Below are 70,168 nucleotides of genomic sequence, written 5' to 3' on the forward strand. Positions count from 1 at the left end.
ATGGTCTATTTGTATGTACACCACTTCTGCTATATAAATAGTGGAGGACCGGGCTTTTAGAAAAAGAGGAACACATCCGTAAGCAATTTCATCCTATCCATAAAATAATACAGGACGTAAGGCTGTTATCCCATGGAACGCCTGAACCTGGATAATCCTAGTGTTCTTGAGTTCATATACACACACACTGAACACGTCGATCACGCACCAATCGTCTGGTATATCTTGAAAGTATTGTGAGGGATTTACTCTTGATAGTTGGTGCGTCAGGTAAAGGGCACGTTTTCGCATTTCGGTAAGTGTTGGTAACTTGATTGTGCTACCCATGGCGGAACCCGTGGTAACCGTTGAGTCCTACTCCGAGGACTCCAATCGCTGTCATGGGGTATGACCAAGATGAGTCCAGTGTGCTCCAAGCATGGGACACCGAATCAGAATATGAAGGCTCCAAGACTCAATGTGAAGTTTGCATGATTGACCATGCAGCAGGGGGTACTGGAGACCCCATCATGTTGGGATAGCTAACGCACCGACCTGAGTGACTCTCTTCACCAACGCGACCTCTGTGGCATGATTCAGGGTCGAAGGGCTAACCGAGAGCAAGGAGATAGCACTTGACGTGAGCTGGAAAAGGGCAAGCAGCCCTACCACTCACCTTCCCCTCATAGGGAGGTGTTGCCTTCCTCCAACCTATCGACCGGGCCGCGAGACCGTCGTCTATCTCCCCAAACATGTGACACCGCCCATCAGCGAGCAATCCCCCATTACGAGATAGGGTGTAACACCTTATCCTCCCGATACCGAGAGGTGCACTGGCCGGACAAGTTCCGACTGATTCTAGCCGAAAAATATGACGGATCGACCAATCCCGAGGAGTTCATATAGATCTATACCACCAGGGTGGAGGCTGTGGGAGGCCACGGGAATTTCATAGCCAACTATTTCCCGTCTGCCTTGACTGGTTCAACCCGGTCCTAGCTTATAAACCTCCTCCGCGGGTCGATTCACTCCCGAGAGGACTTGTGCTATCAGTTTATCGCCAACTTCTAGTGGACCTATGCCCAGCCAGGCGTTGAGGATGATTTGTATTAGGTCAGGCAGCGATAGGGCGAGCCTAGGTAGAGACTTCATTTGGCATTTTACTGAATGCCAAAATACCATTCTAAGGATCATGGGTGAGTCCATGGTCATGGCCTCCGGAGGGGGTTCACAGACCAGAAGATAGTCAAGAAGCTGCCCACCAAGGAAGTCTGAACCACTACCAAGCTCTTCGAGCTCGTCGACAAGTGCACGCAAGCAGCCGTGGCCCAAGAGTGTCAGATCGACGCAAAGCCACGACCGCGATCCGACCAGCCCACCTCTTCCAACGTGTCAACCGGAAGGAGAAAAAAGAAGAATAAACGTAAGGTAGGATCACCCGACATCATGGCAGTCGAGCAGACCGACCAATCGCGTTGGTGCTGCAAGAAAAAGGAAAGAAGGAAGGGTCAAGGCTATTGCCCGATACACCGTACCAACTCTCACGACCTGATCGAATGCAAGGTCATGCGGGGCATCATCGATGAGGAGCATGGGGAATGCAGGTCCAAGCACTGTGAGAATAGTGAGGACGGGGCTGACCCCAACAAGTCAGCGCTGAGTTTCTAGCAGGCCGATCACATGGTCCACCATATCTTCAGGGGTGGCATAACGTATTCCTCGAACATGGAATACAAGTCAGTGGTCCATGAGGTGTGGGCGACCACTCCAGGCCTAAGCCCACGCCTGAAATGGTCAGAGGTACCTCTCACTTTCAGCGAGGTCAACCACCCCTCACAAGTCAAACGCCCTGGTCACTACCCCATCGTGGTCCAACCAATGGTGCAGAACATCCTTCTGGGTCGCGTACTAGTCGATGGAGGGAGCTCCATCAATCTCCTATTTATCGACACGCTAGACGCCATGAAGATTCCAAGGGGTATGTTGAAACCCTTTCCTCCCTTCTTTGAAATCACCCATGGCTCCTCTGCAAAACCCTTAGGGCAAATCGAGCTGCCAGTCACCTTCGGTTCACCAAGTAACTTCAGGACCAAAAAGGTCATATTCGATATGACGGACTTCGGGACAGCTTACAATGTGATCCTAGGACGAGAGTGATGGCCAGTTCATGGTCATCGCCCACTATGCTTACCAGGTCATCAAGATTCCTGATCCGACGGGAGCCATCACTGTCATCGACAACGTAAAGACGGCCTTGCACCGTGACAAGAGGAGTGTCAACATGGTCGAGCTGACTCTCGGGTCGTAGCCCGAGAATGCCAGGCCTAGTGGTCGCCCAGTGAAGGTCCAAGTCATCGCCAGTCCAGACGATCGACTCAAGGTCATTCGCCTCGATGACTTCGACCCATCCAAGACAGTCCAGATTGGGGCCGACCTGGACTCCAAAAAGAAATTCGTACTCATCACTTTCCTCTGGGCAAACGCGAATGCATTTTTGTGGAATATGTCTGATATGCCCTAGAGTCGTGATCGAGCATAAGTTGTCGATACAACCTAACACGCGACCAGTAAAAAAAAAGGCGCATCTGTTTGCACCTTACCGAAAAGAAGCACTTCATGAAAAGAACGACAAGCTCCTAGAAATAGGCTTCATCCGAGAGGTGCAATACCTAGAGTGGCTGGCTAATCCAGTCATGGTCCGGAAACATAATGGTAAGTGAAGGATGTGCGTCAACTTCACTGACCTCAACAAGGTGTGCCCGAAGGATCTCTTTCCTCTACCTCAGATTGACCAGCTTGTTGACTCAACCGCCAGTAGCAATCTTCAAAGCTTCTTAGATGCTCGTTCGGGGTACCACCAGATTAGCATGTATAAAGAAAATGAGGAGAAGACTGCTTTTGTGACACCCTTCGGTGTCTTTTGTTATGTAAAAATGTTTTTTGGTTTAAAAAGCACCGGTGCCACTTACTAGCATTGTATTCTGCTCATTACTCGATCATAGCTCAGTACAAACGTCAAGGCATATGTTGATGATGTGGTCGTCAAGAGTAGGACCAGGAACAACTTGGTCGCGGAACTCCAAGAAATGTTCGATAACCTTTGGAAGTACCACACGAAGCAGAACCTAGAAAAGTGCATGTTTGGAGTCCCATAAGGGAAATTGCTTGGGTTCCTCGTATCTAGTCAAGGATAGAGGCAAACGCCAACAAGATCTGAGCCATCGACCAGATGAGATCCTCGACCTGGTTAAGGGAAATCTAGAAACTAACAGGATGTATGATGGCTTTGAGTAGTTTCATCTTAAGGCTAGGGGAGTAAGGGATGCCGCTTTTCAAGCTCCTGAAGAAAAGCGACCACCTCTTGTGGATGCCAAAAGCAGAAACGACCTTCTGGGCATCTAGTCATGGAATAGAGGCAAACTCCAACAAGATCAGAGCCATCAACCAGATAAGGTCCCTGACCAAGTTAAAGGAAATCCAAAAACTAACAGGGTGTATGGCGGCTTTGAGCAGGTTCATCTCAAGGCTAGTAGAGAAAGGGATGCCGCTTTTCAAGCTCCTGAAGAAAAGTGTACACTTCTTGTGAACGCCAGAAGAAGAAACAACCTTCCAAGATCTCAAAAGATACTTCTCGTCCCCTCCTATACTAATCGCTCCTCAACTAGACGATGAGCTCTTGCTATATGCTGTAGCTACCCCACGGGTCGTGAGCGCAACCATGGTTATCAAACGAGAAGGTCTTCAGAGAGTAGTGTACTTCATCAGTGAAGTCCTGCATGATGCAAAGGCTCGGTATCCACAGGTTCAGAAGCTAGTGCACGTCATGCTGATGGCCTCTCGCAAGCTCAGACACTATTTCTAGACCCATAAAATCAAGGTAATCTTCTCACTCTCAATTATATAGATTCTCCATAATAGAGATACGGCAGGAAGAACAACAAAGTGGGCAATAGAGCTCAGGGAGTTCGGTATTCAGTTCGTCCCCCGAACGGCTATCAAGTCCTAAGCACTGGTAGATTTTGCGGTCGAGTGGTCATCATTTGAGCCTGAGCAGGAACAACGACCAATAGTAGATGAGCACTGGACCATGCACTTTGATGAGTCATTTACACTGAAGGGAGCGGGGGCAAGAGTGGTCTTAACCTCACCGATCGGTGGCATCCTCAGGTATGTTGTTCAATTATGTTTTCCAGTCATTAACAATATTATGGAATACGAGGACATCTTGTATGGAATGTGTGTTGTTTCCGCGCTTAGGATAAAACACGTTAGCTATAGGGTACTCGCTACTGGTCGTAAACCAAGTGCAAAAGGAATTTTAATACCCTGATCCAACAATAATGACATACCTCTCCGAAGTGGGAAAGTTGGAGCGACGCTTTATCAGCTTTGCGGTTAGACATATCCCTCGCAATACAACTTCCTAGCTGATAAGCTAGCCTGTCTAGCTTCTTCTCGCAAAACTGTCCTGATCGGAGTCTTTGAAGAAGACTCACATGACCATCAATTGTGATCTCGGTCCAAGGTGAAAAAGATGCTCTGTTTGAAAATGGAGCACTAGAGGCAACACCATTTATAGCAACGCCTCCTTTTGTGTCGTCGACCTCAGGTGGCCATCATGTGGTCACCCTACTTGATTTGGGTACGACCTGGATGGATTAGATATTGGACTACCTTCAGAATCGAGCAATCCCTGACGATGATGCATTAGAAGAAAATGTCACGCGGCGAGCCCGCAGATACTCCCTAGTAGAGGGACATCTTTACCACAGAGGGAGCAACGACCATTTACTGAAATGCATCACTCAAGAAGAGGAGAGAACAATGCTCTCTCATATCTACGGAGGCTTATATGGTAGCCACATTTCATTCAACACTCTGGTCGGAAAAGCGTTCCGACAAGGATTTTATTTGCCCACGGCCCCCGTTGATGCTTGCGAGCTGGTGAAACAGTGCGAGTCATGTTAGAACCATGGCTGACATACCAATCTACCAACCCAAGCACTGCAAACCATACCACTCTATTGGCCTTCGCTGTCTAGGGGCTTGATATAATGGGACTATTCCCTAAAGCCCCTAACGGTTTTTTAATTCCTATTCGTGACAGTCAACAAAGTCACTAAGTGGATCGAAACCAAGCCCGTCAGAAAGATCATCGTCGTAGCAATGATCAAGTTCATATGTGGGTTAGTAGTGCAGTTCAGCAGTCCGAACCACATAGTTATGGACAACGGGACTCAATTTGCCAGTAGTGCTTTCCGAGACTATTGTGAAGAGATCGGAACCAAAGTATACTTCGCGTCGGTGGCACACCACTAGAGCAATGGACAGGTTGAAAGGGCAAATGGGATGATACTGCAAAGGGTCAAAACCCGAGCCTTTGATCGGCTTCAGAGCTACTCAAGACGTTAGGTGGACGAACTCTCCACAGTACTCTAGTCGCTACGAATGACCCCCAGCAGAGCCCTTGTCGACACTCCATTCTTTCTGGTCTATGGCACTGAAGCAATGCTCCCTTCGACATAGCCCTCCAATCTCCTCAAGTGGCCAACTACTCGGATGGGGACCATGTGGCTCGACGGGAGGAGGACATAAACCTGATCGAAGAGTTCTACAATCATGCTCTAATTCGAGAAGCCCAATACCTACAGAGCATCAAGTGCTACCATCACCGTCATGTGCGGAAGCGGACCCTGGTTGTAGGCGACCTAGTCCAATGAAAAGTTCAGAATAAGACGGGTCGAAATAAGCTCTCCCCCAAGTATGAGGGGTCGTACACAGTGGTCAAAGTTACCTGACCAAGTGTAGCCAAACTAGCTATGGAGGACGACCGTGAAATGCACAATTCTCGAGCATCGATCAGTTGCGCAAGTTCTATCTCTAAGCTGCTCGAGAGCAAGAACGCATTTTTTTTTATTTTGCAGGATCTTCTAGACGAGCATGGAATAAGGGCTTGTAAGTTTTCCAATTCAATAACCAAACTCTTTGTTTTGCAGGATTTCCCAGATGAGAGAGGTCTCCTCACATATTGTGAGTCTTTCTGATTCAAGAGCTTGACTACCTGATCGACAGCTTTCCTGCCGACCAGGCTGTCATTGGCTAGAGTAGTTTAGATATAGTTCGTTATCCCTGCTTTCCCGTACTGCTAGTTACTTTGCATGTTCATTTTATTATGAGTTCCAAACTGTTGAGAGGGGATTCAAGTTACCACTCACGCAATTTCAAGGATATGGGCGGCTAGGGGTAATAACCTCGAAGCTACAAGTCTAAACTCGGGTCGAGCGTTGATCGCCACCGAAGGGCTTGTCGTGCCAAGGGTTTTCCTAGGCGCCACAAACCTAACTAGCAAGCAATATGGAAGCCTTGGTTCCCCCTAATTCTAACAGGCACTCAGAACCTACTTGCCACTTGAACACATGGAAAGTTTACATAAAAGCAGGTCCTTGCATTACAAAATAACCGCTCGGGTATTACCCATGGCTTGTTTCTAACATTTTTATTTAGTATCACTAGGAACTGAAGATGCCCCTCAGTGAGTCAAACTGGATAGTCCAAAGGAGGGAGCGAGTTGCGTACAAGAATGAGTCTGCGAGAGCACCGAGCTTGTCTATGGTCCTATGAATCCCGCTAAAACGAGCATCAACTATCAAAGCAAGGTCCAAGTCGGGGATACGATCACGGACGTAGAGAAGGGCAAGACAGGTGCTAATGACTCCAACCTCAAAAAGGTGGTTGGTGATAGTTTCACGAAGACTCCGCTCAAGATCGCCGCCCTCCTCAGAGGCTGGTAAAAACCAGTCGACGTGACCATTCACAATGTCTCCAGGAGTTGGGCGAACCTGAATGCTGGTGGATCGCAGCAGCGAGTCGGAGGGTGTAAAAGCCCAGCTAAGATGGTTCTCGTCGCTAGTTGCTCTCTCCCTAGTCATCCGCTCCAGGTCTCTCCGCGCTGCGAGCAGCTCCTCCCGACAAGTTGACCAAGCAAACATGTCGCGAACCTCACAGGGGTCAGTTGGTCAAGCCTTGCTTGGCTGGCCTAGGACTACACGAGACTGAGTGGTGGTAAGATCAACGCACCTCGAATGTGAAATTGCATCTAGCCCTTATGTGTGATTTTGGTAATTAATGATAATACCTATGGACTAACAATGGTGTTAAGTTTATTAGTAGGTTGTTCCATAGGCAATGCATTGAGAGATATGCATGAGCTATAAGTGAATAGGAAGATTGAAAATGCATCAAGATAAATGAGCTCTAGGTTATTTTTTAGGAGATGCATAAGTGATGAATCATGGATTTACTGAGAAATGCCACGAGAACAAAAGAAATGCATCTTTGTCAATGAGCTCTTAGTGATGCTCATAAGGAGAAAGAAAAGCTCAAAAAAATTGGCAATAAACTTGAAGACTAAGTTACGTGTGGAGATCAAGTAACTTAAGGTATAAAAGTTGTCAATTAGGTTTTATGGACTAACCCACATGTTTTGTGCTTCAGAGTGAGTTGGGGTTACGATCCATAAGAAGGCATAAGTTGAATTAAAATCATATATGCCAAGAGTAAAGAACAAGAATGGACTCCATATTTGATAAAGTTAATTCCTTGAAGATGTCGAATACAAAGTGGTTTTCTATGGCAAGAAGGTGGAGGGCAAGCAAGACACGACTGCGATGGACCATCCGGTGGGGAAGGGCAAGCAAATGGCTTGGCGCTGAAAGACCAAGGTGGTGGTGAAGAGTGAGTGAAGGCTTTGTGCCAATGGACCGTGTGAGGCTATGGGAAGTTATGAGTGATTCGCATCAATCATATGAAGAATCAAGAAAAGATGGAGTGAAGAATATATAAAAGTTGGCAACTCTCAAGGTTTGAATGAAAGAAACGGTACTTGAAAGTTATTTAAAGGCTCAAACTGGTTTAAACGAGTTTTATCTTTGAATTTGAGTATAGGTATGCCGCACTATTAATAGGGATGCAATGTAGAGCTAATTGTCATATCTCAGTGCTTAAAGTATCCTTTTAGAACCAAAAGTTGATAGACACAATCACTCACGGACACCGGGAAAAAGGGCAGAGTTGTCTGAATCTGGAGTCTCCAGGTTAGCCCGGATACTCCGGATTCTGTTAGTGTCCTAGAATCTCCGAGTGAGACTCCGAGAGAGAGTCTCAGTTGGGCATAGGTGTTAAAGCCAGAGTCTCCAGGCTGGTCCGGAGTCTCCGAGTCCTGATGCTTCCGGACCCTCCGGGCAGGTTCTGAATTGAGATCTCGACTGTATTCACAAGTGTTACCCAGAGTCTCCGGGTGAACCCAGATACTCCAGGTCAGTATAATTGTCTTGTAATGGCTAGTTTCTAACAGGGTTCTGTGCATGTGTTTTCTCAACCCGGAGACTCCGGGTCAGCATAGAAAAGTGTTGTAACAGCTAGTTTTTTTAGTTGGGGGTATAAATAGCCCCTCACCCCGTCCTTTGGGGCTGCTGCAAGAGCATGAAAGAAAAACATTTTAGAGCCAAAACAAGTGAGTTGGGTTGAGAGATTGGAAGATTGAGTGCAAGTGAGCTAAAATCCATTCTTGAGCACTCGAGTTCATCGGCAAGAAGTTCATCATCGCGTTTGTTACTCTTGGAGCTTTGAGCTCCTAGGCGGCTAGGCGTCGCTGGTGAGTACCCAAGGTTGTGGTGTGCCGTGGGAAGTTTGTGAAAGCTTCGATTTTGCCTCCGCAAGGGAAGAAATCAAGAGTGGAAGCCAAGCTCAAGTGTGATCGAGTTTGGAGAGGAAAAGGGTTGAGAGAGACCGGGCTCAAGTGTGACCGAGCCCCTCAACGGAGACGTAGGAACCTCTAGAGAAGGTGTCCGAACTTCGAGAAACAAACATTGTGTCTCCCCTTTTGTTTCCTCGTTCTTGTGTTTTTGCTCAATATTTATACATATTGCTCGATCTACTTGCTCATGTGAATTTGATTGTAGGTTCTTCGTGGATTTACTTGGAATCATCACTTGGAACACACGATTTTATTTGGTTTTAGTTAGAACTCTTTAGGCGTTGTTTAATTTTAGTTTCGGGCTAGTTTATGTACAGGTCACGGAGATTCCGGATTTACCCGGAGGTTCGGAACTGTACAACCCGGAGTATCCAGATTAACCTGAATACTCTGATAAACAGTGTTTTCAACATTTTTCAATTAATATTTTCTTCTATATCTTTTGTTAGAATTGAATATTTTTTGTCACCTTAAGATTGTAACTTTCACACTTATTTAGGGTGATTGTGCACTAGTTGAGCCTAGCATATTTAGATTTTTCACTTGTGAAAAATCCGTTAGTTTATATTCCGCTGCAAGTTTATGCCAACGGAAAAAGGGGACAAATTTTCGTAAAAACGCCTATTCACCCCCCCCCCTCTAGGTGACATCATTGTCTTTTCAGAATGTCAATGTGTTGGATCTCTCGCTTGATCGCAAAACCAAGCTTGCACTCGGCCACCGCTTCCCAACTCTGTTGGTCGATGAAGTGGTGAATAAACGTGGTTGGGGGCTCGGAGGAAGCAGGTTGCCCATACATCTCTGACCGCACTCTATCTATAAGCGTGGTCGGGGGCTTAGAGCGGGTAGGTGGTTCAATCAATTTAGGGACCTACGACCACAACAGCGACACGGGCTCATGAGAGAAGTTGAAAGCCCCATTCAAACAAGATACAAGCCCAAATTATAATTCGAGGTTTACTCCTCTTTACCGGCTTCCTCGATGGTCTCCACCAGAAAGGTGGACCCCACGTAATATGCCGGCCCTTGGCACTCCTCTTCTAGTCTCTCTGCTCCTATGGGACCTGCTGTTGCAATCCCCTCCCGAACGTTCTTGAGGTTGAAGATAGGGTCGCGGCTATGGTAGCACTGGAGGACGTACGCCGCCACAGCCTTCGTCGTATTCGCCACGTCATCTGACATCCTCTTCGCTAGAATGCCCGGGAGCTGGGCAAACCTCTCTATCAGGACACGAATGGCGAAGGCCCAGCATTCAGCTATCCTTTCTTCCTTAAGGTTAAGGGCGTCTAGACCGATGCTTCATAGGGGCCTTCGAATATCCTTCATTCCTTCTCCTTAAGCTCAGCATGTTCAGTAGTGAGCACATCTTCTTCCTGTTGGAGCTCAGTGTTTCCCTCAAAGCAAGAGTCACGCTTTCTTCTCCTCGTTCAACCACTTCTCCATCTTGGTGCACCAGCCTTCTGTTGTCTCCTTATTAGCAATCTACTTGTGGAAGGAGGCGGGGAAGCGGTCGAAAAAGGAGAGTAGGTAAGAGGCTGGAAAGGGCTCCGTGAGCGGCTCTACATGCCTGAAAGTCACAACCAATGCTCCTAGTATCAGAGCCGCGCCTTGCTAGGGGCCGAGAACGCCTTGCTGAGGCGCCGATGGATTTGGCACGACCAGGGCCGAAGGGTGATTTAAGGACCTGCAGCAACCATGTGTCACAAAGTTAAAAAAGAGCTTGAAGGATCCACTCCTAACTGAAAAACTTACCACGTCAGCAGAGGAGTGAGCATAAGTCTCGTCCTCGTAAAGTTGTTGGGAGGAGAACCTAAGGCCGCCAATGAGCCATCAAGGATCAGTCTCCCACATACGCATTTAGATGTTCCTACGGAACCCAAGTTTTCCACCGATCTCTTTCCCCCATGCATGGACACTCGGATGACGATAGCCCGATCGCCCTGGTCTGGTTGGGACGAGGCTGGTCGGGTGTAGCTAAAATGGCCATATTAGACCATGATTGCGATTTTGGTGATTAATGATAACATAGTCATTGGGACTAACATGTTTGCTAAGAATATATATTAGTAGATCACATATATACAATACATCAAGAAGTCACTACAGTCAGTAAAAGGTTTGATTGAACTGAAGAAGTCCTAGGAGAATTGACCGTTTGGTGTTCAGGAGTTTGCACTCACTGGAGCATTGTGCACAAAGGCTGATAGCCTCACCGGATAGTCTGATGCTCTATGTGTTGAACTTAACAGAGTATTTCTGACAAATGGGAAGAAGGTTGAGGACCTCACCGGATAGTCTTGTAATCTAGAGAGGGTAACACCGGAACATTTCTTGCAGAGAAGAATGCAAGTGCAGAAGACTGAAAATCAACCCACCGGAACGTCTGGTGCTTGGTTTGTGCACACCGAAGTATAGCACCAGAGTATTTCTTGTAGAGATGATTGCAAGAATTGAAGAATGAAGAATACCCAACCGGAAGGTCCGGTGCTCTAAAGATCAATGCATCGAAGCATTTCTTGCAGAGAAGAAGTGGCACAGTCTGGCTCAAGATAACTCACCAAAAGGTCCGGTGATGGATTTAAAGGCACACCGGAGTGTAAGGTGTTCACAAAGACTTTGAGTGAAAGTCCAACGACTAGTTTTTGAGGTTGTACTCACCAGATGATACGGTGTTGGTACTAATGTTCTCACCGAATCATCCGGTGTTAACAGTTTTTCTAAGCCGTTGGGAAAATGGCTAGTTAGCAGGTTTGAGGCTATAAATACCCCTCCACTCAATCATTTGAAGCGGTAGCATGCTACTGGAGTCTAGAGAAAGCTCATACACACTTAAGAATACATCCAAGTTACCAAAGTGCTTAAAGTGATTATCTAACGCAATTAAGCATAAGATTAGAGAGGGTTTAGTGCTTATAGGTCTAGAGTGAGTTGTCGCTAGGGGTTGCAGCTTGAAGAAGGGATCAAGGAGTGATCCTATCATGTACCGAGTGGTATGTCGGTATCTTGGAGTCTTTGTGACTCACATGCATCTTAGACCTTGGTGGCTCAAGCTTGTTGACTCTCCGACTTGGTGGGAGCGGCGGCAAGACACTCATACAGGGACGTGAAGACCCTTTTCTGGTGGATCAAGCTCCAAAGTGACCACGGCGACAAGTGATCGGAAGATAGGCTAATGGTGAGACTTTACCTTAGAGGCTTGATAGCTCATCGTGCTTGAGACCTTGTGACTTGTTAGCTCAAGAGCTATGACCGAAAGAGAGTTGGTGATAGGGAGCATATCCTTTGTAGAGCACTACCATGGACTAGGAGTGGCATTTATGCCATCGATACTATGGGATAAAAATCTCTTGTGCCGAGTTTGTCTCTCTACCCTATTTACGCTTTTACATTTACATACTTGTAATTTACCTTTCTAGAGTAGGTTGCAATCCTCTTGAATGGTAGAGTAGACACACTAGATAAACCTAAAACACATTTAGATATTAATTGAGAAACAATGAGCAACAAAGGGCCCTTAAGAAACAATATAAGGACCTTAAGAAATTCAATTCTCTCAATGACATTCAAGGTATCTTTGTTTTAATTATGAATAATTATTAAGTAAATTCAGTTTGCTAAACAAAAAGCATGATAAGTTTAAAGCTACATTTGAGTGCATTGAATCTCAAACTAAGGTCTCTTTGGAGCAATCCACCTCTATATTTAATTTCAATTCTAATATAGATGATTTAATTAATTTATCAAGCTTACCCCTTTGCAATGAGATATGTGTTGAGAATGTTCTTGTAGAACCATATAATGATCTCATTACACAAGAGAATGATGACCTCATTTGCCTTGTCCAGGATTGGATGTGCTTATTTCAATTTATTGTAATGCCTAGTATATGTTTTCATATGGTATGTTGCTTGTGTTTCTCTCTTTCCTATAAGCAATCTACATGCATTATTAGTAGTAGGTTTCTTTTATGGCACTAGTTTCATAATCGGTATCTTTTATGTGCTATGAACCAATCTATAGGGTACCCTTCTCATTGTTATTAATAACAAGTGCATATATCTTGTAAGTATTTAAAACTTGTATGCATACTTTTAAAGGGAGTATATCCTATATATTGTGATTTTGAGACTAACATGTGTTGCTAGATGTATCTTTTGTAATCTCATGAAGAAGTCAACACGTCATCGGAGATATGCAATGCTTAAAAGCTTCAATTGGTATCATTATCATTTCATTTCTACATTTAAGCTACCTCCATGCATAATATGACTTAAACTTCCTACCTCTACTTATTGTCTAGATGTGCATATATTGCTATATTCATGTAAGTGGTATTCACAAGAGTATCTCATTATATGTATTCACACATAAATGGCGAGTTTAGATTATATCATGTGTGTTTCATGAATTATGATCCTTATTTGTATCTTTTAATTGATACCAATGACTCATATCCTTATAATTGGTATCATTTCATATGGATCATGATTTATGAAGCTCTATCACATATGCTCTAACATTTTTACTCAAGTACAACATATGTTTGTAGCCCTTTATGAGATTATTGACAAAAGGGAAAAAGTTTGATATGACCAAAGCAAGAAGCAAGATACAAAATATCCAGGAATGTCGAAGTTGACAAATGCGGATAGGAAGAAGATACAAAAAGCAACATGAGACACCTAGATTGACAAAAAGTAGGAAGCTCTTGCATGGGTCGATAAAGTGAGATAGTGACAATGGAGAAAGAGGGAGCCATAAAAAGGGCCTAAATGATAAGAACATGCATGCAAGTAATGTTTTAAGACTTTGTGCTCTTTATAATTAGTATCATTTATTATTTGCTATTTGCTTTAGTTGTATTATCATCAATCACCAAAAGGGGGAGATTGTAGCGAAAATTGTCCTATTAGATTGTGATTACAATTTTGGTGATTAATAACAACATAATAATTGGGACTAACATGTTTGTCAAGAATATATGTTAGTAGGTCTCATAATTTCTATACATCAAGAGGCCACCGTAGCCGGGATAAAATTTGATTGAATTGGAGAATTCCAGGAGAATTGACCTCACCGGAAAGTTCAGTGTTCGGGAGTTTGCATTCACCGGAGCATTGTGCACAGAGGAAGATAGCCTCATCGGATAGTCTGGTGCTCTGTGTGTTGAACTCACCGGAGTATTTTTGACAAATAGGGAGAAGGCTAAGGACCTCACTGGATAGTCCGGTGATCTGTACTAGATAACACCAGAGCATTTCTCGCAGAGAAGAATACAAATGCAGAAGGCTGAAGATCAACCCACCGGAAGGTCCGACGCTTAGTTTGTGCACACCGGAGTATAGCATCGGAGCATTTCTTACAGAGACGACTGCAAGTATTGAAAAATGAAGAACAACCCACCGGAAGGTCCGGTTATCTGAAGATCAATGCACTGGAGCATTTCTTGTAGAGAAGAAGTGACATGATCTGGCTCAAGATAATTCACCAGGTGACGGATTTGAAGGTACACCAGAGTGTCCGGTGTTCACAGAGACTTTGAGTGAAAATCCGACGGCTAGTTTCTGAAGTTGTACACACCGGATGATACGGTGTTAGTACTACTATTCTCACCTGATCATCCAGTGTTAATAGCTTTTCTGAGCCGTTGCGACAACGGTTAGTTGACGGGTTTGAGGCTATAAATACCCCTTCACTTAGTCATTTGAATGGGTGGCATGCTGCTGGAGTCTAGAGGAAGCTCATACATACTTGAGAAGACATCCAAACTACCAAAGTGCTTAAAGTGATTATCCAAGGCAATTAAGCATAAGATTAGAGAGTGTTTAGTGCTTATAGGTCTAGACTCTAGAGTGAGTTATAGTTAGGTGTTGCAGCTTCAAGAATAGATTAAAGAGTGATCCTAGCTTGTACTGAGTGGTACGTCGACGCCTTGGAGTCCTAGGGACTCGGCGACATCTTGGGCCTTAGTAGCTCAAGCTTGTTGGCCCTTCAACTTGGTGTGGAGTGATGACAAGACATATGTACGGGGATGCAGAGACACTTGCCTTGGTGTCTCAAGGTCTGAAGTGATCATGATGGTAAATAACCAGAAGAGAGACTAGTGATGAGATCTTGTCTTGGTGGCTCGTCGTGCTTGAAACATTATCTTGGTCACTTGGTACCTCAAGAGGCGAGATCAAAAGAGACTTAACGACCTTTGTGAAGCTCCAATTAGGGGTGGTATTTATGTCATCGATACTACGGGATAAAAATTTCTTGTGTTGAGTTTGTCTCTTTACTCTATTTACATTTTCACATTTATATACTTGCAATTTACCTTGCTAAAGTATGTTACAATCCTCTAAGCGGTAGAATTGACACATTAGATAAACCTAGAGCACATTTAGATAGGAATTGAGATAGTTTTATCTTGTGAAATTTTTGGAGTCAATTTAGTTTAGGTTCTGAGTATCCTAATTCACCTCCCTCTCTTAGAACATCATTGTCCCTCACATCAGGGCGAGGTTGGTCGGGTCAAGGATGGTCGGAGTGAGACTGGTCAGAGCTAGGTCGATCGAGGCAATGCTAGTTACCTTATACTGACCGGTACTACTCCCAAAACCACCTTTCACGATTGATACCTGGCTTTGAGCAGATTGATCGTCTCTATGGCTAGCTAGGTCAACTACACGACTTTTTGTCCTCGTTACGGTCTGGCTGGCGGATGGAGGATATGCTCCCCCTGCTGAATTGTGCTACGTAAGTATGTAATGTCCTTCATCTAATCAAGGAAAGAGATAACAGCATATGAGATTCCCTCTCTAAACAAGGAAACTAATCATGTAATCAGGGAAACAATCTCCATGTAATCAAGAAAAAATAGGTAGAATGATCAAGTAACCATAGATGTCATGCTTTCCTGATGACATTTATTATTTTATTGTTGTGGTCATATATGTGATGTGTGAAGTCACTTTTTATTATTTTAATCTCACAAAATCACTTGTTTTATTGCTATTTACATCATTTTTTGGTTCTAATGATTATCCTTATCCGGTTAAGTAAAAGAAAATTTCCGTGTTCAACAGAAATATTTCATCATTTCCTCAGTACTTTTTTGGTTCTAACAAATTGTTTATGGTTGAGTAAAGAACAAGAAGATAAAAATATGAGGAGAACATGAACGGAATGATCCGTCCACTCGAAATTGAACCAAACAAAGGTAAAACAATTGTCACAATATATGATTCAATATGTTTCTTTCTGTACTAGAGAAAATTTCAGAAAAATCACTTAGCAAATCACACCAGCTCAAGACAAAACTTTGCACAAAAGAAAACTCAATGCTTGGACTAAAACCCACACTGCCGCCGCCGAGTATGTCTATTGAATTGATGGTGGAGACTGGAGATGCGTGAACAATGGACAAAGCTGCCCATGGGGATTCCACGTGTAAAACTGTGCTTCCACCAATGGGCGATGGGTTGTTTGTCAGTGAACGTCGGAGAGCAAGCACCACGGGACGAAGGGATTCACATCCCTCTCAAACCGCCCTACCAGTATTGACTAAAAATATGGATATTGAGATCTTCAACTGTTTAGGGGGATTACATGGGAGAGAAGGAAACAACCTCTATTTAAAGGCTAGTGGAATGGTTTTTTCTGGTTATGGGAATAAATTTCTGGGTTTTTTCTGATGTGGAGCGGATGGTGTGTTAATTTTCTGGTTGTGGGAGTAAAATTTTGGTTTTTCCCTTTTGTGGAGAGGATCGTGAATTAATTCAGTTGCGGGAGTAAACTTCTATTTTTTATCGGTTGCTGAGAGGATGACATGTTAAAATATTTATTTGACATAACACCCATCGTCCACTAGGCCGGCCAACTTCCTTGGACATCCCTCTAAAACCTGGTGCACAGCAAAATCTCGAGTCCTAACCCTAACCTCGTATGAGAAGAGGACAACTTGCTGGTGAGCACGAGTCTCCTGGCAACTCCCGTGGCTATAATTCGTATGATTTCTCGCCTCAATTTTATTAGAATGTTATTTATTGGTTGAAGGACAAGGTTTGATGGGATACGACCTTCCATATTTGGTTAGATTAGGTGATCTAATTTTTTATTTGGTATTATAGATAGGGCGATCTAATTTTTTCTTTGTTGGACGGATTGAACTTGATTGAACTTGGATGGGGTTAATCAAAATTTTGTGAGACCCTCTTGTCATATATATTTAGTTTTTCATCAAAATATATCCATGCAAGATCTTGTTTTGTTAACTTAATTGCAAAGAATACAATGGTGCATTGGGATCACACATCAAGTAAATGATTTATGAGATAATATTATTTAAAATGTGCTAAAAAAAGTATATTTACGCTAATCAACCAGAATATGTCACATCAATAAAGATAGAGTTTATCTAAAACATGGATAACTCCATCAAGCAATTTTTTTGATAAACTCATTCAGTATCTAAGAAAAATATTCACTCTACATAGTCATCACATACAACTTATTCACCAACCAAACATCTAAAATCAGGATGACCATATCCCATTCAGAGATATCACTCCAACCAAATACAACCTTATAAGAAAAATGCCGAGATCAGATATTACTACAGTATGTATTAAAAAAATGATCACCGGGTTTAATTTTAATGAACATTCACAGGAGATACCAAACAACTCCATTTACAAAATGACACTGCAGCTTGTTTCTATCGCCTTTCTGGCTTACTATTTCGTACCGGGTATATGCATGGCCTATTTCAACTCACCGGCCTCTGCCTATGTGGTCGCCAATCGCATATGGAGCTCGCTTCGCTTGTGGGTACTGTGGCAGACTCGCCGAATCTATCGTATCATATGGACAAATCGGAATACTATACTTCGATCCCTCTGGGTCTTTGGATGTACCACTGCTTTGCTCCTACAAGGACCAAGGTTTGAAAATTCGTTTAGGATCTGAAAATCGCTCACCATCGATTTTTTGATATTCGTGAAACCAGAAAATTCAATTGAAATTTGGCAAGAATTTAAACAAATTTACTCGGTCAAATTTATAAATCGGTGGTAAAATTTGGACGAATCGACCATTTGGTAACCGCTCGAATTCCATCGAAAACCGAATGTATTTCCTATATTTAGTTTGTGATAAAAAATCGTTTGAATTTCATCAAAAGCTGTACGCTTTTATCAAAACTGTTCGATTTTATCGAATTTCAATGAAGTTCAAGAAAAATAAAAAATAGCTCAATTTTGTAAAATAGATAACTAATTCATATGAGCTTCAAATCAAATGAAACAAATTTTGTTGGTTTCTTTGTAACATGATCTACATGATAAAAGTATTTATAATTATGAAAAAATTGTATATTTTCTGTGAGAAAATATATTTTCTAAACCTAGTTAAATACATATTTAATTATTTGCTAATCCAAAAATCATGAAACCAATTTTGTTAGTCTTCTTACATAATTCTATATCTTTTAAAAATAGATGGACTCATGAAATAGTTATTGTAACATGCAGGATTATGTAAATGTGTTACAACTAGATTAATTTATAACTAACCAATCACACTCTAAAATTAGTGAAACCACTTTTATTAGTTTACTTATACTATTCTTTATATAGGAAAAAATAATGGTAGACATAAATATGTTAATTATAGTGCTATTTTTTAATATGTTCACTTTATACTTGTGAACTTTGTAAAAATTATAGAGAAATTAATAAAACTTTAAATGAAGTGAAACAAATTTCAAAGATCCTTGAAATTTTGTCATAGAAAGTCTTTAAATTGTCTATTATTTTTAATTTTATGATTTTTTTTTAATTTTTTGAATTTAAATTTGGAAACCGATTAAATTCAAAATTCGGTGTGGATTAAATTGACCCGTTTTAAAAAATATCAAGTGGTTTCACGATTTTTCCAACCCTGCCAAGATCAGCATGCGTGCCTCAGACCATCTCTAACAGCTACCTCAAATTTTCATCCCAAAATACTATTACAGCATCCCCTATCACTATTACAGCATCCCCTATCACTAACACTGTAGCAGTACTGTATCACTGGATAAAGGATCTGTTGGAGATGGATTTCCAGTGCTACAGTAGACTGCAAAGTACTATAGCACTGGAATTTACAGGTTTGAGGACTCCGTTGAAGATGGCCTCAACGGCAACATTCCTAGATCAAACTGTTGCCTTTTTCTTTCTTTTGCTGGTACAAGTCAGATCATCTCCAACAGCTACCTCAAATTTCCATCATCAAAATACTATTACAGCATCCCTTATCACTATTACAGCATCCCATATCACTAACACTGTAGCAGTACTGTATCACTGGATACAGACTCTGTTGGAGACGAATTTCCAGTACTACAGTACACCGCAAAGTACTGTAGCACTAGAATTTTCAGATTTGCAGATCCTGTTGGAGATGGCCTCACGAGCCAGATGGAGTTGTACTTGTACCTTAAGCATGCTGCTGTACTGTTATCGTCGCTTACTGTGTGTTTGGTTACTTGTAAGTCCGCTTGTTTGGTTGCTTGGATTGTATCGATCAGTCCATAATGAGATCGTTCAAATTATAAGAATTCAAGAGGTGAACGAGCCGGTACAAGAAAATCGGGCGTAACACATCCAGGTCCTACTTGTCCTGTGCAAACAGTACTCGTATTAAACAGTACTTATAATTTCTCTTCTTTTTAAAATAGTAGTCTTCTATTACTTAAAAAGCATAAAAAAAATTTATATATGTTTCATAATCTATGTACAATCTATTTTAATTAGATTTACTTTATAAGATTATATAGAATTAAAATTAAAATTATCAAAAATACTACTTTTATAACTTCTGACATATTAGGGTCTTAAATAATTTTTCAAAAATCTAAAAAAAATACTAATATTTTCTTACGTGATAGATTAATTTTTAAAATTATTTTTAGCACTACATTATATAATAAAAAAAGTGGCTTCCCATATAATACTTAGTTCTGTTTAGATCGTCTCTTGTCAGTTTAAGTCGGTTGATAGAGGTCGTCGCGTCAGCTCTCGTTGCAGACATGTTCAGCTCATCAGAATGTCCGTGAGCCATGTTGTAATACCATATCTCATTAGTATTTTTGGTTTTAACATATGTGATCTAAAAGTTTTGGTGATGTGTTCAGTATTATCTTAGTAATTTAAATAGGTTTTGATCAACTTATTAGTCTTTGCGTTATAAACATAGCACTATCAGGTTAGCTTTTTTTATAGGAAACGAAAATGAAAAATAAGAGATATGATATGCCTACGCTGATCTCCTTCACAAATGAGCTATGCTGTAAATGAATTTTAAAGGCATGTGTTACCTATGGTATCAGAGTCAACTCTCATTATATGATTGCATGTGTATCGTTCTATGAAAGGGACATGACATGACCGCAACACTGAGAAAAGATCATATGTATTTGTCTACTGTTTATGTGGTAAGCTGTTGAGAGTGAGTCACTAACAACCCTAGATCGAAAAGACCGTAAGAGAGCCTCATTTCCTCATCTTTTGAATAAGGAAATGTCCAATGTAATGTTCACGATTTTGGCTAGCTACTAGTCTTATCGGCATGATATTTATCGGCCGGTATAGTTTCAATTTGGACGTATTTTGATATAAATTTGGAAAAAATTAAGGATTTGGACAAATTTTGCTCAAATTAAATCAAATTCTGGTAAAAATAAAATCATGTTCAACTTCATCTCGTCAGAAACCAGACGGTAGATTCGGAAGGTAATTTTTTCACATGTAGATGCGCTATCATGATTATTTATTTATGTTGAGATTCAAATTAGATGATTAGATGAAAAAAAAATTATAAAGTAAATAAGGGAATCAATAGATAGATGAATATTAGATAGGAAGAATAGGCAAACAAAATTAAACGTGTGTGTATGGGGTTGCATTTCACAGTAGGGATCTGTTTAATAGAGCTCTTTTTAATACAAATTCTCTTAAGAGGTGATTTTCTAGAAAAACTGATTTTATAGAGTAAACTCTGTAAAGGAAATGATTTTATACTAGAAGTAAATTAGGTTTAGCTCTTAGTATTTAGTTTGTTTCAGAAAATAACTCTCACAAATTTTACTTTAAAAGCTAAAAATTAAAATTTATTATTTAACAGAGTACCTATTTTTATTAAAAAAAATAGTATAGCTCTACCAAGTAGACCGCAAATACTCTTACTCAAGTCTCGAAATACCAACCAATCCTGGCCCTAGAGTCATAATCGCCAAAAAGGGGGAAAGTATCCCGCACCTAGCGAGTGGAGGACGACCCAGGCTGCGGCGCTCCCCACTATTGCGGCCGCTGCAATGCGCGGAGCAGGAGAACGCAAGGGCGGCCGGCGGCAGCGCTCCAGATCGCCGTCCTTGGCCCCTTGCGACGGGCGGGGCAGGGGAGGAGGCGGTTGCGGCCATCCCAATGGATGTGGTACGTGCGGAGTACGTGGCGACGGGGGCGATCGAAACGGACGGCGTCGGTGCCTTGCTCTAGCGACAGATTTGCAGCCAGAACGCGATGATCGACGAGGGATTCGGGAGTAAATCGATGAAGGGATCCATGCCTCGCGGAGTCGCCGGCAGGCAATGATCTCAAGGATGCCCCAGGACAAGCCTTTTTTTTTTTTGTGGGTGACAAGCCAATTTGATCCAGGTAATTCACTTCCAAGCAAATAACTCTCGTAAAATCTAAACACGCTCACTAATTTACATTGATCCTGCTATTCATACTACCAGAAAAGAAATTATTCAAAATCGGTGGTAGAATCTGTGCTGTTTAGTTGATAGTTTATTTTGCTATGCATAAGGCATACTTTCAGAGGCCAGTGTTAAGTTGAACATGACGACTGTGGAGGCCATACTTCTCTTACCCGCATATCACGGCCACAACTCCTTGATTAGTTTTAGCCATACTTGCAAATTGCCATGGCTCGTCTGATTACTACAAGAATTTTTGCTCGTGGTATCAAATTGCTCCGAGTCAAACTTTGCACGATTTTTGTTGGAGTAAACCGGAACGTCCACTACATTCCCTCTCTGCATTTAACACTTGGGGAAGGATCTGATGCACATACACCATATTCAATCACTTCAATTTCTGATTGTTTTATTCTGAACCAGAAAAGAAGTGTCGGGCATGGGGAAACCTAGATAAATGAACAGCCAACCAGCCACCAGCCATAGCAGGGACAAATGATGATTTGTTAGTAGCAAATCAGCACCATCATTTTGGAAACGACATGAGACATTGTTCCATCTTGTGCATGCTTAAAGTAGATTACCTGCTGCAACTTGGAGTAGCTTAGTTCCCAGATCAACAAGCTAGGCACATTCTTGAGAGAGATCTTTTCCATGGGAGGGCCCCTCTACGTTGCATGCCTCATCAAGGGACCAGCTCGATCGCGCAAGCAACTTTGCTGAGATCAGAAAGAATGAGGCTGTAGGACCAGCACAAAAATGAAGGTGTGCAGCTTTCTTTCGGATGCCAAAACGCAATTGATTTGGTATGGGCGATCTTTAAGGCCTTCCTCCTCAGCAGTACGTTGTACGTAGGGCATGATCTAAAGCTAGCATTCGAATCAAATTCTCTGTGGTTGCGCCATGCATGCACAGCTGGTTAGGATCAAAGACACAGGCGTGGGGCCTGAGTGAGTACGTAATTGCTTTATCGCATTCGGCAGCACAACCATATAAGGCCATGTTTGTTTCAGTTGTAGATTTTGAAAAGCAGCTTATAGATTGTGGATTGTAAGAAGCTGGATTGTAAAATCTGGATTGTAAAAAGCTGGATTGTGGATTGTTAGAATCTGGTGGAAAGCAGATTGCTGGATTGTTACAATCTGTGTGTTGGATTGTAACAATCCAGCTTTTCCAACCAGCTGTTTGTTTCAGCTTTTGGATTGTGATCAGAATCCAGCTTTTACAATCCAGCTGTTTGTTTCAGTTTTTGAATTTTGATCACAATCCAGCTTTTATAATCTGAAACAAACAGGGCCTAATTCACTTCCCAAACATGCTAAATAATGCATACCTGTATCGGGCAAGTGGGTTTAACGGAGTACTAGAGATTGTCATGGAGATGTTAATTACTGAGCAGTTATTAAACTCATCAGCTGATTGGCCTATAAGCAAGTGTTGGGTACCACACCTCTTATGGCAAAACAGGAGCCTTCATTTCTGAACGAAGCACACTAAATTGCAAAAAGTACAAGCACTTATATGGGCCTAAAACTACTTTGTAGTGATGCTGTGTTTAAATTTACGTGCCATTTTCTCTGGTATTTTAGTGTTTGCAAACACATTCTGTGGGCTTCAATGTGATCCTGTAAAGTTCCCCTAAATCGATGTCTTCTGTCACGGTACACTTTGATCTAAGCTGTTTTGTTATGTTTTTATTCTAAGCTGGTATCTAATGTTGGAATTGATCTCAGCTATCCTAACTACTCCTAATAGAACAGATCCGAGAGTACAGTGGGAGCTTGTCCCCACCTCGCACCCTAATCAGGAGCACAATCAACCAATCGGTGGCGGTTCCGTTTCACCAACGCTAAATAAAGGAGGGTCAGCCGGGGTCTTGATTTTGATCATACTTGAGACCGACACTCCCCCCACACCCCCCCCCCCCACACACATATGTAAGCCTTAATCCAATCTTGAGGAAGTGATGTAGTGGAGCTAGGGTTGCCACCGTCACGCCATCATCAGGACCTGCATCACGCCATGACTACATTGAGCTCCTTCACCATGTTGGCGTCCATTACATCAACCTCATCGTCAAGCTGGCAATCGTTTACACCAGCGTGAATGACCATATCTCGATCACGACCTTCACCTACATCTAATGGCTCACTGAACTCTGGTATGCACATACGCTTCAGTTGTCGGGTGTTCAATTACATGAGCTATGTTTTCATGTGAATCAGCTAAAGATTAGAGTTAGCATCTAAGTGTGTCAGATCTTTTAAGAAGGTGGATCGGTAGAAGAATTAGACAAATGCTCTGTCCTCTTTCTTCCAATTGCGTGCTCTGATTTCCCTCCTAAAATTTAAGGTATGGAATCAGAATGTTAGGACTGTGCGAAAGCTACCCTGGTTGGCTTTTATCATGCCCCCAGGGGATGTTGGGGCCCTTCTCTCATCATTCCCGGAACATACAAATATGTAGGCAGGCCATCAAGGCCTTCTTTGCCTGCAGGAGCCAGGAGCTGACCTGCCTGTGTAACTGTGTTCCTTTACCAATCCTAGGGGTGTAATTGAGCGAACTTAATGTACCGATCGAATTCTCTTTAGTTACCTAATAATATTATTTTTCTTGAATTGTACATTTTTTTTAAAAATAATATAATTGATTGAACTAAAAAGAAGCAGTTTTACCAACATGCAGCCAGGAGCAGTCCTACTGCCACCAATGCTGAGAAAAGAACTCGTCTTTTTGTATGAGCACGCAAGTTTTTGGCAGACCAATCCCGCCCCCGTGCAGAACAGCTGATCCCTTTGTTCGTGTAGGTGGCGTTTGGTAACCGAGAAAAGAGAATTGAAATAGGAAAAGACAAATGAATGGAAGATTAGGATAAAAAGTGGAGAGAGATAAACAATTAAAATTAAAATTTCTAGATCGTATTTCAGTCCTTTTCTTTTCCCGCCTCCATCCAAACGGCGAAGTAGTGATTTGGTGTCGATGCATCGGCCTCAGCTGCACTGCTAAGGCCCTGTTTGTTTCAGCTTCGGATTCTGGCTTTCATCTTTTATAATCCGAAGCTGAAACAAACAGGCAGCTTTTGGTTATAGCTTTTTAAAATCTGCTGGTTAGATTGTGAGAATCTGAGAAGCTGGTTTTCCTCAGCTTTTGATAGAATGTGAAAGTCCATTTTACTAAACTGTCCATTAAATTTTTTTTAGAATCTACAATCTAAAAGCTTTTCACAATCCAGCTTTTATAAGCTGCTTTTCAAAATCTCTAGCTGAAACAAACAGACCCTGATGCTGTTCTCTTCCACCTTTTTGAACTTGATCCTGTGCGCGTCAAGCTCTGGTTTTGACGCAGCACTTAGCTAAGATAGGAGTGGTACTAGGGATTTTACTATAGGTTGGTTTGTTCGCATTTGCAACGCTGCAGTGCGGCGCAGACAGATGGTACTGTTGCGAAGTGACTGTGCAGCTATTGTCCTGCGCTTTGAAACTACTCCCTCTCCCCCCTTCTTTCAGCCACTCTGAGCAGCATCCAGCTACGAGATGGGAAGAGAGAGACAGCCGGCCATCACATCCAATGGCAACTTCACAATTAAATTCTAGCATCTTTATAGGGGTTGTTTTTTTTGAAAGCTTTATAGGGGCTAGTTTGTGTGAGTGAGTTTTGAACAGCATGGGCTAATGGCCTCAGTAAAGGGAGCACACACATACTCTTACACGACATCTTTCTCCAGTCACAGATCCCTATGACCTATGGAATGGATAGGTATGGGGTTGCCAAGAGTAACATATATATCCTGTAGCCACACTTTGCAACATCTAAGTTTGGATATATTTGATTACTTTAGATAGATGTTTAGTTTGCATTTAGAGTTATAGTAAGATTTTTTTTATGTTGTTGTGGTTTCACGTATTAGAGCCTTAGAAAAATGTGACAGCTATAGTTGTAGTAAGATTTTGTTTATGTTGTTGTGGTTTCATGTATCAGAGATTTAAAAAATGTGGCAATATTTTTTTAAGGTAACTTAAGGTGTGGTGATTTTTTTTTGCCATAAGTGTGGTAACTTAGATAAAAACATTTGACAGACTTAAACATTTTTAAGGTGTGAACCAAACGGACCCTCTGTACATATATGCGCTCTCAAATGCATTAGGAGTAGTACTTGTCCACCAATTTGCTTTGGCCCTCTCATTCTTTTTGCTCGGTTTCACGGTCCGGGTCCCTCATCCCTCTCATCTCCCTCGTACCTCACTCATGAATGTAGTAGCAGTAGACTAGTGTTGCTACAAGTGAAGCAAAGCAAAGCAAAGCACAAAAGAGAGCGCAAGAGAAGAAGCGTTTACGTGTGCATGGTTGATGGGAGAAATGGCTAGTGGCAGCAACTGGTTAGGCTTCTCCCTCTCCCCGCACATGGCCATGGAGGCGCCCTCCTCTGAGCCAGCACCTGCTCTTCACCCTCCACCTCCGGCTAGTGCTACGATCTCCTCTAACAACGCAACCACTTGCAACCTTCTCTTCTCCCATCCTGCGCAAATCGCCGCTCTTTCGCCTGGCTACTACTACGTCGGCGGCGCTTATGGAGATGACACCAGTGCTGCCGGCGTCTACTACTCCCACCCGCATCTCCCTGTCATGCCTATCAAGTCCGACGGCTACCTCTGCAACATGGAAGGTCACTATTACCACCCCCTCTTTCTCTCTAACTTGGTCTTCTTGTCATGAGGCTCTCTCTCTCTCTCTCTCTTCTCTCTCTCTCTTCTCTCTCTCTCTCTAACTTGGTCTTCTTTAATTTTGCAAGAAGTAGGCATGATGGCGTCGTCCTCACCGAAGCTGGAGGACTTCTTGGGTGGTGGCAATGGCAGTGGGCATGACACGGCCACCTACTACAGCCACCAGGAGGGCCAAGAAGAGGAGGCAAGCAGGAGTTACCAGTACCAGCACCACCAGCTAGTCCCCTACAACTTTCAGCCTTTGACGGAAGCAGAGATGCTCCAAGAAGCCGCAGCGCCAATGGAGGAGGCAATGGCCGCTGCCAAGAACTTCCTCGTCACGAGCTACGGCGCTTGCTACAGCAACGGGGATTTGCAGCCGCTGAGCCTGTCCATGATGAGCCCAGGGTCCCAGTCTAGCAGCTGCGTCAGTGCGGCTCCGCAGCAGCATCAGATGGCTGCTGTAGCCGCTGCTGCCTCTGCGGCCGCTGCCCAGGGGCGCTGTAATGGCGGTGGTGAGCAGTGCATGGGGAAGAAGAGGGGCACCGGGAAGGGAGGCCACAAGCAGCCTGTGCACCGGAAGTCCATCGACACGTTTGGGCAGAGGACCTCACAGTATAGGGGTGTCACCAGGTAAGCTGCTTACAAAGATTTAGCTTTATCTGTATCTCTTGTTGCGTTTGTTCCCTCAGTGGGAAATGTACGGGGCATTGCTTAATGCCTTTTTAGTTCTAGTCATAGGTATGTTTTGCAACTCTTCTGTGGTGCACTCTGACGCTGTCTCCTGCTCTATGGCATTGATCATTTGGTAGGATATTTGCACATTCCTGAGCTTGTGAAAGTAGATTTACGCCTCTGGTTCGCTTGTTAGTTTCCACTTTCCAGCATTGATGTGGCCGTGTTGTTCTCTTGTTTCTTATGATATGCTGTTCTTGTTGTTTAGTAGGGCAGCTACTCATTCTTGATAACAAATCGTTTTAATGCCTGCTTATGGAATAGTTCGGTTAATAGTTTGTTCCATTCCACAAGATTAAAGCCTGGAGGCTCTGATGCTTCTGGTGCCCCTTTCGTTCTTATTAATGACACACCTACTTTATTGTTATTGAGCATAAAATTTAATTTATATGAACCGCGCCTTTTATATTGAATGACGAAGGTTCTGTTTGTGTTTGATTCACTGGAGCAGGCACAGGTGGACTGGGAGATATGAAGCCCACCTCTGGGACAACAGTTGCAAAAAGGATGGGCAGACAAGAAAAGGACGACAAGGTTCATAGCTAAATATCCAAAATAAATGATGCAAAACTTATACATCGCCTTGTAACTTCTGACTTTTTGATTCCTCTTCTTTTGGAATTGTCATTCTGGGTTTTGTCATGACTGAAATGTGGTTACTCGCAGTATATCTAGGTAACAATCACTATTACACCATCTCACGTTAATTTGTTCGATTAGTTGTATCAAGCTTTGTGTAGTTCTTGAAATATGAAATATGATTTCTTGTATGTCCATTAGGTGGTTATGACACTGAAGACAAGGCTGCAAGGGCTTATGATCTGGCTGCTCTGAAATATTGGGGTCCATCTACTCACATCAATTTCTCTGTAAGTGTGATGGAGAAGTTTCATACGAGAAATTTGGAGCTTTGATACTGATTTATGTAATGTTCTTTAATGCATTTTGTTTTGCAGCTAGAAATATATCGAGATGAGCTTGAGGGGATGAAAAGCATGACAAGGCAAGAATATGTTGCGCACTTGCGAAGGTGAGTGCAGGCTATTTGCCTATTTTGACTACGTTGGAAGATCCTTTTCTTTTCATTGATGTATCGCTGCATTTCTCAAGTTGTTACTGATCACAGGAGAAGCAGTGGGTTTTCTCGAGGTGCTTCGATCTACCGAGGAGTGACAAGGTTTGTTTGGGCGGAATATGTCGGCATGTTTCGCTTCTTTAGTGCCGACAACAAAAAGTGCATGAAGAAACAATCTCAATATGTTCTTGTTAACTGCATCACAGGCATCACCAGCATGGAAGATGGCAGGCTCGCATTGGCAGGGTTGCTGGGAACAAGGATTTGTACCTCGGCACTTACAGTAAGAAAGATATCTCCGTTTGATTGTAGATTTGTAGGACCTAAATGCTTCCACAAAGTAATGTGGCTTACGTGAAAGAAGCTTTTGGTGATAATACCAAGTAACTAGCATACCTTTGGTGGTGTGGCTGTTGTACTATGCTAATTGTCTTGTCAAAGTGCATTTGCATGAGAAGGTAGACATCGGATACAAGCTTTTACTGCTAATCTCTAGTTTTGCGCATGGCTTTTGGAATCAACTTTAATCCGTGGGGTACACTGGTGATGCATTCTTCCCTGATCATTCTTTGCCTTTTCAGATGGTTATGCTTTTCCTAAGGCTGTGACCTCTGAACAAAGCTACCTGTTGACTGTTTTGAACACTCGTTGAACTAAAAAGCTGACATTAGCACGACACTAATCAGATCGAAAATCGTACTTTACATTAGGATCTATCTTGGTTTTCCAATGTACAAACAAGATTGGTTATTAGAAAGAATGTGTTCATAGGTCGCAGCTCACAGTTTGTTCTCACAGCATTTACTGAATATGCAGGCACTCAAGAAGAAGCAGCTGAGGCGTACGACATAGCTGCCATCAAGTTCCGTGGCTTGAACGCAGTGACAAACTTTGACGTAACCAGGTACGACGTCGACAAGATCATGGAAAGCCACACGTTGCTTCCTGGGGACGAAGCACGTAAGGTCAAAGCGGTCGAGGCAGCAAACGGTGTATCTGTGATGCACAATGGTGGCAGGGAGCTCAACCCTAGAGAAGAAGCAAGCGCCACGGGCACCGACTGGAGGATGGTGCTCCATGGATCTCCTCAGGAAGCTGTACCATGCACCGAAGCAGCCGATCTTCAGAAGGGCATCATAGGCGACCCTCACTCTTCCCAGCATGGCATTGTTGGGCTCGACGTTGAGTGTGCAGCGCATGACATCAATGTTTCAGGCAGGACCGGTGGCATCAACTTCTCAAACTCGTCCTCGCTGGTGTCAAGCCTCGGCAACTCGAGGGAGGGGAGCCCGGAGAGGTTGGGCCTGGCCATGCTCTACGCCAAGCACCCGAGCGCCGTCAGCCCTGCCACCATGAGTCCCTGGATGCAAATGCCGGCTCCGACACCATCACACGTCTTGAGGCCGCCGAATGCCGTCTCTCATATCCCTGTATTCGCCGCTTGGGCCGATGCCTAGCTACGCAAGTTGCTGCTCAATCTTGCTTGTTATTGGCCCTTTTTGTAAAAGTGAAGCAAGATTAGTTGCACCCGTTGCCAATGTTATGTAAATTAGCTGGAATAGCAAACTTGTTTAGTTACCATGATGGAGGTGCAACGGAATGCAGGATGGTACTAGTCGTTAGTCCCCAGGTCATGCACAATTGTAGTGCTAGTGGTAGCGTTCTTTTGAGCCTGTTTTTGGGCAATTTGGTTGGAATGTAGTATGACTTTGAACGTTACATGAAACAAGGCTGTTCCAAGAAAAGGAAAAGGAAAAGGTTCATGAAATGAGCTGATTCGTCTTTGCTGGTACGGTCATTCGCAAATAAGTTTGTTCTGTGATCAGTGGGGTCGTTTGGTTTGGCTGTGCACAGAGGAAGATCTTTTGACCACTGCCTCAGGTCCGTTGCCTCACGTTCTTTCGCTTTCTCTGCAAGGCTCGGCATCTCTCCATGATGGCAGTGAGTATCATAAACATTCCCCTTCCCATTATCCCATACGAGGGGAACTTTGCCCCAGGGCTTCCCACATTCCAGCCCCAATCATTCCAAAAGGAGATGAGAGATTCCCATGGCATGTTTACATGTCCCAACCTGCGGCATCATGATGCCGTGGCCTCTGATGACATGCAGGCTCCTGAGTAGAGAACACTAGCGTATAGAGTGGGATCGTTGGCCTCGGCAAAGTTTGGCTATGAATAATTGAGTTGCTAAAACTTATATCAGATCTACTGAAGTACTACCACAAATGCTCCGGGCTCCAGCCGCCCTCCACTGACTGCACTCCTCTTTGGTAGCTGTTACTAAAGCTGCCTACCACTAGATTAATATATGACAAGCTCAGGGTTGCTACATAAGGAGGAACACCACTGCTCAAAGTTTGGCTAGTTAGAAACCACTGTGATGGAGGTCTTCGGTATGCATAACTGACGGTTCAATAATAGAATTGGTGATTGAATTATGTTATTCATGTTCAAGTGTTTCAGACGTTTTATCTTCATACTTGGAGTGTCAGGTTTATATGAACAGTTATGTGCACTCTGAGATGCAGGGATCAGGATAATTTATATTCCTTTATTAAAAAAATAAAACTAGTTTACAATTCATCTAAAAAGCTCCAGAGTTGTTGCAGTAGGACAAGCCAACAGGGAGGAAATTAATCCATTCTCGTTTAAAAAGGAAGCTATTATCATCCGGTGCATCGCCATTTTGAATCCACGGGAACGCCATTTTGAATGCTAGCGCTCGCGCGTGCCCGTCGACCATCAAAGGCATAATACTCCTGCCGTCCTGGAACACTGATGCTCTTGCATTTGCATCGGGCAGTACCTTGCCACAGTCGAGCCCCAATGTTTTGCCGGTACAGGAAACCGGAAGCGGCGTTTGACTCTTCTACATTGGCAGCATACCGAAAGGGCGATGCGCGCACAGTGCATCCAGCAATCCACACTGTAGCAAGCCGCCTCCACGGCTCCCTCCGCCCTTGGCCCTTTGCCTTGCCCAGTGATCGCAAGATTTTTTGTTGGACATTCAAACTTGAACGGTAGCATAAAGTATTCAATGAAAAAGAAAATATTTATAATATTAAATTTCACAATATAATATAAATTATTTATATTAGAGACAAACTCAAATAGTTATATAAATTATATAATAACTAGTCTAATTTAACTATGCACTTCTTCATAGATCGGATACGCAATACCAGGACCTCATTTATGACTTGTGTGAAAACTAGCAAATTTAAGCAAGTGATCTGACCATTGTAACAAACTAATTACATACCTATATATATGCCAAATACATATATATATGCTTAATTATTTAACAAAAAATTTGAGCATTCAGCTGAATGCCATTGAATAAGGGAGGCCCGCCCCGGGCCTTGCCTCTCCTGGTGAGACAGCACGTGCCGCCCGACTGCCGAGCCAGCCACATACAGCTAACGACGCGAAGCCAGGCATGCATGCGTACACCCGCCCCTCGATCTGCTCGTGCCAGGGCTGCCCCAGCCCAGTCCCATCCCATGTGCTCGCCCGAACCGGCGCGCGCAGGCGCGGGAGCGTAAGGTGGGACGGACGGAGGGACCCCAAAGCCGCGCGGTAAAAGCCGTCGGGCCGCAGCAGCGCACGCAGCGGTGGCGGGGTCTCCTCTCGTATCGCCTCGGCTGGTGGGGATGTGCACGGGACAAGGGAGCATGAGCGCGTGTGCGTGGCTGTGACGCGCCGCGCTCGTTTTGGCGGTTGCCGTTTGTACGCTTGCGCGAGGCGCGGTAGGTGCCAAGGGTGGCCAGCCCTGGCGCGGCTTTGCTGCTGCGGAACGGGTGGCAGCGCAGGGGGGCTGCTTGGCATCGGCAGACAGGGCAGCCGGCAGGGCGTGCGGTGTCGTCTTGCGCCGTCCGGCGGAGCTTTCGCCGGGCCAGCCGAGGCCGGGCAGCTACCGCACCAGCGTGTGTTGGTTTTATGAAAAACTTAACGCTGTCCTCCGTCAGTCTGCCGCCTCCTGTCGAGGGTTATTAAGACCGGCCCGGCGATCTAACCGGTCAAGGCCTCAGTTCACTGGTTCATTCGTCCAACCGCTGCGAAACGGTCGGTTCTATAAATACTACTATTTTGTTATTTCGGCCTCATTGATTTGTGCTTAATATATTTATTCATGGTGTTTTTTGAAATCCATGTTCTGTGTTGAGCTGGGGATGGATCCGCTGCGCTCTGCGTCATCGCGCTTTTCAGACGCTGTTGTTGCGTCGAAACTACAAGATTGCCTAATCCAAGGCAACACCTCAATAAATTAACAATTTAGTCGACTGATCGAGAACTCGAAGATTACAGCGACGCATTTGTCGGATGGACACTGAAGACGTGGATATATTGTACGAGAATGTCCTTATGGTCACCAAGTGATGCCCGACACGAGTCAAGCCAAGCGAAGTAAGCGTCAACGTCAGACGCAGGCTAGCTGCTGCACCGCGGGGTGGCATTAGCCCCATGAAGGAGGAGGGTAGGATGGTCCAATTAAAAGCAAAGAGGAACGGAAATAATTAAATAATTGTCTAAATGACATGATTTAAATTGCTTGTGGCATGTCGTGAATACCATCTTTTAGGGTGGCATATCCTAAAGAGCCATTTTTTATAGTGGCGTGTTCTAAATTTTCTCTTCTTTGGGAGAGAGAAAAGGAAGAGAGCAAGAGAGTGAGGAAGGTCCAAGAGGCGAAGAAGGCGGCAGGGAGGTGGTCAGGTGGCCCGTTCTACTTGTCAGTCCAAATCCACTAAATCTACTGTATCAGCTTTCTCGTGTAATAGAGTTGCTAGGTTCATCTGAAACCACCTAGTTCGCCGATTTCATAAAAAAAACATTCAGTTCCTATTTTTTTTCTCGGCCCAAAGTGAGCCGAGCCGCTAAAGTCTTTGATTCCAGTTTTTTGGGTTCAGCTCCGGTCCTAATAACTACCCTGCACAGTTTACGTGCATGCTTATCACATCTCGCCGTGCCTGTATACGCGCGTAACCGATGCATATTACGACAATAGAACGTGACGACGACATATACAGAAAGGATAAAATTAAAATGGACAGCCTGAATCTCACCTAATCTTAACCTTGGCCATAAAAAAACAGATAAGCACGGAGCATGATGGCAAGACTATGTGGAGTCGAGCCGATGGGGATTTGATTCTTCCGTCTTGTATCTCTTGAACTCTGTGAAATCTGGGCAATCTGGGAGGCACCGGTAAAAAAAGCTTGGCCATGCAAAAACGCCAACATGTAGGCAGGTGACACTAAACCAAACGATGCACTTGGATGCATGTTGCACCTGTTCGTTCAACCAAGGTACAGCACACGTATGTTGGCCTTCATGTCTCGTACACGGCACACGTACTCTTGCAGGATCATTGCCGCTAGAGGACACACAAGAAACGGTGTCAAAAGTTTAGCAAGTAATCGTTGGAGCGGTGCATCTCGTAACGTGTCGGCAGAGTCCTGTACCGATACCAGTGTACCCACCCCCGGTCGGTCTCGGTCAACTGCTTTTATCGGAGCTGCTTTTGTCTACTCGAAAAGAAACGAGGTTCATGTTCTTCGTATCCTTCTGTCTCGCATCACACCACACGTCTATCAATGTTCTCCTCAGGCCGGACAAGCTCCGTGACAAAGCTCAGCCAGTCACAGCCCTGTCATCGAGGTCCCTTTTCTTTCTGCTAGCTAGGGCAGTAGGGCACACAAGCGTGTGTTTTTTTTTTTTTCGAGAGGAGCTAGGCAAGTGTACGCAAGCTGCCTAGCTGGGCCTTGAGATGCCCCGTCCTCTTTGGTGCATCTCGCTAGTCATTATTCACGGTCATTAATGTCATTTTCAGCAGTTATTTTAAATTTTCATCCTAAAAATAGTATTACAACATCTTTATTCCTTATTTTTTTTTATCTCCAGCAGCTACATTATTTCCTACCTTCTACTCCTCCTTTTCTCTCTCCGGTTCCGCTGTCAGCACTGTAGCACTCGATACCGATTCTACCGAAGATGATTTCTAGTGCTACAGTACCCGCAAAGTACTGTAGGGAGTTGGTCTAAGAGACCAAACAGGGAAGTCCAGATAGCGGTGAAAGCTGCCTGAGATCGGAGCTCTCCAGACTTCCAGGAGCGGCGACTCCCAGGCGATGCAGCATCTCGGCCGGCCTCTTCCCCTCAGCGTTGAAGTTGGAGGGTGGCTGGGCCCCTTCCCCTGGGTTCACCTTTTTTGGGTTTTGTTTTTAGGTTGTTGCTTCGGTGTTGATGATCACGGAGGTTCATGGTTGTATACTCGCCGATGATGGATTCGGCTCTGAAGTTGTAACTGGAGGTGTCGGTTTGCTTCATTCCAGCGAGGTAACGGCCGTTGGCCGTTTTGTGTTGCCTATGCGTTTAGCGTCGCAAATGCCCGCCTCTGGTGAGCTATCTCGTGCTTAGAAATTTTTTACGCTTCTTCATCGTTGGGAGGAAACGGTTTTCAATTTCATCCTCGGTGTCTGTCCATTATCGGTGAGGCGAGGAAATGTTTCATCGGAAGGTAAATCAGAGCTCTAGTTGTTGTAATCGGTGACTTGTTTTTCCCATGCTATATCAATGAAAGCTTCACCGTTCCTTAAAAAAAGAGACCAAGCAGGGGATTTTAATATTTTGTATTTCTAAAATGGAAAAAATAAAATAAAATATAAACATGGGTTTTATATTTTTATAATAAGAAACACAAAGACAAATTTTATTGTACGGAGTTTATTAGACTATATACAATAAATTTATATTTTTTGTTTTTATTGTACAATTAATTATTTGAGTTAATTTTTTTAAGATAGATTATAACATCCTCTGTAATATATTTTTTAAAATTGTTTATGACTATTTTGATAGTAGTCTGGATGTGTAATTTTTAAAATGAACCTTTTTTTTTTGTTGCAAATTTTCGGTTTAAGAAGTATAAACGATTCCCACACAGGGCCCATTTGCTGATCCAGCCTTTTAGTACCATTCTGGCCCGTCACAATCTCAAGCTCTCGGCCCGCAATAGTTATCGCACGGCCGGCCAATTCTTAACCGGCATCCCATTCTCAAGTCGAAGTCAAGTGCCACCTCGACAACTCGTCTCGTCATCATCCAACCGAATCGCAAAAAATCCCCACCACCATGAAGCTCCGGTTGCGATCCATGGATGCGCGCGGCGCCGCCGCGGAGACCCACCGCGTGGACCTGCCGCCCACAGCCACGCTCGCCGACGTGAGGGCCCTCCTCTTCGCGAAGCTCTCCGCGGCGCAGCCCGTTCCGGCCGAGTCCGTCCGCCTCTCCCTCAACCGCTCCGAGGAGCTCTTCGCGCCCGACCCCGCTGCCACACTTCCCGCCCTCGGGCTCGCGTCCGGTGACCTCGTATTCTTCACTCTCTCCCCACTCACGCCCCTCGCGACGCCGGCTCAGACCCTGCCGCAAAACCCTAGCCCGTGTTCTGCTTCGGTCGCAAAGTCTGTCGACCGCGGCAAATGTCCGGAGCAGCCTGGTGCTGGAGGTTCCTCTTCGCAGGTGCAAGCTGTGGACGTGAACCCAAGCGTACCGGCCGCATCCGATCCGCTGGATGTGGTGACGGCGGAGGCCGTCGATACCACAAAGGGCTGGTTGAGTTTCGTTCTTACGGATCTCAAGAGGGAGATGGAGAATGCGTGTGGCGCTGAGGGAACCGTCGGCGGTCGCCTGGTTGCAGCCCTACATGCAGCTCTGCTTGATTCCGGCTTCCTCACCTCAAATCTGATGGGGTCTCTCTCGCTGCCGCGGAGCTGGCCGTCAGGTGCTTCTGAGCAGTTGGCCATCAAGTATACCATACCAGATCTTGTAGCAATGTTACCTGTGGCTGAGGAGGGGAAGGTGGCAGTGTTGAACTTTTCCTTGATGGGAAATTTCATGATGGTATATGGGTATGTGCCTGGGGTTCAGTCTGAGGTGTGCCGGTTGTGTATGATGTTGCCAAAGCTTGAGCCTTTGCTGTACCTGGATAGCGATCGGCTGAGTAGAGTGCAGGAGAGAGAGATTCTTGAGCTGTGGAGAGTGCTGAAGGATGAGATGTGCCTGCCACTCATGATATCTTTGTGCCAACTGAACAGTTTGCCCTTGCCGCCAAGCTTGATGGGTCTGCCTGCAGATCTCAAGACTAAGGTCTTGGAGTTTGTTGATGGGGTGGATCTTGCAAGAGTTGAGTGCACGTGCAAGGAAATGAGGAATCTTGCAGCAGATGATAGTCTTTGGAAGAAGTTTGTTCTGAAGTTCAAAGATCATGGTGAGGGTTCTAGTCAGAACAAGAGCGCGAAGGCAAGGTTTGCGGAAGCTTGGGCTGCCAATAAGAAGCGGCAGAAGAGGCCCAGTCCAATGTTTTGGGACTATGGTTGGGGGAACATCCCATATAGCCCACTGAGGTTTCCAGTGATTGGTGGGGACTCAGACAGACTCCCGTTTCTTGGGAATTACAATAATCTTGGGCGTAGCTTTGGAAATCAACGGAGGAACATCTCACCGAACTGCAATCTTGATGGTCACCGCCGTAATTTCCTTGGTTGAAGTCATTTCATAAGTTTTACTAGTATGTTAAGAGTATTTCGTAAAAGGGGTAGAACAACGGATATACTGTCTTGTACATATCTATAAGTTGCACACTTATGCATGCTCACAGCACTCTTATCCTCATATCTCCTCGTACTATCTTAGATCCTGTCTTTTCAGTTTTCTGGTGATATGAATGTAATCCATGCCCAAATAGTAAAGTACCTTTGTTCTATTCTGAGACAAGTGAGCTAGCTATTGTTATTGGTTCAATGTGTAGAGATGTATAGCTAAGCTAATAATATCTTTAAACTTCAGGGCACTTCTTTTGTTCATTTGCATTGAATGTGCAATTTATAAGATTGATAGGTTAATTTTCCTCATGCATATCTCCGCATATATCATGACGTGAATATGGTATGCATTACTTAATTAGATGTTATACTTTAATATCACATGTTACTTTCATTAGTAAATTGATAAATAGGATAATCATGGTCCGCTATTATTTCATCACAGTCTATTGAAGAGATTGCAGAACAAAATAATCTAATCTATAATTGTATGAAATAATCGGAAGCATGCTGCCATTGTGGTGCCCTTTTTTACTTGAAACAGTGAAATATTTCTAATGTCAAGTTGCCGTCTTGTATACAATAAGACTATTAGAGCTGAACGTCAACCAACCTGGTACATTGCAGTTTTTTGGTAATATGTACCATAAGATGGCTTATGCATGATTTTCTTTTTCTTGTAAGTATTGAACATGCAGAGCTACTACCTTAAACAAAAGGACATGTGAATAGTGTAGTACATATGCAACTTAACGAAAGATTATGTCTAGGTTAGTGCAATTTACTTGTGTCATCATATGCTATAGTATCAATAAATGGAAGAAGGTGAAAAGAGCTTACGGATAATTTGATTACTATGAGTTCCCTTTTGGTCTATTTAGTGGACCTTCAACCTCAATTCAATCTCTACTATATGAAGCACGAATTGGTTCCTGCGTCACCTCTTCCTATACTCTCCTCTTATCTAATAAAAACCTATAAAATTCGAATAATTTATCCACTTTTGTCATCTATCCTTGTCTTGCAGCCTTCTCGTCTCGTTACTAGCTATGGAACTCATTTTTCTAATGAAAATAAATGAAGAAATTAGGAGGAAAATTAACAGATAGTCTTCTCTTTTTTTGGATCTCATTGAAATCAAACTACGGCATCGCTCCCGATATATTCATTCGGCGGTGCTCCCATAGCGCATCAATATTTCCATACCTTGAATTTGTGATTGATGTTACTGCATCTAATGTTTATGTTTGCGTTGCAACGCACAGATACTTAGCTAGTTTCATATAAAATTATGAAGCCTAGGAAACTGGCTATGCAAAATCTATTGCATCTTACAAGTTGGTTTTTAGCTTTGTTTTCCATTTCATATCACTTAAAGGGTTTTACCGTGATGTTTGATAATATAAACCTAACAACGAATTTACTTGTCACTATACTACATATTACTACCTCCCGTTCCTTTTATAAGTCAGTTGAGCCTGCTCAACTCTTCTTTAAATACTCCCTCCGATTGTAAATGTAGGTCGTTTTAGATTTGTACACAAGGATTAAGAAAGTAGATCAAATGACTTTGTTGTCCTTCATTTATTCTGTATTGAAAAAGATAATTCATTCATCTGTGAGAGTGGTAGCATTTATTAAATAAGAGTAAGATGGGAACAAAAGAGAAAAAAATGCATAGAAGTTCGAGAATGACTTAGACTTAGAGAATAGTTGAGGAGGCTAAAACGATCTACATTTGCAACTAGAGGGAGTATAACTATATAAGTCCTTCGACAGCTACATGAAATTAACATGGTAATTTCATCTGCTCCCTTAATGCTTGTCCACAAGTCTAGAAAGACTTATAGAAGGAATTAGAGGGAGTATCTGTTAATATGTTTCAGCTGCCTTGCCTTCGAGTATACATGGTTACTCTTGGCTATGTTTGATTTATATGCTTCTGTAAACCATTCTAGTTTTGTTTTCATCATGTCATCAGTACAAATCTATAATGACATTGTTACTGATTGAGTTTTGGTTATTTGCGAGCTGTAACATGGTAGTATTTTCTGTAAAACATGAACGTTATGAGTACTTGCAGCTGTTCGTAGGTGATGTTGTATAGATCTTAATTAAAAGCAATTATTGAACTGGCCTACCCCTATAAGTTTATCTGACAACAACAGGATTCTGACGCTTATGAATCTTGATCTTGTGTTGGTGCCATGCATATATGTATGTACTCTGACCAAATGCAGTATATTATACTAGCTGGAAAAATAATCTTTTGGCTAGAGTACTTAGGAGCTTGTTGCATGGCTCACTAGGGTAACAGTTGCTGCCGTAAACATATCATAGATGATTCTTGCAAGCATTGGATTGGTTGTCTCTTTTCTTTCTAGAAATTATGAGTAGCTGCATCATCTGCAATACCATTGTCATGGTTCTGTCTGAGTTTAATTTTCATTCCTTTGTGTCCTTATCTATTTAATTATCTATTTTCTCGGTTGCAGATACATGTTTTATGATGGAAAATATAAGATTCTGTTTTATAGAGTATATGTCTGTTGTTGCATACTTGCATCCGACTGGCATTCAATTGCCTCTGATGGAACTCTATAGTCTACTGTAGTATCTGGGTCTGTTACTCTTCTTCCTGTTTGCCTCACTTGAATGATTTATAAAGTTAATAATAGTGTTATTTTGAGTTTGCTGTGGCATCATTTCTTTGAACTGGTCCGGGACTCCAGGTAAAATTCTTGAAGGGATTGTCTTGGTTGAGGAAATTGCTGGTTCTGGGATCTAAGATCGCTATTTATAGCACGGAATGTTCACTTTGATGCTGCTGGTTTATCTTGAATTATCCACATTTCTCAGATAGTGTTAGTTTAGGTGAAATTTGAGGTGCTTTTAAGTTCTGGCTGGATGGTTTCTTTGTGCTATCCAGTCGTATCAGACTCGGGATAATGTGCGCCAATCATAATTTGAGTGAACTTGTAAAGCAATTAGTGCTCGACCCTTTCGAACCATGTTGCTTTCTGTGGCCTATGATGGGCTGAGTGAACTTACTGATGGATTGGCGCTGGGACACCAAAGATTGCACGATTTCTTTAAAGCGATCTTTACATTGACCAAAGGGAGAAAGGCTCTTTTTTGGTCCAGGCGTGCATCTACTCTGCTTTGTTTACACGTGTTCTATTGACTATGGACCTCGTTTATCATTGATATTACGTTATTAAACCAGGAAATATCTGTCATGAGATTTAGCTCCCTGATCACTTATCTTTGGACTGGGACTGTGAGCCACCGTTACCGGTACTAAATTCAGAACTGTACGGAGTGTCTCAGAGCCCGAGAAAGGCTTCAACTTTTTGTGAGATGAACTCTTTGCCTGTCAGGGGTATACCCAGGCCCATGGTAGGCTAAATTTCAGCCCGGGTCAAAGACCCAAATTTCAAATATATTTACTATATATATATAGTAGATTTATAGATTTAATTTAAAATTTAAATAGGCCAGGGTCTTGACCCATGGCTGGTTCCGTCCCTGTTGCCTGTGATTTGGTGCACTAAAAAGATTGTTTGGAGGGGGGGGGGGGGGAGAACATGGGAACAAAGAGTTTATAATTGTGGAGAAGCATTTTCCCTTTATTTTTATTCTCTTCTTGATTTTCTTCCTCATTCTTTTTTTATTTTTTCTCATCTTCAATAATTTATTTTCGAAGGGATTTACGAAGAGAAAGAAAATAGAATCCTAGATAAAAGGAATGATCTTAAAAAAAAATTCATAAAAAAAATTACGAAGAAAAACCATTAGAGCGTTGAGGAGGATGAATCCGTTTACAAAAACAATCAGTTAGAGATATCTCCGATAGGATAAGTATTGAAGTGTAAAGTGTTTTACTGCCAGATCTTATTGCTATAATTGTTGGTCTGAATTTCGATTGTATGTTCCATTGCGGTTGGTGTTTATGTTTTATGCAGCAGTAGTTATACACCGTGGCCACAAAACTGCACTTGGCTGTGGCCGCACAGGTATGACATATCCATTTGACAGATGGTAGAAGGTACAGTAGATACACAATAAATGATGCATATAAACAATGAAAGATTTATCAGCTTCGGCTGCTTTTGTGGAGAAGCGTTCTTTGTTTCAGGGCTAAATCCGTACTATTTGGCTCTCTATCTGGATTCCTCGCTTATAATATCATGCGTAAAATGCAAACACATTACTTGTGAACGTCTTACTTGACATAAAACCTTAGAAAAATTTCTTATTTGCCATAAAAAATATCTTTCTTTCCTCTGTCATTTTAGAAAACAAATTTCCTTATGTGTCATAGGTTCTGTTAGTTCTACCATCGAAATTTAATATTTATAGGCACAATGATTTTCTGTTTCTTTAAGAATTATAGAATATTTTGTATATATTTTATAATTTATGTGCAACCTATCTTAATTGGATTCACCAAAAAATCATATGTAGAATTTAAAGTATAATTCTCTAAATTTATAACTTCTAACAATTGTCAGAGCCTTAAATAAAAATTCCAAAAATTTAAGAAAATTTACTAATATTTTTTTTATAAATTAATTTTAAAATTATTTATAACCCTAAGTTATATTGTGAAAAAGTGAGTTCTCTATCAAGATGTGTTTTGCTTTTCCAGCATGCGCTAATCTTGAAACAAACGAATTTTCCAGCATGCGCTAATCTTGAAACAAACGAAGACAGCTGTAGCAAGACTGAGAGAGTGTTTAGATCCTTCGGCAAAGCTGACCTCGCCTTACCGAGCGAGGATACGGAGAAAACCAGGGATTTGGATGGGTGGCTAGCTTATCTCGGAGCTTGCGTTGGCAAGGTTTTTACTTGCGGCTACGGAAAAGCGAATTTCACTCGCCTGACCGGCAAGGATTCGCACGTCTGACCTAGCAAGGCTAGGCAAACGGAGGATCCTCATCTCTATTCCCTTCGGTTCGACCCATTCACTTGGAAGCAAGAGTAGTACTATGGAAGCTGCACGGTACTGCCAGGCGCCAACCAGCCACTACAGGTTTCTGGACAGTGAGAACAAGAATCCAATTCGTTGCCAATACACCTCTATCTTTGGCAGGATGCCCCTGCTGCAGTTCTTCGCTTTCACTGTATTATTCGGCGTCCAGCCCCCTACCATCTTCCCCGCACTACTATTGCTCAATAATAATTCTGGCAGCAGAAGCAGGCGGTGGCAATAGGCACCAGATTCTGAAAGGCCTTGAAGTGAAACAGGACACTGATGAACTGCTTACATGGACACTTGGAAAGCTCTCTTTAGCTTTGCTTGAACCCTCATCTACTAGTAGTGGTGCTTGTTGGGAAAGATCTAACAGGGACCAATTTTAACGCCAGTATGGATGGATAATCTTGTTGTGATGCGAGCAGGCAACTAACCAGCTAGTCTTCTACACGAAGAGAGGTACTTCTATGCTGCTGCTAAGTTTATACTGATGAGGTGTAATAAAATAAGACAGTGAGAAGCTGGTGAAAAACTGGAGGCAACAGTGGGGTCTCCAACTATTCATTATTTTCCCTCCTAGCCACATGTCCGCATGCCACTACATGGTTAACACTGTTCACTCTACCAAAGACTGGTGGGTAACAGCGGAGCTGCTAATCAAAAGAGGAGGAACATGGGGAGCAGCAGCTCTCTCCCCCATGCTGGTAATAAGAAATCTCCCTCTATTGTTTGTGCTTTATATGTACTGTGTATGCTCTTTACTAGGAAATAGTTTTGCATTTAGGACAAGTACCGGCACATGATATCTTATTTCATCTTTTTCTTTGCAAATAGTACTGCAGTATGATGTTTTCTTTGAAGATGGTAAAATTGCGTGTTCGAGAAAAAGATGGTGAATTGCTTTCCCCCATGAGCACTCCCTGTCTTTTTTCAACAGCACATGAGCATTCCCCTCTCTGTTTTTTGTTTTTGTTTTTGTTTTTTTACCGAACAATTTCTGCTCTGCATCCGAGTGTTTTTTTTGCCTTTTCACGTCATGCTATAGGATGCGCACTAGTAATACGAACGTCGGTAACTCGTGTAAATCCTGCATCTCTCCTCCTGTTTGATGGATCATTTATAGTTCCGGCATCAAATGTGGATGGCTGGAGGGACAGTACTCACTGTTGAGTTTTCAGGAATCCCTCACCTTCGCCACAGGAATACGACCAGCTAACTTTTTGGCTCTTCTTGATCATAGACCCTATACTGCTTCCGTGGTTGTTCTTGTGACTTGAAGGTCGCACTTTCTTAGCTGTTGCCATCTTTCTTGTTCTGTGGATCTGATTCTACGGTTTCGGTATTCTCATATTTCCACCGAGTGTGGCGGTGGGTGCAAGTGTGCAACTAGTTAATTAACTTTGTTTTGGCACTGTACCTTACAAATATGAGAAAAACAATGAGGAATTGAAGTTCTAATCGATGCCCAATCATTACGAACTTGAATCGGCATTCGATATCTATGCAATTCTGCCGAATGGTGGAGTCCATTTCACCTCCTTATGCTAGTACTGGTCCATGCGTTAAAAGTAAATCCTTCAAGAGTTCTGTTTATTTTTTCAAACTGTAGGCTCACTAGTTGGTTAGTAAGAATATCTGGAGAAGGTCACAAGTTAATAGTGGCATGTTTCAGAGGGTTTAAACTTAGATGGGCCCGGTTCATTGCTTAATAACTAACCTTATTCTGGGCTGGCCCATGCACTGTATGGCAGTAGCATCTGATCCTTGGGTTGGTCACTTGATCTTCAGCCTGCAGTGCCAACTGTAATTGATCTTCATTCAGAAGTCTTTATTCTGATCTCTGGATGTGATCCAGCTGGTGCATGGTTGTTAGTAGTACCAACAACTCTATTTCAGGACTTGGTTTCCACTTTTGCCCTTGCGTTTGTCTATTGCATCAGGCTTAACCTTTTCACTTTGGACAATCTTTATGTAAGGCTGCAAGGGTTAGTTGTTCCTTGTTTAGCCTTGCAAGGAATTGACTGTCCAGCTCCCGATCTACTCCACACCCTTTAAGTAAAGCTCCTTCAGTTGGCAAACCCGGCAAGTTAGAAGGTCATCAGACATTCCTTAAAATGATTCTTGCATCGCACTGAGATCAGGTATCAAGGCGCAGGTTGGTGAGTTCCATTTCTTCAGTTGTACATACGTTCATGGGAGGATCTGTCTGATACAACAGATAGAACTACCTTCAGTTTGCAACATGAATTGAGCTATATTCAGTTTGCAATACGAATGGAGCTATCTTCAGTTTGCAATATGACGAGATGTGATTAATCATTGTTTCTTGGCAGATGTATTCCACTCCCAGCACTGATCCTGGGAGAGACAAAGAGAAGTGCTTCGCAATCGGAGCTAACCTGCTTGCTTCACTAGACCATACCATGGATTTCGACGAGCCTATCGTCTTTCCTATGCACAATGTAGGCTTGCAAGAGGGGGTTCAGGTTTACAGTTCTGCCCGTGGTATATTTCTTATCAGTTCATTCTCTTAGGAATAATGACTGATGATCTGTGAAGTTCCTGGCTAATGACATTCCATGTTCCCAACTCTTCCCAGATACTCAGCTAAGTAGAAGTATGAGCACGGGGAAGTGTTTAAAGGGTGGTAAAAGGAAGGGTTCTGGAGAGGACAGTTCATCAATACATTCTCAGGTAATGAAGTTAGAGGTTATCTTGCTTCCTCTCATCGGTTCGCCTGTATTTCATTCCTTTTCTTTTGGAATGTGTTTCATTCTATTGTACCTGTAAATGTATTACTGCAGGCTGAAACCGGTGCATCATCTCAGCGAGAAGTCAGCATGGAGCGTGCTGATGAGAAGGCAGGTGATGCTGATGCCAACACAGATGACTACGTGCATGTCCGAGCAAAGCGAGGCCAAGCCACCAATAGCCACAGCCTTGCAGAAAGAGTAATTGATCCTTCCATCAACATAAGTAATGAACCTGCTGTGTAAACGCTCTTGCTTACCGTAGTTTGGCCGTCTGAATTGCAGTTTCGAAGAGAGAAGATAAATGAAAGGATGAAGTTTCTTCAAGACCTCGTCCCTGGTTGCAACAAGGTATGAATGTAAGAAGTAGACAGTTTTGCTCATATCGACGTGCTGATGATGTGCTCTAACCAATGTGAACCTGTTGCCTATGACAAGGCAGATTACAGGCAAGGCCATGATGCTTGATGAGATCATAAACTATGTGCAATCTCTGCAGAGGCAGGTTGAGGTAAGTGTATTGAAACTTTTATTTGGAGATTTTATCAATGACCTGTCTACGCCAAGGACTGAAGCTTCAAGCGCATGTTTGTGTTGGATTTTTCAGTTCCTTTCAATGAAGCTCTCGACTATCAGTCCTGACCTGAACTGCGGTCTCGACCTACAAGATGTAAGATAGCAAAGCTTAACTCTGGCGGACAGAGAACTCATCTTTGTTTACTGTTCCCATTGCCCATAGATTGATCTCTCATTAATCTTTGGCATTGTAGATCCTTCGCTCACAAGAAGCTCGCTCTGAGTTTCCGGGATACGGCCAGCAAATGAGCAATGTGCATCTTAATCTGTACAGGGCATCTGAACAAGGCTTCTCGCGTCCAGAACCGTACGGGGTCATTCCAAATCCAGCAAATGTTCATGTGGCAAGAACGGCTCAGTTATCTGCATTTCCTCAGGTTTGCATTGGACGCTCTTGAAGTGCTTTGGAACAACCAACGGTGATTAATAGTATTTTCTACCATAGCAGAGAGGAGTCTTTTGGGATGAAGAACTTCGCAACATTGCTCCAGATGCTTTCGCTTCAGACACCGGTGCCGTTAGCGTCGAGAATTCTGGTACTTTTCCAGCTTCTCCTCCATTGTTGTTCTCGTTGCCTTCGTTGCATTCCTTTTGCAGCTATGTTGAACCTGTAAATTTTTTGAAGGTCCATTTTGATGTTGCAGATTCAATGAAAGTCGATTAGGTAGCCGGCAGCTGATGCCGAGGAATGCTCACATCTGAAAATCTTGACAAGCTCGTCTGTCGGACTTCTGGCTGGGGTGCTTTTGCAAGCAGTTTTCCATGGGGTGAGCTAGTTAACTTTGGTCGTTGAGGAGGATTCTAGTGTCCACTCGTGTACAGTTTGACCAATCAAAGGGGGTGAAAAAGCTTGTGATCTGGTTTAATATTGTAACATGCATGCCTGGAATTTATGGTGTAATTGGGTTTGATGGCGTGTGGTTCGACCCAGAAATTTGCTCGTATTAGTGTGGAAAGCTTAAAAAGTTTAACTGCATGTATTACATAACAAATTTTGTGGAAATGGTTCGAAATCTTCGAAGACTACATCCTAAAGTTGTATAGGAAAAAAAGACTACATAATACTATATACCATTTCAATGTGGTGGCATTTGGTAACGGGGAAGAGAGAGGTGGGATAAAAAAAGGAAAATGAATAGAGAGTTAAGATACAAACTGAAAGAGAGATGGATAACTGAGATTGAATTTAAGTGTACATATACTTTTCCTTTTCCCAATCCCTTACTATCCAAACGTCACCTGTGTGTGTTGAGTGTGTGCCTCTCTCTAGTGCTAAAGTTACAAAACATTAAAATGCTAGTACCAAAGTTACAAAACAAATTAAATCTGACATTATAATTGTATATTATTCATGGATAATGTTATTTGAAAGAACAGTTCGTCTCTTATAACCGTAAAAAAAAAACGAAGTGTAACAAACATAAGAAAAGTGAGAGGAAACCACCCACCAGCTCCTTTCTCTTCGCAGCCTTCTCCCATGGCGACCCCCACCTCCCTCCTCCCTCTCCTCCCCGCCCCCGCCTCCCGTCACCACCTCCACCCCTCCCCGTCCGCCTCTCCCTGCCATCTGCACCCCTCGCCCCCTATTCGCCTCCTCCGCGCCGCCCCCCGCCGCCGCCACCCCGACGCCGTTGTTGTCGTCCCGGACGCCCGCCTCTGGGTCGGCGACCTCTCGAGCGCCGCTTCCTACCGGGACGGCAGAGAGGAAGACAACGAAGATGCAGAGGAGGAGGAAGATGACGATGACCGCAGCCTGGACCTCCTGGTTCGGTTCCTGCACTCCGTGTTCAGGAATGCCTCCCGCCGCTCGTGCCGAGCCGTCAGGTCCGTGCTGCCGTCTTCCGTCCCAGCTGAGCTGGTCCGTTTCACTGCTTAGCTCCTCGATTTCAGTTTCCTGTTCGAAATTAGCGTCACGGAGAAGTGATATGATCTCTCTCGGTACTGAGCCTGATCTGGTGTTGCGGTGTGCGTGCGTGTGCAGGTGAAGTTCTCGGTCAATGGCGTGCTGGTTCTGACGTTCCTGTGGATACTCAAGGGTCTTCTTGAGGTGAGCAATTCACCCATATGCTTAGTTGTTTGATGGCATGAGCTCCGGCCTCCGTGTTATGCTTTGTCTGCGATCAAATGGGTGGCATTGTAGTTTATACTCCTAAAAGGCATCTGGGTTCAGGGAACAAAGAGCTGCTGGTGGTTGCCTTGCCAGTTACTTGCTTAGGCTATGAATGAGACATCTAGTTCTTGTTGATGAGGAATTCTTTGCACGCTGCCTGGAGATTAGCTTAAATGCTAACTTTTGGCCACTTTGGTTCTTAAAATTGCGGTAAATGGCAGATTTGATGAAAATAGTGTGACTTTGCATGTATGATATATGATGCTAGGAAAATGTTGTTGCTTCTGCTGTCACATGGTTAGAGTTGTAGGACTATATAATACTCAATCAGTTGGATTTGGATGGGTATAGGCGAGTTTATCAATGGGATCGTTTGATGTCTGTTTTTGCCCTTGAACCATGGCATTAGTCCATTACACTAGTTGTACAGTACAAAAAGGAAAATAGGTTCAGGTAAGGAAGCATATAATGAAGTTCATCCTCCAGTTGTCTATATGAACACGCTAAGGCAACTATGTAGTATGTGATCCCTCAGGTTCAGGGCACTGGCTGGATTCCAGCTATGGCGCTAGGCAGGATTTTACAAAAATAAGAAACATGAACCGTAGTTATACTGTTGCCAGATGTGAGTTTTGAATTACGGTATATGTAATCAAACATAATAACTTGTGAAATTATTTCTCTATGGTAAATGTTTAAATGTGTTGTTGTATACTGGACCATTTTGGCACTCTTCATCTACGTGTTTTTAAAGTTTTTTTTTTTTACTTCCTAACTGCTTCCAAACAATAGAAACTTGAAATTATCATCTGCCAGGCTATTTGAGGTGGGTCTACCGCCAAGTGACTGCTGAGTACAGATTACAGATCCTGTGGAAGCCTGTTTATCTGTACTTATCGCAGCCCGAGTAGCCATTCTCAGTTGATAAGCAAAACAACGAATTGCACTATGAGCCCCTCTGCCACTCAGTCATGTGCATTCAACCACTGCTAGCCCAATGTTGTTGATTTAAGCCCATCTACTATTTGGTCCTGTGCGATCAAGCCTCTCTAGCCCAATTGATTTAAGTCCCTCTGCTGCCTTGTAGTTGTCTAATTAGGCCCTTGATAATAGATTGGTGATGCGATTGTTAACAATGAAGGGCCTAAGTAGGAATCGTGTCAGAGGGACTTATAATTAAGCCTTCAATAATCAATACAACAAGAGTAAAATCGCTGTGTCAACACTAGACCTGAGCATTTCCTGTGCCGGGCCAGGGAAAAGACCCATTTGGTTCAGGGCAATTTCTTTGCTGAGGCCAGCCCTATGCATTTTGGGACGGTCGCTCGGTCGATTTCATGGTGTAAAATCAACAAAAAATAGTTTCTGCTGGTCCAGTTCATTTTGGTCTGCTGAGCTGCTGCCCTGGCAATGGCATGGAACAGACTGTCAGGCTGAGCTTTAATTGTGCTGGTTTCGGGCTTAGGCAGGTCCTTATTTGCTCAGATCTTGTTAACATTAGCGTAAGAAATTGTGTAAAAAGATGAAATGATTAGCCAGGAATTATTAGCTGAAGATAGGATTGACTCTTGGTTGTAGATGACAAGAAATCGGCAAGAATCTGAAAATATTGCTGTAGGATCAAGACATCTTTAAGAATTTATTTGGATTGAAGTAGCCTGTCTAGTCCATATCAAAGCCACCATACGCCTTTCATGTTATATTCCTGGTTACCAATCTTGACTGAAAAAAATTGTTCCACATCAACTCTGTTCACTGCACACATCAATTAGGGTAGGGTCACAACGGCGGAAATCAAGTCAGGGAAAAAAAAATCCAGCAACTGCATTCGTCATCATATGGCCAGCTTTCGTGAGGTATTAATTAGGCTCACATTGGTCAGATTTTTGTACGATCCTCCTGACTGCATTTATATGAGTGAATCGCACAATGTTCTGGTCACATGCCTGTCAATGCTTTAAATACTACAGAAACTTCGTGTCAAGTTTGTTTCTTGGACCTCTCAAGATAAGTATGTTTCTGGGAGAGATGCCACGTCCATTAGGAGTGCTTTAAAAGAAGTCTGTGATTAGTCAAGGATTTATCGGCTTAGTGAATGTCTAGAAATTTTTCAGTGGCTGAGTCACCAGAATAAGGTTCTTTGAAGAGCACATGACATAAGGACCTAGCATTCTATTGTACTGATGCTTGTTGCAAATTTCATTCCTTCCTTCCAGTAACTGGTTCATATTTTCTGTGCACAGGTTGTTTGCACATTTGGAAGCATGGTGTTTGCAAGCATCCTTCTTGTTCGAGGAATATGGTCTGGAGTCACATACATAAGAGAAAACCGGTACAGCTACATCCACCGGATCGATAATGATGACAACCGATGGAGCAGAGTACAGACTGCCGGTTGATCATTTGCTTCCCTTCTCTATGAACACACACACCTTGCATTGAAGGCTCGTGAATAAATGGAAGCCCACAAATGAGATAACAATATAACGTGCTCCCAGTTGAGTGCCAGCTGCCGATGATTGTTATTGCTACACCCCACGGCTGAGCTAGAACGAAAGAAATCCACATGTACCTGTACAAAATAAGTGGTTTCTTTCGGCCTGGGCGCATTCAGGATCGATGGTGTTGATCAGAATTCATGTGCGCAGAAAACAACCAAATTTTACTGAACGTTCGCGGTGTAGGAGAACTCATGCTTGCTGTATGCCAAAATACTGTTATGGGTTAGAGTGCAGGGCACTTCGATGTGATTTGGACTCACAGAGAAACATGACATAATGTCTGATATTTCAGTTGGTTCTTAGATGCAATGAACTCGACAGAGGAAGTCCCACTTCTGGGTTGTCTTGCGAATCGTGCCCGGGAGATGCTTGTCGGACAACTGTGTTCCGGTTGCTACAAGTGCTCGCTTTGGCACTATTCTTGTGACATGTCCGGTTGTGCTCGTCTAAATTTTTTGCCTGCTGCTGCTTTGATTCCCTCGATGACGTTAATTTACTCATAGTTGCTTGATGTTTTACTGAAGTTGCAGCTTGTCAGGCGACGCTGTTAGCCTACTCCACCGTGGCCTTGTTCGGTTGGCCGGAAATCCTTCTGATTATCAAAGCCTCTATGTTACTAGAAAATAAAAGGAAATCTAAAAAATGTTCTTTCGTTTTGTCTAGTTTATTAGTGCCAAAGTTGTGCCCTGCAACATAACGAGGTGAACCAGTCCACACGTCACTTCAACTTTCACTTCCGCGTCGTGGACAAACAAAGAAACAAAAGATGTGGAAAGCACGGTGCGCCACGTCAACGTGCGAGGTTCGGCAAGCCACAACTTTCTCTACATTTATACACTATTAGTTACACTTATTAGGAACTATTTGATAGAGTTTTTTTTAATTTAAATTTTTTATGGGGAGTGATTATTTTAGAGAAATGATTCTGTGGCTGAAAGTGATTCTGTATAATAAACTATATAGAAGAAGTGATTCTGTGCGGGAAGTGAATCAGGTGAAGCTGTTTTTTCAGCTCCTCAGCTTCTAGTTCATTTCAGAGAATCACTTCCACGGATTCTACTCAGTGAGTTGAAAGCTGCTATTTGACAGAACTCCCCTGATTCTAGCCGGGAAGCTACTCTAGGAGCTCTGCCAAACAGGCCTGAAAACTGCTGTTTGGCAGAGTTCTTCCTGATTCCAGCAAAAAAGCTGCTCTGAGAGCTCTACCAAATAGACCCTAAGCTATGCATGTTAACTCGCGGATTCGGGATCTCTGATTCTATTATTTTTAGACAAATTTTCGTACGCTCTCTTGTTTATAAAAAAATGCTCTAGTTTTTAGTCTCTCGACGGGATATAGGTGTAAGATTTATTCATATGCGTTACAAACATCAACCCTATATATGCATGCCATAATTCACATCCTACACACACATCTAGATATAGAATTATATGTAACTAGAATGTTACATGTCTAATAAGATCAACAGAACTATCTAATATTTTGCAGATGATGAGCACATCATAATACTATTATGGGTGTGTTTGATAGAGTTTTTATTGATTTAAATTTTCTGCGGAGAGTGATTTTTTTAGAAAAAATAATTTTATGGTTGAAAGTGATTCTCTAGAATAAACTATATTGCTGAAGTGATTCTATACGGAAAGTAAATCAGAAAAAACTGTTTTTTCAGCTTCACATCTTCTAATTCATTTAAAAAATCACTCTCACGAATTCCACTAAAAAATTAAAAACTATTGTTTAATAAAACTCTTCTAATTTTAACCGAGTAGCTCTATCAAACCTATCCTGTAAGACTATACGCAGAAGGCAGCGAAATTTTATTTTGAGAGCTCGCCCCGACGAGACACCCGGGCGGGCGTGGGACGGGCAGCCTGCTACCAGCGACGTTTCGGAAGAAGCCTTGCTTAGCTGGCTTAAAAGAAAGTCTTGCTTAGCGGAGTTCCACTGTACCAGCAGAGACGCCGCCGTCTGTTCCTTTGGGTGAACGTGAGGAAACTATCTGTTGCCAGCACTCCATCCGCATCCAATTGGTCTCCTCGACCACCACCGGTCGACCGTCCGATGCCGATCCAACGGATCAGACATCTCCAACGCGGCGGCCAAATGATCGATGTGCCCACGCCACACGATTGATGTGCCCACGCCACACGAGATCTTTTCGCCGGGAAAGCGACGTGCCCGCCCCCGAGAGGCACCTCGACGTGGCGGCGCCTGGTGGTCTCACTACCTCGAGGAGACTCGTGCTCCACGTGTGCCTTGCGTCGCGAACCACAGCCACGAAAGTGCTACGACTCCGTACGTACCAGCATTGCACTTGAAGGATCTGGCACGTGCGGCCAGCACAGCAAGGCAGGCATGGCTAGTTGGTCAGGCAGCGCAGTTATGCCGAGCTTGACCTGATTGCGCTTGCGGCCCTGTGCGCCGTGGCCGATTTCGATGGTCGGCGGCGCGTGGCTTTCCTCGTCGACCTCGCCGTTAATGCGGGCAGGGATGGATCGGATGCGGACCCGTGAGTCTCCCATATCAAACTTTGTGGGCGCCAAGAAGTGAAGAAGACGGGTCCGGTACAACAATGATTTTGCGTCCGTGCGTGCGTCTGTTGTGTAAAAGTTGATCGGTTGATGATCTGCTTGCAAATTTGAACAGTGGTTAGCATTTTAGCACTCAGATAAACTTTTACACAACAGAAGGAATTCAATGAAGAACAATTGTTCTGTTCTGTCAAATGGATTGCAAACGCTAATGAAGATACAATGGGCTCGCTCGACTCGAACGAGGATGTAACGATGTCTTTGGTTCATTCAATGAGTATGGATAGGAGATGATTATCACAGTTTTAGTACGTTTGGTTGAATGAATAGATAGATGGGTAACCAGCCGTAGAGAATACCTCTAAAGGCCACCACACTCGCGCTCCGTCCCTCATCTGACACGCACGTGTTGTTTGCAGTAACCGTTTCTTCACCTACAGCTTCCAGTTGCACCTCTCACTATCTCACAAAAGTGGTGGCGCAAGGCGGCCGCCTCCGTCCACCCATTCTACCAGCGCCCCTTCCTCCGACCCGGTGTCGCCGCCTGTGGACCGGCACCCCTCCTCTGACCTGGTGTCGTCGCCTACGGACTGGCACCCCTTAACTCGACGCCACCTACTTCGACCGGGCCGCCTGTTCGCTCGCCTGTCCTGACCTACCGAAAGCATACAGCCATGCAACCAAGTCCAACCAGACCCGAGTCTATCAAGACGCCAGGTGTGTCCATCTGTTCTAGATCGCTCTGAGGACTTGTGGTTTCCTAATATGTTCTTGATGGGTCCTTAAACCTTTCCCAACCGTTTCCTTCCCTTCCCACTCCAAAATCTCTTCACATAAGGATTCCCTTCCCAAATTCATTCCCTTTAGGTTCCTGCACTCCAACAACATTCCCTTTCCTATTCCCTTCCCCAATAGACTTCTAATATTCTATCATTTTTCATAACTACCACCACCCTGCAAAATACGACGCGTATCCGTGGTACGTATACGCCATGCATCTATTTTTTATGGGGACAAGAACGATCGCTACGCATCTAAACCAATCTTTTTCCATGATCAGTCTCTCTACCACTATCTTCTATGTTTCGTACATAAACGGTCTTATTGCTGGTACCGTGTCGCCGCTAGCTTCGTGTACAAGAATCTTGTCGTGAAAGGCAGGAAGCACATGGGAGCTGGCTTCGTGGTCAAGAGTCTTCCCATGGAAGGAATTATGCACCTACCTGATACCTTGCAGGGGAAGCCAGCCACGCGTTGTTTCCTTGAGAAGACTCGAGTCCCTATAAAAGAGGCAGCCTCCATAGTTGAGAGGCACAATTGCCTCCATATTTAACATCTTGCAATGAACTCATCAAAGTCTGAAGATATGTTCATGTTCTCGTCGGACTCGAGCGACGAAGAGGACGAATTGATGTTGCTGGTCGCCATCAAGGAGGAACAGGCTGCATCCCAAGGTCGCAGGCAGCAGCGTGGCTCCGTGCCTAGCCATGCGGTCATAGACTGTGGGCACCAGGAAGGTGTTGCTAGGCTATTCAGGGACTACTTCGCCGATAACCCAGTGTATGGTGATACATTGTTTCGTCATAGGTGAGACCATCTTTCAAACTGATAACATTCTTATATACAGTTCAGTGCACCTTTCAAACTGATAACATTCTTATATACACTGCTCTTCGAAGCTATCTACATACTTCCATGATGAAGCTATCTAAATACACTGCCCTCCGAAGATATCTATATAGTTGCAACATGATATTTCCCTGCACTATGGTCTTAACACTTGAGTGCCCCTTTCAAACTGATAACAGTGGGAGACCTACACTAGATCAGTTCAGGTTTGCAACACATGACAAAATCATAACACATGCCCAATTCATAGTTTATATATTGCATGCAGCTTCATAGTTCATACATTGCATACTAAACCAACTCATACATTGCATACTAAACCAACTACATTAACCAAAAAAAGCATACAAGCATCGCAACAATAATATCATAAGGCTTATTCTTCACTAATCGACACCATTTCACACCACAGCTGCACTCCCAAAATATCAAACAGCATCTTCTCCACTAATCGACACCATTTCACACCACATCTGCACTCCCAAAATATCAAACAGCCTCTTCTCCACTAATCGACACCATTTCACACTTGTACTACCAAACACTCGACCCGATTACAACCTCCACGAACGATACGATTCATCGACATGACATCATTTGAACTGGAACACAGAACCTCATCAGAAAGAAGGACGTTGTCGCCTTCATTGTCCATGGATCCTGATGCTTCATCTTCAACGGTCACGCTGCTACTGTACGGCAAAGCAACATGGTTGGGCACGACAGTACCGCGCAGTGCATCCTCCACTTGGAAAACAAGCTGCACCAAATTCGCCGTAATGGCGTCGACCTCTAGCAACGCCATGTTCAGGTCCACAACAACAGGGGTGTTGTCCAGACTCAAGATGTCATTCGTAACTTTCTTCAACGTAGCATCCACCTCCTGCACATGGTCCTGCATCATCGACACAAAGCGCGGCAAGCACTACAACGTCCATCTACAACATGGAGCAGGGGATTCCATGAGCACACAAGCCAAGTGTCCCTACTTGTCGAGGCCGCCGTCACATGGTGGCGATGCCCGCCCAGCCGGCCCTAGCCGACCAACCATTCCCTACCCAAGACGGATGCCAAAACTGGGATGAAGACGATGTCAGCGGAGCCCTCGCCTCCCCACCTCTCTCACCGCCAGCGCCGCACGCCCCCTACCTCGCACGATAGGCCGTCGCCCCACCTTTCACCAAATCCGTGTTTGAACTTCCACACGCTCAAATCCGCAAGAGTGTGCTGAGAAATTTGTACCTCCCGTCGCCTGGAGTCATCGCCGGCGTGCCGCCTCCGGGCAAGTCCCTGCTTCCCTCCATGTGCGCATGATCTATCCTCTGGGAGTCAGCTGCCCTCGCCGCCAACCTTCCGCCGTCGTCGCCCCTCGTTTCCTTGTTTTCCTCCCGAGCACACGAGCCCAACGTCTGGACCCTTCCACACTCGCCGTCTCCACGAAGAGAAAGGAGAGAGGTTCCTATGGGCGAGGGAACCTCTCTCTTTTCCCGTCCCGTGTCGTGCCGCAACAGGAACGCGTTGGAGCGCGAATTTGGTTCCTGTCGAGCTCATTTCCCATCGTGAAGGGAACGACGCCCGGGAGGGGAAGCGCTTGGGGTTGGTCTTACTGGCGGAGGTTCTTGCATGTGGTAGGTTTGCTTACCAGTACACCAACAAGAGGGGGAGTGGGCAGAGTGATGCAGCAGCTCTACTCTAGTTTAGTTTTAGTTGTGGATGCGTGTAGTTTGTGTCCTCGTAGTCTCACGCGTGGAGAAAAGGGGAAAGACAGGGAAGAGAGAGAGGAGGCGGCGGCCGGTGCGGTGGTGGTGGCGTAACCGCCTTCCCGATCCCTTCAGGGATTGGGTGGGGCTGGATGGCATCGTAGCATCTATTTGCATGCCTTCTTTCTCTTTCTTGGGTGCGGACTAAAAAATCCTCTTCATCTATTTGTTTCTTATTGTTCTTCTTCTTTCAGTTGGGGATCTCCCTGAGTTGGACCCGAGTTGAGCTCGAGATTTGGATTGGAGAATCGGAGCCGAAATGGATTGGTGGTGGTGGTGGTGACCTTGTGTTGGTTCCTGTTGGAGCTGTGAGTGCCGAGGTTCGCCTGCACACGTTGACGTGGTGCGGTGAGGCCTTATATCTCCGTCTTCTTCACAGACGATAACGACAACAAATAGGATTTCTGGGACAAGAACTTCATTGTCGTGTCTTGCCTCTATTGTTTTTGCTTTTAAGCAAATCTCACTATGAGTATTTTCTTTCCTCTCTTTCTAAGTTTTGGACAATGCAACATATATATTGTATTGGCTTGGTGATGAATAGAATTGCTAAAATTTGAGCATGTTCTCTGAGTAATCTAGCGTCGACTTGTAAATTCTCTAGTTTTGTGATTACAACTGTTAGCACCTGGGTATTGTGTAGTGTGCTTCGGCGCTGTTCTGTACATCGAGATACACCTGATGTTTTGATTATCTAGTGTGCTACCTATTGAGTTGTTGCCTGGATCAGTATTGCAGTGAGCTCTGAGTATACTTCACATTTTTGTGCTGGATGAATTTCTAGTTCAAGTTGTTGTTGCTATCTTTCGCAATTGGTAGTTCAATTTTATCTTTCATTCGGTAGTGGTCTGCCACTGCTATTCTGAGTGTGTGCTCTTAGGCTTGGCACTGTAGTACTGTCTAAGGTGCTTATTTGATTCTAGAGAACTCAATACAGGTTCTTTAACTAGATGATGCTTAGAAACATTGCCCAATTAATGATGAATTATATAGGACAATTGGGGAGCAGGACCATCAAAGTTCTATGGCCAATTGTTACTCATTGTCTGAGAGCAATTCTTTCATCAAATACCTGTTGTTCAATACTTTATATTTACATGATGAATCTTGCTTTTCCTGTGGTCTCTTGGCACATTCTTGTGTGACGTCAGCCTAAGCAGGGCTTCTGGCGACTTGCGTGCTCGTTGACTCCCTCCTCCATGGTTGTAGATGGATGCTGCCACACTTGTCGCTCTTATGTTGAAACTGTAGCACCATGTGTAGGAGGCCACATCTGCGTTGAAGAAGGTGGCCAACAACAACTTGAGTCCGGACAGCACCCCTGGTGCCGTGGAGCTCAACAGAGCACTTCTGGAGGTCGACTCCATTGCAGTGGACTTGGAGCAGCTAGTTTTCCAAGTTGAGAATGCTATGCGCAGCGGTGTCGTGCCCAACCATGTTGGTTTGCCGACAATAGCAACGTTCTTGTTAAAGAGGAAACATCGGGATCAAAGGACATTAATGACAATGATGTCCTTCCCGCTAACTAGAACTCGGATGGCGTACCATGTGCTGATATAGATGATGGCTTGCCCATTGAATCTGATCATTCATGGAGGTTGTAGTCAAGTCGGGTGTTTGTTAATTAGTAGTGTGATATGGTGTCAATTTGTGGATAACATGCCTTTTGATATTTTACGAGTTCAACTGTAATTTGAACCCTACAAGGCCTATAGTTGTTCAATTTATCAATGCCACGGTTGAGATGGTTGTATGCTATTTTAGTTTATGTAGGGCAGAGTTGTTTAGTTTTAGATTGTAAGGATTTGGGATTGCATTGTATGAACTATGAAGAATAGTGCTATGTATCAAGTTGCCGGTTTGTAGTTATTTGGCATGTTTGAGGTGATGAATCATTGCTCAAATAGATATAGATGTACAAGTACTCATTCACTTTATGATTTTCAAAATGTGAGAAAAGGATGTATCTGATCCGAGCTAGAATCATTGCACTATGTTGTGATCTACTTAATGGCTAAATCATAGGACCCAAAGGGGATGGAGGCAGAAAAAGAAATGTGAGCTTACAACTTTGTTTATTTTGTTACCAAGTGTGTTTTTCTGTTAAAGAATATGAACTTGGTTGTAGGTGCCTATGTAGTTTGCTTTGAAGTTCTTTGTGTGGAAGATGATAATTTTCCTCCCTGGACAAAGAAAGATACCTATCATTGATATGTCATTGGTAACTGGACTTTCATATGCTATTCTTTCTTTATTTGTGTGTATGTAACCACCTCTGGGTTTCTCCAGCATGATTTGTAGTAAACTTTTGCCTAGCAAGAAAAAATAATGGAGAAAAGAATGTTAAAATTCCAATGCAACCTTGTTTGTATTTCTGGAATACTGTTATGAACATGGTAACATTTCTGGTAAACCAAGTGTGTTTTTCTGTTACAGAATATGAACCTGCACATCACAAGTGGTTGGGATGGCAACTTCAGAAATAGGTTAGATAGGCCAAGTCCTATCTAAATCCTAGATTTGGATGTACTGTGAGAATCAAAACTGGCTGCAAGTTCTATTACTTTTATTTGGCATGTTTGGTTGGTGTGTGATCGTTGAACTGTACTACTGTAGAGCTGGCTACTTCCTGCTACCAGTATAGTGCAATTAGGTGCAGTTTGAAATGGAATTGCAGTGCAATTGGGTGCAATTTGTGTTAATTTTCATTTAGATTCTTCCAATTTAGTTGGTGCTTGATAGTTGAACTGTAACTAGTGTTGTAGTAGTATGCAAAAATTCTATTCCGAGTACATACCTTGAGAGTAGTAGTATGCATGTTCATGTTCCCTTTTCTTGTGATGTGTAGGTGCTCCATGGATCCATTTTACGAGAGTTTTGTTCAGGACAGAGTGCAGCAGATGTTATGGTCGGGGTCGTCGATGCATGAGGGACCCTCCACTATTCAACCAATGGCGAAGATGGGTCACTTCCTGGTTGCGGACACTCCAGGATTGCACTCCGCACCCAATCAGGAGCTCGACCAGTTTAGCATTGGTAGCAAGGACATGTAACGAAGAAGGTGATGACCTCAAAGAGGAAGAAGAAGGCGGAGCCGAAGATGGATAGAACATAGTGGACAAACGAGGAGGACGAGTTGCTTGTGTTCGCATAGTTAAATGTGAGCCAGGATCCTGTAGTGGGAACATATCATACCAAGGAGACGTACTGGGGTAGGATCGCAAAATACTTCAACATGTATAGGAAGCCATCTATGATGCTGAGGTCGAACAAGGCTTTGGTAAACCACATGAAGCTCATCACAGAAGCAGTTAGCAAGTTTGCGGTGCACGTGAGGAAGGTGGAGTAGCTTAATCCTAGCGGGACCAACGAGCGTGACAAGGTAAGCTCTAAAATCTTGTTGCATACGCGCTGTGTTTCCGTTGTTATTTCTGCTTCCTTTAGATTAAGTAACCAAGCTAAAGAGTGAGAAATGGCAGATATAGTGAGAAACAAATAGATTTGCAGCACTCTAAAGAGTGAAAAATGGTAGATATGGTGAGAAAGAAATAGATAGTAAGCTGCATGGAGCATTGCTAGAATTGCATTACTTGTTCATCTGTGCATTGCCTGCAGTTACATGTGTTCTCCCTACACATCTGTGTAGCATGTGGTCTCTGATACTGGAAGTATGCATTAACTCTCTGCTCGAATAATGTAGAGGTTCTGAGGTTCTGAGTTGTTTTGGGTGCTTTTGCTCCTGTCTAATTGTTTGCTCGAGACTATGTTGCAAGATAACTCAATGTTTCACACAGGTTGTTTTTTAGTCCTCGAATTACATTCTTAAGCATAATTACCTGCAATGTGGTGTCATTTGTGTTTCTTTGCAAGATAACCCGAATTAATTTGTATACTGCAAGCTAACCCAAATTACATATGTTGTAGAGAGTTATCTTTACTATTCGATATATCTCTCTCATGGTTTCCTTGATTCGCAAATGACACGGGCTTGCACGGCATACAAGGGGATTGAGAGGAAGCCGTTTGCATATGCGCATTGCTGGTTCATGCTTGCCGAGCACCCCAAGTGGCACTCACACAAGTCCATGAAGGCGCACAAGATGTAGAAGGGAACCGACGCATAGTCCAGCCCAGCAGCGTGCAATGGGGTGCCAAACGACACAGCATCGAACGCATCTACTGAGCTTTCTAGGCCCATTGGAAGGCAGACAACTAAAGTGGCACATGCTTAGAAATTGGACTCCAGTACGTCTTTGCCTACCATGTCGGGTGGGTTGTATGCAACTCAAATTGCTGAGCTCACTGAAACAAAGAAGGTAATGGTGGAGTTAAAGAAGGAACAGATTTCGATCATGCGTTTGGAGGCATCCGTCAGAGTAAACGATCAGGGTTAGCGTATAATGAAGGTTGACTTGGACAGTGTTAGTGGTCCCCTTAGGGAGTACTACAGAAAGAGGTAGAAGAAGATCCTGGCGTGATGGAGCGCCGCCGAATAGAACTCGTAGACGCTCGTTGATTACGTCTTTGCAAGGTGCTTTTGTTGGATTTGCAAGAACTCATTTTAGCTTCAATCTATGTGTAATAATTTCGAGAAGACCTTGTAGCTGTGTGTGGATTTGTGAGAACTCCATTCTAGTCATCTAGATTGAAGCAAGGGTCTGCTCATTGTATGGACTTGCACATTGGTGTCCTAGTAAGTATTAAATTAGCATGTGTGTTTTATTTGATGTTGTATGCTTGGTGATGATGCGCCTTTGGCTGTTTGTTGGTGCGAATTAACGTTGCATTCCCCCTGTTCTGTTGTTGGTTTTCTTGTTGGTCTTCATGGTTGCGACACTAGCATTTTCAGGTAGGCCAATTGTTTCAGTTTTGACATGGGAATTTCTTCGTTAGTTTGAGAATTTGGACTCATGTGTATGTGCATACAAGTCGCTCATGTGTATGTGCATACAGGTCATGTCAAAATGTTGTGATGATTAGTTGGACAAAAAAAAAACTACTCAAACATCTACAACGGATCATAACATTTTTGGCTTAGTTGTTTCTCAGTCACCCAATAAGTTCTTGAAAGAGAAACGTCCAAGATCTCTTTTTCACGTTAATACATTGAATCATTGGATGGGTGGAGAAGGAAACATATATTGAGAGATGAAAGGTCAGAGAAGACAAGATTCTTCATAGAAGGTACACATAATCAAGGTCACATAGAACCTAGTTCATTGCGGACAAGATTCTTCATAGAAGGTACACATAACGATGACTATCATTGCAACTGACAGAACTAAAACTCACATACGTTACATTACGATGCCTAACATTGCAAGTGACATAACTTAAACTCATATTACGCTACATTACGATGACTCACATTGCAATGACGGCGCATGAACTAGACGAAACATGATGATCAATCTACTATGCTCCATGAAGATTCCATTGTCGCTCCACGAGATCATCACACAGTTGGTGATGCAATGCCCGATTCCTGATTGCTTCAGTTACTTCTATTACTGGAGGACAACTTGGTCTAGATCGCGACCCATCATTATTTTCTCGCTCATATAGTCATACACCTCCTCCACATCGGCGCCTCCCCTCTTGTTCTCAATTATTATATTGTGCATTATGACACAAATGGTCATAATGTTATGCAATGTGCTTTCATTCCAAATTCTTCCTGGACTGTGAATTATGGCGAACGTCGACTATAGGACACCAATTGCGTGTTCAACATCTTTTTGACTGATACTTGCATGGAGGAGAAATGCACGCTCTTGTTCCCCCTTAGTGATGAAATTGCTTTCACTATGATCGTCCATTCGGGGTAATTCCATCACCTAGGTAGTAGCCCATGTCATACGTGTTACCGTTAATGGTGTATGACACAGGAGGTGCAATCCCGTCTGTGAGCTTGTTGAAAATGTTAGAGCAGTGCAAAACATTTATGTCATTCAGACTACTGGGCATTCCAAAGAAAGTATGACATATCTATAGATCGTACGATGCAACTACCTTCAAAACTATTGAGGGTTTGTGCATATGACCGGTATATGTGCCATGCCACGCTTTCAGGCAGTTCTTCCAAACCCAATGCATGCAGTCAATGCTCCCCAGCATCACGGGGAACCCTATCTGCTCACCAATAGCTAACAGTAGAGCAATATCCTTTGCAGTGGGAGCACGGAGGTACTGATCGGAGAAAAGCAAGACAACAACTTCCACAAACTTTGTCAGGGCGAGCATCACTGTGCTACCCCCGATTTGAACATACTCATCCGCGTCTGCACTGACTTCCTATGCAAGTTGCCGTATGACAGCTGTCATCTTTTGTAGGAGGCTTAGGCCGAACTTCCTAGTGGCATCCCTCTTCTACCGAAATCATGGATCATGGTTCTCCACAGTAATGGCAATTCTCAGGAACAATGACCAACTCATTCGAAACTTTAGAGGGTGACCAGTCGTTAGAACACGTCAAAACCTATAAATGTGTTAGTAGGGAAGATGGCCTCACCTACGATGGAACAATATCATACATTGGGACGTCAGTGAAGTAGTCTCGAAATAGCTTAGCAGCACTTTTTTGGTGCCCACGGTCTATGACTGCATGTCCTAGCATAGAGCCACAATGATGCGTGCGACCTTGAACACCAAGCTCTTCCTTCTCGATGGTGATCAGTAACACCAATTCATTCTTATCATCGCTCGAGTATGATGAGAACATGAACGGATCTCTGAACCTAGACAACTCATTGTGGAAATGTGAAACACGGAGACAATTGTGCCTCTCTACTTTGGCAGCCTCCCTCTTTTATAGCGACAACAGTCTTCTCAAGCAAGCAACCCGCGTTTGGCTTCCCATGCAATCTGTGAGGCATGTGCTTTCTAGCTTCTACAGAAAGACTCATGACCACGAAGGTAGCAGACATATGGTTCCTGACTTCCACGAGAAGAATCTTGCACATGAAGCTAGCAACGAAATGAGTTTGGAAATAAAATACATATACATAACGCTGGTTTATTTGTGCTTGGCGCCATGAAATGAGTAGTGTATGTGCATCTATGCTCTTTGGATTTGGGTAAACAACGAAACAGAGAAGAGAGTGGTAGAGAGATTGGTGGCGAAAAAAGTTTGGGTTAGAGATGTAGAGAGCGTTCTTCTCCCCATAAAAAATATATATACAATGTATACGGGGCACGTATCGTAGTCGTATTGTATGTGTTGTGATAATTATATGAAAATAATAGAATATTAGAAATCTGCTAGGAAGAGAACGAGAAAGGTAATACTATTGAAGTGTAGAAATATAAAAGGAATGAGTCCAAAAAAGAAAAAAAAATCTCTTCAGAAAGGAATTTTAATAAAGAAAAATGGTTTGATATGGTCTAAAGTTATCTTCAACAGATACTTAAAAATTTATTTCCTATAATACTATTACAGTATCCTCTAATACTATTACAGTATTTTCTAACACTATTATAGCATCCTCTATTTTTTTTATCTCTAACAGCTACCCGATTTACTACATTCTATTACTCACCTACTCCATTTAAACCCACCGATATACTTAGCTACAGTAATACGAAATATTCTTTCCCTTCGTAAATTTGTCAACTTCTAACTCCAATCCGTATCCATGTAGAGGTTGATACGAGAGCTGATAGAATGCTTTGCGGTGCGCCAGGGTCGATAAAAGGATATAAAGAGTAATGACCTGAGCCCACCAGCCGGCCAGCTATGCAGACATGGCCGCGAGCGGCCTCCCCTTCCTCTTCCCATAAAAAGCGGAAGAATCTAGAAGCGTCGCTTCGTCCCAGGCCACCCCTCTTCGTTTCTCTCTCATCCCCCGCTCCCCTGTCGCGCCCCAGACCCAGACGCATCAAACCGCTCTCATCTCTCTCCTCGCAACCAAAAAGAAGCCGACACGCACGGCAGCACAGGCGCCGCGCGTCGGAGATCCCAAAGGGCGACACGATGGAGCGCCCCTATTGCGGTATGACTGCTGCGGCCGCCGGCGTCGGGCTCCAGTTCATTGGCGTCGCCGCGGCCACGCTCCTCGCGGCGGTCCTTGTAGCCACCGTGCTGGGACGGCGCCGCCGTCCCTGGGCGCCGGTGGTGGAAGGGAAACCCGCGCCGGCGGCTGCCTGCGCAGTCCCTGACGGCGAAGGCGCCGCCGGGGACGGTGGAACCGACGTCATCATCGTGGGCGCCGGGGTAGCTGGATCTGCGCTGGCATACACGCTCGGAAAGGTGGCTCCTTTGTCCCATCTCGTTCGTTGGCATGCTTCGGCTGGTTAGGCTAACAGTTGGCAATTTTTTAAATTGAAATCGGTAGCTTTCTTCCTTTAAATTCGCATATTTGTTTCGTGGCGACAAGACCAAAGACTGGTATTTTATTGGAAGGAGAGTACAATGTTGAATTTTTGTTGGAGGAGTTTGTTGACGGCAGAAATTGCCTGACAACACAATGACCTCGCGGGAGGTCGTAAGTAACAGCTTCCTTTCATGTACGGCGAAATGTGCCGGACGATTTACAAGCAAATTGACAAAACAGATGAAGTAGATAAACTAACCATAAAAAGGATTCTGAACGATTTACTTTTGTGTTTGGATTTGTTGTCCTCCGTGAATCGGCCACCCCCGTGTATTTATAAACAGACATCTGGTCTTTGCTTGTAACCGACTATGCCTCTTGCCAAATGCTGTTTTGCCACACCTCTTAATTATAGAAAATCTACACCTGCATCCAGACTTCCCAAACTGAAGGTTACTCAATGTCTGCAATCCGACTCCGCATTGCTATAAGCTGGCTAGTTTCCAAATAAAATATTAATCAGCCAGTGAACATCCGGAATCATGCTAATGCAAACCGAACATCACACCATACATTCCATAATCGGTTAGCTTTCAGATATAGCTAACACAAACTTGAAGCAATAGAATATTAACCAACCGGAGGGTGCACGCCCGCCTCTGCAGCAGCCAGATCCGGCGCCCCTGGTGGAAATGGTGTGGCTAGCAAAGACAATGGGACGCGCGATGGTGTAGGAGCCACTGGCTTCCTTGTGCGCCATCACCTAGGTCTACTTGCGTCGGACGTACACTGGTCCCTCCGCTTCGGCTGCTGTGATTGCGGCTCTCGACTCGGTCCCTGCAGCGACGACTTCGGCATCCATCGCCAATAACAGTGCTCCTCCAGGCACCCTCGAATTTCCAGTGCAATGCATAACCTCAACGGTGAACGAGCACCCGATGCAAACCCGCATCAATGACGACATCCGGGTGCCCAGGGACTACCTCATCCTCCAGGCTTCAAAAACAAGCACCATCTCTCCCGTGCCGAAGACCTACCGTGGAGCCCTTGCTGATCCACATTGACACGCGACCATGGTGGAAGAGTTCAATGCTCTCACCACCAATCGGACTTGGGATCTCGTTCCCCCTCCTCTGAACATGAACAACATCACTGGCAAATGGGTCTACCGCTACAAGCTCAATCTTGACAACTCCTTGGCTCAGTACAAGGCGCTGTAGGTTCTACGAGGCTTCTCACAACATCCTAGAGCCTCGACTACGATGAGACATTCAGCCCTGTCGTCAAGCCATCCGCCATTTGAACAGTACTCTCCATCGTTGTTTGTAGCAATTGGCTCGTCCACCAACTGGACATCAAAAATGCATTCTTGCATGGTACCCTTGCCGAGACCATGTGCTGTCAGCAACCGATTGGCTTCATCGACTCCATGCACCCGGACCATGTGTGCCGCCTCAACAAGTTGCTCTACGAGCTCAAACAGGCGCCATACGTTTGGTACAGTAGCTTCCAACCCTTCATCCTCACTTTTGGCTTCCACAACTCTAAGTGCAACATGTCCCTCATCATCAACAACGACTCCGAGGTCGTCTACCTATTGTTGTATGTTGACGGCATCAACCTCACAGTCTCCATATCGGTTCTTCTTCACCCAGTCATTGCATCTCTTCGGTGATAATTCTCAGTGATCGACCTGGGTGCCCTACACTACTTCCTCGGCATCATCGCTCATCGCTCACCTCGTGGCATCTTCCTCTCTCAAGAGAAGTACGCTGTGGAGATCCTGGAGCGCGCCAAGATGGCTTAATGCAAGCCATGCGCCACCCCCATTGAGGTCCGCTCCAGGTTGTCATCTACAGCCGATGATCCAGTGTCTGATCCACACTTTATCGGAGCCTCGCTGATGCCTTACAATACCTCACCCTCACTCGCCCTGACATCACCCATGCGGTGCAACAGGTATGCCTTCATATGCATGATCCTCAGGAACAACATTTCTCCCTCATCAAATGAATCTTGAGGTACGTCAAAGGCACATTCAGACATGGACTTCAACTGTCAGTGACCTCATCTTCTACTTCGACGCTGATTGGGTACTCGGCTTCATCGCTGGAGTGAGACACCGTGTGCTTCCATTTGGAGGACCATGAGATGAGGTTGTCGCTGAGGAAGACGCAGAAGCTGGAGGTGGAGCTACTGCTTTTGAAATAAATGTTGTTTTTTTGCAAAAGAGCCTTATCCTTGTTAAAGACTTCAAGTGGCCAATGTTGTTGCTGAGGCATGCTGGCTACGACAACTTCTCACCGAACTTCGTCGACCTCTCAAGAAGGTCACCATTGTCTATTGAGACAACATCAGCGCTGTGTATCTCTCCACAAATCCGGTGCAACACCAACACACCAAACATGTGGAGATAGATCTACACTTTGTTTGTGAGCGCATTGCTCTCGGCGATGCTCGTGTCCTTCATGTCCCAACCTCCCTACGGTATGCGGATATTTCACCAAGGGACTGCCGACCGCCATCTTCACCGGCTTTCGATCTAGTCTCAACATCCGCTCCACTCCCGGTTGACTTTTTGTGTGTGTGTGTGTGGGGGGGGGGGGGGGCTGTTGGAAAATATCTTCCTGATATGAACCTTATGGCGTGAGATGGCAGGATAATTCTGTCATCACGCTGATATGGTTATCATGGCTGTTCATGGCAGATTGATTCTGCCATTAATCATTCCCATTATTAGCTAGATTAATTCCGCTGTAATTAGGTGTAATTACCTACCACAATCTATACATCCTGTACTATATATGTCTAGAGCATCAATGGAAAGAATCATCCATTCCAATTTCTTCCTTCTTTCATATACGTGTAATCTGTATATGGAATAAAAACTTACAGCTATGGTGTTTAGTAAAACAGGTCAGGTTGTAGCAAAGTAGGATTTTATAAGATTGATTGGTGTTGAACTTTAAACATTAGTCCTCTCAAGTAGTAAACACAAAAGCGATCTATCTAGTACTGCGCTTAAGTATGTTTGCTGTAGTTCATAATGCTATCATAACAAATTAAAGATACAAATTTACCTTGAAGAAAATCATGCCGACAAATTTTCTCAAATGTCGAGGGTGATGCTGCAATTCTATCTGCTTCAACCCAGCACTGATGTGCTCTTCCTCACCATTAATGAATTGCCCAACTAATTTTGGTCAACGAAAAGGGAAACTCCCAATTAATTCGATGACTCACTTTACTTCCGTGATGACTCACTTTACTTTTGTATCTCCCAGCTACTCTGAGAATGATATATCATTAATGCAAAAATGCTGGGTAGGTCCTGTTACATGAATTTATTATCTCCCATTTTTTTGGAAGTAATTTTTACATTGGAAGTGGACAAAGCAAGCAATAAACCTCCTTTTGTAATTGTCAGATATCATACCCACATGAATAGTATACATGGCTGTAATGGTGCCTACTGTGATATTCATGTTATCGATACCTTTAAAAAAACAACTTCTGCAATGTGGTAGGTAGCTAGCACTATCGTGCCTATCATATCATATATCAATACCTTAAAAAATGCCAACTTCTATGATGTGGTAGCTAGCAGTAGGTTGATTGAAATATGTTTCTTTTCTCCGGTCTATTGAAATCTTTCATGCAGTCAGCATATGTAAGATACAATCTCCAAGGAAATGCTGGAAAGAAATACTGCAACCAGCTACAGATGCCCAAGACTCTGCTAAACGCTCACCCTATCTTGTATCAAGTGCCTGTAGTGAGGTACACTAGTACTGTTTGAACTTAAATAGTGCTGTCATAAAGGTCTATTTGGCTTGATAGGTGTCAAAATTATTTATTTAATCTTATGCTTATTTGCAATGTGGACAAGTATATATTGGGGTGATAACCTAGTCTCATCTGGATCTGGATTGAAGTGTTCTTATTGTACTGTCCCAGTTACCTATGTATTTCTTTTAAGAGTGTGAATTGTAAGGAGCATTCTGATGCTTATCATGATCAAGCGAACGTTACAGTATCCTGTAGTTTTCTTTTCTTATTTGGTTTTATTTGTTGGTGAAGTAGGATGGTCGCCGGGTGCATGTTATAGAGAGAGACCTGACAGAGCCAGATAGAATTGTGGGTGAACTGTTGCAACCTGGTGGCTACTTGAAACTGATGGAGTTGGGTCTTGAGGGTAAAATCTGTGCTGTGTATCTTAATTGTATGTTAGGCGTTTTTTCTAATAAATTGGTATACCATGCTAATTTTTTTCCTGTTCAGATTGTGTTGAAGAAATTGATGCTCAGCGCGTCCTTGGTTACGCATTATTCAAAGATGGGAAGAACACAAAGCTTTCGTATCCCTTGGAGAAGTTCCATTCTGATGTTGCTGGTCGGAGCTTTCACAATGGTCGATTTATACAGAGGATGCGCCAGAAAGCTGCATCTTTGTCCAAGTAATAGCGATAATCCCTGTGAGATTTTTATTAAAAATTTTGGTATACATCTTTGCATAGTCATTTGCTTGTGTTCTTTTGTGTGACTATTTTATTCTGTTTTAGCATTATCATGTAGTGGATTGAAATCTTTGATATTTGAAAGTTCTTGATTATGGGAGTTTATTTCACGTGTTCTAGTTCTCATGTTCTTTCCCTTTTCGTCTTCAATTCTATGTCTTATCTTTGTGTGTATCTAGTTATTTATGCATTTATGCAACTGCATGTGACGTCAGTTCATGTTTAACATACTGTTTATCATTTCAGCGTCCAGTTAGAGCAAGGAACTGCTACATCACTGCTTGAAGAAAATGGTACAGTTAAGGGTGTTCAATATAAGACCAAGTTAGGTGAAGAATTAAGAGCTTATGCACCCTTGACGATTGTATGTGATGGCTGCTTTTCAAATCTACGACGTGCCCTTTGTTCTCCAAAGGTACAATCTTCACATTATACTTATTGCTGAGTTTAGCGGCTCACTGATACTAACGGGATTATGTGCTTAGGTTGATGTCCCATCTTGTTTTGTTGGGCTGGTCTTGGAGAATTGTCAACTTCCCCACCCGAACCATGGTCATGTTATCTTGGCCAATCCTTCACCTATCCTATTTTACCCAATAAGCAGCACTGAGGTGCGGTGTTTGGTTGATGTCCCTGGTCAGAAGGTGCCTTCCATAGCTAGCGGTGAAATGGCAAATTATCTCAAAACTGTAGTTGCACCCCAGGTACTTTCTTTTGAAGTCTTAATTGCTCTTGTTCTCATTGTAATTTTCAGTGCCTGCTCGTTGCAACTAGATGTTATAATGGGTGTTTTTATCTTTCCAGATTCCTCCAGAAATCTATGATTCTTTTGTAGCGGCCATTGATAAGGGAAGCATAAGAACAATGCCAAATAGGAGCATGCCAGCTGCTCCACATCCAACCCCTGGTGCACTATTGATGGGGGATGCATTCAATATGAGACATCCTTTAACTGGCGGAGGAATGACCGTTGCATTATCTGACATCGTTGTCCTACGTAATCTTCTCAAGTCTCTTCGCAATCTGCATGATGCCTCTTCCTTGTGCAACTACCTTGAGTCATTCTATACACTGCGGAAGGTCAGTCTTCAATACTATCATTTGTTGCCAAGCTTTCTCTGTGCGATTGTTTCTTTTAACACGATGTTGTATTTTCAGCCGGTTGCTTCTACGATAAACACATTGGCCGGTGCTCTGTACAAGGTCTTTAGTGCCTCGCCTGATCAAGCTAGGAATGAGATGCGCCAAGCTTGCTTTGATTACTTGAGCCTTGGAGGTGTCTTCTCAAATGGGCCTATTGCTCTACTCTCTGGTCTTAACCCCCGGCCATTAAGTTTAGTTGCTCACTTCTTTGCTGTTGCTATCTACGGTGTTGGTCGCCTGATGCTCCCTCTTCCTTCACCTAAAAGAATGTGGATTGGAGCTAGACTGATTTCTGTAAGTTCCTCAGTCTTCTGTTTCTTCACCTAAATGAATTTATGACGGTGACACAACTTGTGGCAGTCGTAGTTTTTACAGTTACATGAATGCTTTAATTTTAACGTCCAGACAATGAATACAAATAAAACTACATGTTTTCTTATCATTTTATCCTTCTCCAGTTTTGCATTTGGTCAGCTCAATTAAACTGATAGTGATCATATTACAATTCATGAAACCCTTTCTATAATTCAGCCAGCAGTTTTCAGATATGCAGCATATACCTTTTGCTTTTGTAACTATCAGTTCTAACTAGCACGGGTATTCACATATCTTGTTTGAGTCTGATACCAGTGCATCTCGCATGGCACACGTGGAATATGTGCCACTCCAGAGCAAAATCAATCCACAAGCCATCTCATGGTTTATCTTATTCTGGTCGTCCACATGCAGAAGTTATACAAAGCTACCATCTCTTTGTTTTCTGATTGAGAGTTTTCCACTGCAGG

At 43.6% G+C, this 70,168-nt stretch overlaps 6 protein-coding genes across 17 annotated transcripts in view; all 6 read left to right on the forward strand.

The window, feature by feature from the left end:
* Nucleotides 1-24,739: 24,739 nt before the first annotated feature.
* LOC133911953 (AP2-like ethylene-responsive transcription factor CRL5) lies at nt 24,740-29,727 on the forward strand. 5 transcript variants are annotated; one of them, XM_062354455.1, is made up of 9 exons: nt 24,740-26,121; nt 26,248-26,791; nt 27,342-27,427; nt 27,560-27,568; nt 27,674-27,762; nt 27,850-27,923; nt 28,020-28,070; nt 28,175-28,251; nt 28,785-29,727. In XM_062354455.1, exons 1-9 carry the CDS (start codon nt 25,806-25,808, stop codon nt 29,423-29,425), a joined length of 1,887 nt encoding a protein of 628 aa, XP_062210439.1. In that variant the 5' UTR covers nt 24,740-25,805; the 3' UTR covers nt 29,426-29,727. The 5 variants fall into 5 exon arrangements, with proteins under 5 accessions (XP_062210439.1, XP_062210440.1, XP_062210441.1 ...); XM_062354456.1 differs by having other exon boundaries at nt 27,345-27,427; XM_062354457.1 differs by having other exon boundaries at nt 26,251-26,791.
* Nucleotides 29,728-35,029: 5,302 nt separating this feature from the next.
* Nucleotides 35,030-36,805, forward strand: LOC133911955 (F-box protein SKIP22-like). The gene has a single exon (XM_062354461.1). The coding sequence runs from the start codon at nt 35,105-35,107 to the stop codon at nt 36,515-36,517; it is 1,413 nt and encodes a 470-aa protein (XP_062210445.1). The 5' UTR covers nt 35,030-35,104; the 3' UTR covers nt 36,518-36,805.
* A 4,570-nt stretch (nt 36,806-41,375) lies between these two features.
* On the forward strand, nt 41,376-45,892 carry LOC133911956 (transcription factor bHLH76-like). Of its 7 annotated transcripts, none has more exons than XM_062354464.1 (10): nt 41,376-42,255; nt 43,885-44,056; nt 44,151-44,245; nt 44,356-44,502; nt 44,587-44,652; nt 44,744-44,812; nt 44,909-44,971; nt 45,072-45,254; nt 45,323-45,413; nt 45,503-45,892. In XM_062354464.1, the coding sequence occupies exons 1-10, from the start codon at nt 42,136-42,138 to the stop codon at nt 45,511-45,513; spliced, it is 1,017 nt and encodes a 338-aa protein (XP_062210448.1). In that variant the 5' UTR covers nt 41,376-42,135; the 3' UTR covers nt 45,514-45,892. The 7 variants fall into 7 exon arrangements, with proteins under 7 accessions (XP_062210448.1, XP_062210446.1, XP_062210449.1 ...); XM_062354462.1 differs by having other exon boundaries at nt 41,377-42,255; nt 45,522-45,892; XM_062354465.1 differs by having other exon boundaries at nt 41,377-42,255; nt 45,326-45,413.
* A 390-nt stretch (nt 45,893-46,282) lies between these two features.
* On the forward strand, nt 46,283-49,836 carry LOC133911957 (uncharacterized). The gene is made up of 3 exons (XM_062354469.1): nt 46,283-46,735; nt 46,859-46,924; nt 49,231-49,836. Exons 1-3 carry the CDS (start codon nt 46,355-46,357, stop codon nt 49,384-49,386), a joined length of 603 nt encoding a protein of 200 aa, XP_062210453.1. The 5' UTR covers nt 46,283-46,354; the 3' UTR covers nt 49,387-49,836.
* Nucleotides 49,837-53,352: 3,516 nt separating this feature from the next.
* Nucleotides 53,353-57,265, forward strand: LOC133911958 (uncharacterized). Of its 2 annotated transcripts, none has more exons than XR_009908741.1 (2): nt 53,353-53,610; nt 56,622-57,265. XR_009908741.1 is itself a non-coding variant. In XM_062354471.1 (2 exons), the coding sequence occupies exons 1-2, from the start codon at nt 53,366-53,368 to the stop codon at nt 54,735-54,737; spliced, it is 717 nt and encodes a 238-aa protein (XP_062210455.1). In that variant the 5' UTR covers nt 53,353-53,365; the 3' UTR covers nt 54,738-57,265. The 2 variants fall into 2 exon arrangements, 1 of the variants encoding a protein (XP_062210455.1); XM_062354471.1 differs by having other exon boundaries at nt 54,266-57,265.
* Nucleotides 57,266-63,126: 5,861 nt separating this feature from the next.
* Nucleotides 63,127-70,168, forward strand: part of LOC133911959 (squalene monooxygenase SE1-like) — a 7,421-nt gene continuing 379 nt past the window's right edge. Inside the window, exons 1-8 of the mRNA XM_062354472.1 lie at nt 63,127-63,660; nt 67,808-67,919; nt 68,006-68,180; nt 68,487-68,655; nt 68,726-68,944; nt 69,045-69,320; nt 69,399-69,677; nt 70,168. The exon at nt 70,168 is cut by the window's right edge and continues 379 nt beyond it. Of these exons, the coding sequence (XP_062210456.1) occupies nt 63,148-63,660; nt 67,808-67,919; nt 68,006-68,180; nt 68,487-68,655; nt 68,726-68,944; nt 69,045-69,320; nt 69,399-69,677; nt 70,168 (1,744 nt within the window). The 5' untranslated portion in view covers nt 63,127-63,147. The remainder of the gene's footprint in view (nt 63,661-67,807; nt 67,920-68,005; nt 68,181-68,486; nt 68,656-68,725; nt 68,945-69,044; nt 69,321-69,398; nt 69,678-70,167) is intronic.

This window comes from Phragmites australis, chromosome 3 (assembly GCF_958298935.1).
Source record: "Phragmites australis chromosome 3, lpPhrAust1.1, whole genome shotgun sequence".
In the NCBI taxonomy this organism is placed as follows: Eukaryota; Viridiplantae; Streptophyta; class Magnoliopsida; order Poales; family Poaceae; genus Phragmites; species Phragmites australis.

Bases quoted from the DNA above. Each gene is read 5' to 3' on its own strand.
- LOC133911958 (XM_062354471.1), top strand. From the start codon at position 53,366: ATGAACTCATCAAAGTCTGAAGATATGTTCATGTTCTCGTCGGACTCG. The intron at 53,611-54,265 runs GTGAGACCATCT...ACTGGAACACAG, and splicing joins GATACATTGTTTCGTCATAG to AACCTCATCAGAAAGAAGGA.
- LOC133911953 (XM_062354455.1), top strand. From the start codon at position 25,806: ATGGGAGAAATGGCTAGTGGCAGCAACTGGTTAGGCTTCTCCCTCTCC. The intron at 26,122-26,247 runs GTCACTATTACC...TAATTTTGCAAG, and splicing joins CTACCTCTGCAACATGGAAG to AAGTAGGCATGATGGCGTCG. The intron at 28,071-28,174 runs GTTTGTTTGGGC...ACTGCATCACAG, and splicing joins ATCTACCGAGGAGTGACAAG to GCATCACCAGCATGGAAGAT.
- LOC133911957 (XM_062354469.1), top strand. From the start codon at position 46,355: ATGGCGACCCCCACCTCCCTCCTCCCTCTCCTCCCCGCCCCCGCCTCC. The intron at 46,736-46,858 runs GTCCGTTTCACT...GTGCGTGTGCAG, and splicing joins CTTCCGTCCCAGCTGAGCTG to GTGAAGTTCTCGGTCAATGG. The intron at 46,925-49,230 runs GTGAGCAATTCA...TTCTGTGCACAG, and splicing joins TACTCAAGGGTCTTCTTGAG to GTTGTTTGCACATTTGGAAG.
- LOC133911955 (XM_062354461.1), top strand. From the start codon at position 35,105: ATGAAGCTCCGGTTGCGATCCATGGATGCGCGCGGCGCCGCCGCGGAG.
- LOC133911956 (XM_062354462.1), top strand. From the start codon at position 42,136: ATGTCCGCATGCCACTACATGGTTAACACTGTTCACTCTACCAAAGAC. The intron at 44,246-44,355 runs GTAATGAAGTTA...GTATTACTGCAG, and splicing joins GTTCATCAATACATTCTCAG to GCTGAAACCGGTGCATCATC. The intron at 44,503-44,586 runs GTAATTGATCCT...TCTGAATTGCAG, and splicing joins GCCACAGCCTTGCAGAAAGA to TTTCGAAGAGAGAAGATAAA.